This window comes from Ananas comosus, linkage group 18, assembly GCF_001540865.1.
Source record: "Ananas comosus cultivar F153 linkage group 18, ASM154086v1, whole genome shotgun sequence".
Classification (NCBI taxonomy): Eukaryota; Viridiplantae; Streptophyta; class Magnoliopsida; order Poales; family Bromeliaceae; genus Ananas; species Ananas comosus.
This window is the reverse complement of record NC_033638.1, coordinates 6588056-6660144: the sequence shown is the minus strand read 5'-3', so window position 1 is coordinate 6660144 and position 72089 is coordinate 6588056. Positions and strand designations below refer to the sequence as shown.

At 32.8% G+C, this 72089-nt stretch overlaps 5 protein-coding genes and 1 non-coding gene across 8 annotated transcripts; 2 read left to right on the top strand and 4 right to left on the bottom strand.

The window, feature by feature from the left end:
• LOC109724368 (protein NETWORKED 3C-like) lies at positions 25171 to 29197 on the top strand. The gene is made up of 3 exons (XM_020253161.1): positions 25171 to 25267; positions 26021 to 26134; positions 28466 to 29197. Exons 2-3 carry the CDS (start codon positions 26035 to 26037, stop codon positions 29131 to 29133), a joined length of 768 nt encoding a protein of 255 aa, XP_020108750.1. The 5' UTR covers positions 25171 to 25267; positions 26021 to 26034; the 3' UTR covers positions 29134 to 29197.
• LOC109724506 lies at positions 30138 to 34604 on the bottom strand. Its single transcript, XM_020253354.1, has 4 exons — positions 34171 to 34604; positions 33632 to 34065; positions 32164 to 32274; positions 30138 to 30649 (listed from the first exon to the last, which is right to left on the bottom strand). Exons 1-4 carry the CDS (start codon positions 34400 to 34402, stop codon positions 30461 to 30463), a joined length of 966 nt encoding a protein of 321 aa, XP_020108943.1. The 5' UTR covers positions 34403 to 34604; the 3' UTR covers positions 30138 to 30460.
• LOC109724405 (superoxide dismutase [Cu-Zn]-like) lies at positions 43664 to 48014 on the top strand. Of its 3 annotated transcripts, none has more exons than XM_020253224.1 (8): positions 43664 to 43785; positions 44882 to 44962; positions 45043 to 45144; positions 45252 to 45347; positions 45502 to 45533; positions 45624 to 45699; positions 47376 to 47429; positions 47617 to 48014. In XM_020253224.1, exons 2-8 carry the CDS (start codon positions 44887 to 44889, stop codon positions 47637 to 47639), a joined length of 459 nt encoding a protein of 152 aa, XP_020108813.1. In that variant the 5' UTR covers positions 43664 to 43785; positions 44882 to 44886; the 3' UTR covers positions 47640 to 48014. The 3 variants fall into 3 exon arrangements, with proteins under 3 accessions (XP_020108813.1, XP_020108812.1, XP_020108814.1); XM_020253223.1 differs by having other exon boundaries at positions 44873 to 44962; XM_020253225.1 differs by having other exon boundaries at positions 43704 to 43785; positions 44887 to 44962.
• Positions 48199 to 50865, bottom strand: LOC109724404 (momilactone A synthase-like). Its single transcript, XM_020253222.1, has 4 exons — positions 50728 to 50865; positions 50307 to 50387; positions 48745 to 49169; positions 48199 to 48663 (listed from the first exon to the last, which is right to left on the bottom strand). Exons 1-4 carry the CDS (start codon positions 50748 to 50750, stop codon positions 48299 to 48301), a joined length of 894 nt encoding a protein of 297 aa, XP_020108811.1. The 5' UTR covers positions 50751 to 50865; the 3' UTR covers positions 48199 to 48298.
• TRNAP-UGG lies at positions 55427 to 55498 on the bottom strand. Its single transcript has one exon. It is a non-coding gene; the product is annotated as a tRNA-Pro (tRNA).
• On the bottom strand, positions 58410 to 64170 carry LOC109724449. The gene is made up of 8 exons (XM_020253277.1): positions 63941 to 64170; positions 61855 to 62235; positions 61043 to 61163; positions 60606 to 60927; positions 60424 to 60496; positions 59760 to 59850; positions 59597 to 59676; positions 58410 to 58566 (listed from the first exon to the last, which is right to left on the bottom strand). The coding sequence occupies exons 1-8, from the start codon at positions 64007 to 64009 to the stop codon at positions 58423 to 58425; spliced, it is 1281 nt and encodes a 426-aa protein (XP_020108866.1). The 5' UTR covers positions 64010 to 64170; the 3' UTR covers positions 58410 to 58422.

Genomic DNA, 72089 nt, shown 5'->3' with positions numbered 1-72089 from the left:
AAACTAACTAGAAATCAAATTTCATGCTTTTTCGATATTATTCTCTGGTGCTGCAGTTGGTCGGCATAAAATTAATGGCTAAAAATGATTATCCATCAAAAAAATAATATTAAGATTTTTTTGTATTCAAAATCTAGAATCTAAATTTTGTTTTAAATTGTTTAAAAAATTTTGTGTAACAAAAATTTAACTAATTTGGACTTTTATATCATTAAACGGGCAAATTCACCATATCATTCATTAAAATTATAAATTTTATGACCCTTTGATTCTTTAGCTAGTGATGTCAAAAAACATCAATTTGAAAGTTCTATCATCGAAAATAAATTAATAGTAAATCAAGTTGTTTACTGCCAATAGTAGCCCAGCAAAACTGATAAAAATGTACATAACTTGAAGTATAGATTATTTAATTTGAATCAGCTATTTAATTCTTTAAAATTTTAATTTTACTATTAGATTTTTCAATTTATTTGATTTGAATCAGTCAAGATATTTCGACTTTAAAATATAAATGCGTCATTTGTCTTTACAGATTTAGTTAGTATATTCATGCAATTCTTGCGACTATAAATTTATTAAAGTAAGAAATTAGTTTAAATTTTAAAGTCAAAAAATCTTTAATTGAATTAAATTAAATAAATTAATAGATTGAGTAGCAAAATCAAAATTTTAAAATGTTGTGCAGCTAATTCAAAATGGTCATAGTTCAGATAAGTTCTGAGTGATTTTTCCATTATTTTTTACTACACATTTGTTGCTTAATTGGCCCGAAACTTTTCTTGGTCACTAAATTTAAATTTATTTCGTTTTAATTGGATATTTTTTAAAATTTTGTTTATGATTTAAATTTTCGATATTCAAATTATGACACCTTTGTAATTCAGTAACCACTAATTCTGAATCAAATTCTGACTAAAAATAATGCCTTTTTTTTTGTTTTTAGGATTTAAAAGAGAAGTTTATAATGGTTAGAGAGTTTTGGGGATTTTCTATTGCGTGTAAAAATTGGATCTATTTTAAGATTTGGTTCCAATGATTAATATGCTAAAGCTTCCGTAAGTCCATTGAATGTATAAAACTGGATACTTTTGTGTCATTTTCGAGGGTAAAGATATCCAAATCGATGGTCAACACTTTTAAATTTAAGTTACACTAAATTACAGATAATATTCATGTAAATATCTGTTTTTTTACTCTTTCTTTCTAATTTTTAAAATTTTTTTCTAAAATTTTAGAAATATTTTGAAGAGGTACAGCATTAATAGAGAGGGCAAAAATGACCAAATTATCCTTACTTTTCTGTAAGAACAAAATAATTTTTTAATATATTTATGTCATTTTGAATGATACTTTCGGTATAAATTATAAGAAATAGACCGAATAGTAATGAAACCTAACGGAGAATGACTAAATACAATAACTTAAAAATGTTGAGGGGGTAACATATATGTTTTTGAAAGTTATGGAGGAAAAGTTAAAAACGGATATTTGTAAGGAGATTTTTTTTCAATTCTGCCTTTAATCTATACTATTTGAGCCTTTTTAAGTTTCAAATATCACGATTTTACAGTCATTACTTGTCGAGTATTCAGATAATTTCAAATTTGATAGTTTTTTAGACCACTTGCTCACGAAATAAATAATATCAAAAATTTTTAAAATTTAATTTGTGAAAATTTCAAATAATTTTAAATCATATTTAATGGTATTAATCATCGATTCAGTCGAAAATGACGACTTATTAAAATATTCTGGCTTTACTCTCACTATATATATGACGAGTTATTTACTTAACTTTTATAATATTTTTTTTTCCAACTGTTTATGTGGCAATGTAGTATTTGTTTGTTTGGTTGTGAATTATATTAATCAACCAACTAAAATCCTAACTTTTTTTTTTTAGAGGCATTTATGAGAATTAGATTTATATATATATTCAGAGCCATTTCTAATATTTCTGAGGACATTTTTTTTTTGAAACATTTCCTTTTTAGGAACATTTTTTATATTTTCAATTTTGGAGGATATTTATTAAGTTGTAGATAGGTTTTCCAAGATACATATTGTTTTCTTTTTATTTGAAGTCAAAATAATAAAAAAAGACCATGGTTTTAAATAATAACAATAATAGTAATAATAAAACAGCTAGGAGGTCAAAACTTTGGTGTTTAACATAATTTTAATAATAAGGCTCCAAAAAAGTAAAAATTAATAAATCTCAAGTTTTGACTTTTGACTTGTAAATTATTCTATATTTTACTACTTAGATTATATCAAATAATGTGCATGAGTCAAAAAAAAAAAAAAAAAAAAGAGAGAGAAAAATTTAGCTACAGTTTAGTTGCGTATAGTTGTAACTACACTGTAAATATAAGTATATGCAGATCCAAATTCAATATTTGATTTGATGTTTTTATGAAAATTTATTTTTTTAATATTGCAGGTAGTATCACCATCTAATATATAAAATAATAAAATTTTATAAATATATATATATCAACTACCGTCTACTAAATAAATTATATACTGCGTCCAACCAAATAAGCATATCTAGTTATAATTGTTGCATTTCTAATTGCAAATATTTTTAATTACAGTATATTTATTTATAATTATATCCGGTCAAATAGTGTCTTAATTGCTTGTTTTGATTAGTCAAAGCTAATTTTGAAACGTACGTTGAACTAAATTGGAAGTCAAAATTTGGAATTAGAGAAATTCAAATTCGCCACATCATTATCCGAACGAATTGTGTGGAGCATTTTCCACGTGGGCTAATTTTGCCAATTTAGTTTACGTGGCTCACACGTAGATCCTATTCGTTGCCTCATGCGCCACGTCACCAATCAATTCATTTATTTATTTATAATATATGTAATGTATGTTTTATATTTATATTTATATTTATATTTATATTTATATTTGTGTATGTGGATGATACCATGCGAGATCTCATGGTAATGGTAACTCGTGCATGAGCCCTGAACTTTGTTCACCACGTCAGCCGTAGACCACATAAAGCACTTACGTATTAACCCTTTCATTCCAATGCGTAAAGGAATAATTTCAACAATACCCCTCTAGAAGACCATAATTTAATAAATGGCCTTCTAAACTAAAAAATATTACTAATATTCCTCTTAAAACTAAAAATATTCGTTAGCCATGTAAATATCATCAATATTCCTCTTAAAGTTCATCCAATATTTTTTAAATACCAATTTTACCCCTAGCACGAATTTAACCATGTAATAATTTTTCTTTAAAATACTAAAATTTATCCTCTGAATAATAATTCTGTAATAATTTACAACAAAATCTGAAAAAATGTTCATTAGCCATGTGACCATGCATCAATCAAATTTTGAGTGAAATGGTCAACTTGTTGATTCTGTTGGCTTAAAAAGACCAGCATTCGGTCTTATGGTGGAAGGTTAGGTTGGATCGAGTCACGTTCGAAATAGCGGGCTCAGTCATGTTCGAAATGGGGGGAGATTGGTCGGGCCAAATAATAATCAAAACTCGTGGATGCTGTGTTTGAACATTTTAAGTGAATTGATTATATCTTTCTAACTACTCGGATTTTTAGAATTAATGATTAGCACCAATGATCTGACAGATTCGCATGTATAATTCAACTAATTAAAATACTTCTAATAGCATGTGAATAATATATACTACCAATTTTTTAACCCTTAGATGCATAAAATTTATTATTGGGTACCAATAATAATTTTAAAAGTCTATAATATATACTATTTATGTATTGTTAGAAGCATTTAAGATGACTATATCTCGCTGATTAATTTGATAGAAAAACTAAAACCTTTATAGTCAATTATAATAGGATATATTAATTATTTAGATGGTAATAATAGTGTTTAAAAAGTTCTCGCAATGAATTCGAGCAAAATGTAGATAACTTTGAAATATGTTTTATTTAAATATTCAACAAAATTAAAATTTCATTAAAGATCGTGATTTTAATGAAGGTATTTAGAGCATAAATTTTTTAAAAAATCATTAATATAATTTTATAATATATTACTCATGATGAGACTAAATACCAGTTTATATAGTAAAATAGAATTAGTTTAGAATTATATCTTATGCGGTATGCTAAAAAAAGAATTATTCAAATTATAGAACATTTGGATTTTGCCACCCAACTTTTCAAAAATTTGATTTTACTATTTAACATTTCAATTTATTTGATTTAAATAAGTTAGCGACACTTTAATTTAAAATTTAAATATATTATTTATTTTTACAGATTTAATATATTATATGCAACTTTCGTAACTATAAGTTCATAAAAATAAATAATTAGCTTAAATTTTATCGTCAAAGTGTCGTTGACTAACTGAAATAAAACAAATTATAAAAAAATTAATATTAAAATCAAATTTTTTTTTAAAAAATAAATTAGTCAAATCTAAATTTTAAATTTGCCAATTAAATTTTTTTAAATTTTTTTTTTTTTTAGATTTGACTATTTAATTTTCAAGTTTCATTTATTTTACCTTCCTCAGAGTACAGTTCAAGTAATTTATCCGCATAAGACTCAGTGTGCGGACGCACTGACTTTGTATTTCCACGTGGACGTGTGGAACTAGAGGCTCTAATGAGACCCGTGCTCATTATAATAAAGCGCGCATAAAAACACAAAATAAAATTAAAAAAAATATAAAACTTGTCTAATTAAATTTATTATATTCAATTGCTTAAAATTTTAATCTTATTATTCAATTATTTAATTTATTTAATTTGAGTCAATCAACAATATTTTGACTTTAAATTTTAAACTAATTATTTACGGTAATGAATTTATACTTTATATTATGAGATCGGGCACGAAAAATACTGATTAAACTTGTAAAAATAAATAATACGTTCAAAATTTGAAGTTAAAATACAATCGACTAAGTTAAATCAAATAAATTGAAATATTGGATAGTAGCCAAATTAAAATAGTATATAGTTTTTATAAATTATATACGTTTTTATCAATGAAAAAATAAAATAAAATAAAATTTAAAAAGAAAAAATAAAAAAGAAACCAAAAAAAGACAAGCTTTGTGAGTAGACCATTTCTATCTCCACCACCAAGAATGTTGGGTCGGCCATTTTTTGGCTTCCAGAATATTCTAGGTCTTAGCCACATCTACACTTTAATTCTAATAATAATATATATAAATATAAATAAATATAAAAATAAATACATATAGAGGGGGAAGGAATTGGGGGTGAGAGTGAGAGAGAGGAGACGGATTGGAAGAGGCGGCGACACGTAACCCCGCTCAGCGATAGAGAGGGAGAATGGATCGCGGGTGAACGGATCAGAAGAAACGGAGTAGGTGATACGTAACTCTCTAAGAACCGAAATTTTAATATTTTGTATAAAAATATATACATATATTTTAATCTGGAGTGCTTTTTAGGTTCGGAGGCCTTCGTGTTTTTTTTTAAATTTTTATTGATAAAACTTTCGAATAAATAATCGACTCTACTAGACTTAATTTATAGCATTTGAGCTCTTTAACATTCAATTCTTATTGTCTCTCGATATTATCTATTTAGTGATCAAGCGATCTAATAAAACAGTCGAAAAAAATCCCAGTAGAACTAAACTTTGAAATCAGATATATAAATCTTACTTTAAATATATAATAAATAAAAAATATATAATTATCCCCTTTTAAACACGTGATAAATAATATAAAAAAAAACTATAAAATTTGAGTACTAAAAATTTTAAACATTTTAAAAAATCTAATAAAATTAAACATCGATTCAAAAATTTTATAGTCTAAATTAAAATAAAAATATAAAAATATACTTTTAAAAGCACTCTAGCCCAGTGAAAATACAAAGCATATGTTGATTATTATATAAGAACAAATTAAAAAGAACAAAGGCTTAAATAGCATTGATGAGTTGTGGGGCCACTCATCAAACACCCTTGTGGCCAATAGTGGATTAATAATGAATTGTGTTATTGGCGGAGTACATGGCAATAAATTATATATGTACCAATTGCGTACCAAGTGTTTTCGTTATTTGACTCTATTTTTACTTTTCCTTTTTTCGATTGGTGCTCTAGATATTTTCGATAAAGAGAAATGATTAAAATTTATTGTGATTTTCTATGCAAGGACTACGGGGTATTAATATTTTGCGCAACAACTACGTACGTATTGAAATACCGTTAATGTTTCTATTTTTCGTACAATCTGAAAACACGATGAATTATTTATTATTTTTAACAATCCAAAATTATAATAAAGAATTCGTCGCTTTTAGTGATCCTTTTTTATTCTTTTTTTTTTTTTAGTGTCAAAACTAAAAGGTGCTAAATTAAATATTCGATAAATTTAGATGGAGTATTTGAAGTTTTTTTTATATAATTTAATAAAATATTAACGAAGAAGCTGACGAAAAGATAAAAATGAAACAACAAAGGACTAATTTGATACATTTTAAATTATAAAGTACTAAAGTAAAAAAGTGCGAAGCCACAGAGATGGCATTTGAAGTTTAGTTTTTTTTTTTTTTTTTCTTTTTTTAAGAGAATGGTAATAAATCACTCTAATGTTTAATGCAAGGCGTACGTAGCATTAATACATTGCGTACAAAGTACGTACTGAAAGACTATTTACTTGAGTCCTATGCTTTCTAATGTAATTAATTTTTTTGCTGAAGCACTAGCGAAATTGAAAAAGTTCTAATTTTGAGTTTCTGATTTTACGACAAGTAGAAAATGATAAAAGAATTTTATCGTGACATTCATCTTAGTAGTACTTTTTAGATGATTTTTAGTCACTTTTAATGACACGTAGGCATAATTTTGGTAACGTAGTGACCGAAAAATACCACTAATTAAATAATCAAATATATATGACATTCATCGTATTTTGAGTCTGATTATTTGATTATTTCTGATCAGTTTAGATTTAGAGATATATTAGAGTTTATTATCTGCAATTATAGTAGGATTCAGATATCGATTTTTTTATATACGTGGTGTTCGGTTAATGTAATTACGTTTTAGAGTTGATCAAAACACCTTTCGTCTTTGTTGAAGAACTGTGCTCTTCGTGCATGCATCTTTTTTCGTCCTTATACTTCTTTTCTCTCAACGCGATTTAGATCTGCGTCAGTGTATCTGTATCATTATTAGCGAATGAATCTTATTGGCCAGCAATACATAAAAGAGCGGACCACAAATTTAATAGATAGCAGATGCATTAACTTATTTAGAGAGCAGTGAGTCGCTTTCCCTTTTCCAATGTGTAATAATGGGAGGACCAATTGTGTAATTAATTAACCACTTAATTATTCCTATAATTTTAAATTATAGTTGTACCAGTATGCAGATTCAAATTCGATGTTCGGCTCAAGAGATTTGTATAAGGAGAGACGTTAACTTTAAACAAAATATAAATTTAGTTTTTTTAATGACCCTTTTTTCAGAAAATCTATATATATAAAAGTATTGCAACTTACAAAGACAAATCTCGACTGCAAGCCACAAAATAATAAGATGCCGTTTGGTTCGGATATAAGCAAGAATTAGCTATTACAGAGATAGGTACAAGTATGGGGATAAGCAAAATAGCATTTGGATGAAAATTGGGTTGTTTCTGATGATAAAAAAAATAGCGTTTAAATAGATAATTTAGAATAAGAAAAATAGTGAGTAGTAGTTATATATAGAAAATGGAGGTGTTGGTGGGAATAGTTATACCAACTTATTTCAGGGACCATAGAACTAGTATTTTCGGATAAAAAATTTGCATTTGGGTATAAAAGGGGGATAAGGGGTTATCGCTCCCCTTATCCCCAATCCAAACACTCCCTAAGTATATATATAACTATTATTCTATTAATAGCTTATATATATATTTTTTAATTATATAATTTTTTTAAAAATATAATTTATAGTTATATCCAACTAAGCGGCGGCTAACGTAATCCGTGTGCGTTCGTTTAAGTCGACTAATTGACTCGGCACGTGTTTGGCTCGGACCACCCAAAATCTTGAGTCGAATCCCCATCACCATCACCATCAAAAGAAACATGTGAACAATTTCTCTTTGATGAGCCCTTCACTAATCCTCGTCCATTCCATTCCCTCTTGGATGTAGCAATTCCCAAATTTTGGGTCTACATGGAAGTGACATTGTCTACAACTTCGTGCGCAGGAAAAAAAAAAAAAAAAAAAAAATTATATAATGCTTCTATTCACAAGACTATTATTAGGGGTGTAAGTGGTTAGGATAAACTCTGATCCAGTCGGACGTCGAATTCGATAAGATGCGAATATAGATGTCAAAATTTAGTATTCGAAGAACATGTATGAATTCACATTGATAAAAATTTTAAAAAATCTGACTGTTTTCGATCATTCTCACTCCTAAGAGATAAGTGGAGTGTTAATATATATTAATTACAGGGGATAAAGTGATTTTCTATTGTGTTCTTCTGTTATTTTCCTGTGAGTTTTATATTAAAACTATATTTATGTTTGTTAAAATACTAAATTTTGTTGAAGAAATATCGGTAAATGTGAATTTACAATTGCATTCCATGTTTTATTCATGTTAATTTTAGTTCATATTTACCTATAGATGTTAGTATATATTATTATTCAAATAATATCAGAATATGAATCCAACTCATATCCTGAATCTAAATCCGTTTTTTAGCGAATATGGTAGTGAAAATTTAGTATCCAATACATATCCGCATCCGAATATGCTTCAAAAGAAAAATATGAATGCAGATATGGTTTCGTCAAAAATCCGACCTTATTCAAACTCTCATTTTTGTTTTCCAAGTTATAATTATAGCTTACTACTGTTGCTAAAAACAAAGGGACCCCAAACAAGTCCAAGTACTTAATCATAGTTTTTATATGGCCAAAATTCTAAGTTTTTTATTGGCTAGTCCAAAAGGGTCACACTGAGCATCATATATATAAAACAAACCTCTGTCCCCTGTGGACAATTGGCTATTTATTATTGGCTAAAATAGGTTTAACTTTTTATCTCATAATAATAAGCTCAGAAGACTTATTCACAATAGACGTAAAGTTCAGATGGATGAGTCAGGTCGCAGTCCGGGAGCGCTGTAATTGAGCCCTTAAGTGCGATTGGAGCGCTCTTCCTATCAGCACGTAACTTTGAGATACTTGATTAGCGATTACGATCCATATAGACAATTAAGAATCAAGTTGTAGAATATTCTGCACACCATTGAACAACCCAACTTTAGCAATGACAAAAAGCTACCATTTTGTTTATTTTAATGACACATATGTTGAAAAAAGGGGAAAAAAAGAGCCAGGAAACATGTAACTTTTAGGTGTAGTTTTAACTTTAGGAGACACAAGGGAGTGCACAAATGCTATGCCATGCTTTTTGCATATTTTTTCTGTGATCTTGTCACGCATGGGTGGGTGCACACAAAATGGAAAGATCAGGGGAGACACAAAAGCAAAAGGGAACTGGAACACAATTGAGTGTGCTCGACACTCAGGTTGGATTTTGATTTTGGATTGAATGATTTTGGGCCCATGTGGGGTGGTGTACTATTATTGAGTCTAAGGACATATTTGGTTCCCACCTTGGAATCAGAATCAGAATGGACGAATCCGTTTGTTCGTGTTTGATATATGAGATTTTCATTTCGATTCTAATTCTCAGGTGAATGGGAATCCTCTCAATTACCCCTCCTAGGCCGGATTGGAAATTGAATCCGGGCGGAATGGATTTGTTCGGATTAAATTTAATTTTTGTAAGCTAATTTTTTAATTAAAACATAAGCTGGAATTTAAAAATTATATTTGTAAATTTTAATTTTAATTTGAACTTAAATTAAAAATTAAAAATTAAATCAAGCATTTTGAATCTAATTTATAAATTTAAATTTAAATTCAATTTAAAATATTAAGTTTTATTCAAATTTTATTTAAAATTTACATTAAATTTATGGATTCAAATTGAAATTAAAATTATAATTTTAAGTTTGAATTTGAATAAAATGAAATTTAATTTCATATTTTGAATTATCCATTCAATTTCAAATTTTTATTTTTTTAAAAAATATATTTAAAATTTTGACATTATTTTAAAATTTGGACGTAAATTTTTAATATTTAATTTTCAGTTTGAATTTAAACTAATATATTACAAAGATAAAATTAACATATTAATTTGATTACGTTTCTTATATCTATCTAAAACCAAACATCGACAATAGAAATGATTCATTCCGATTCCGATACAGGTGGCGAACTAAATAGAATAAGATAATAAATCATTCCGATTCCGTTTCCAGCTTATTCTCATTTCGATTCCGACTTCAAATCAAGCACACCCTAAATGGAGGAGATATAAGCATCAACATGTGGTGTTGATGTGCAAGGTAGGATTCAATGAATCTGAAGAATCTAATATCGACGGTTTAAATGCATCCTGATATTAATGAACAGTGAGACTGACAGTCCACCACACTCTTTTACTCTGCACAAGGGGTTGCAGCCTGCACAGGATTGCATTCCTTTTGATTGGGACTTCTTTCAGATTGCTCTTCAAATTTTTTGGGATATAACATTGATCTTTCTAAATAGTACTTTCTCGCAAGTTTTAATTTGTTGAATACAAATGATTAAAAACATATTACTTTGTGATAGCTTAAGTTTTTAGATATAAGCAGTTGTTCTGTATAGTAGTTGAGGGGGAGGATGAAATATTTGGTTCACCTTTTTTTCTTTTTTTTTTTTGAGAAAGATAGGTAGTACGCTGCCCATTTCGTTTATTTCATTTAGAAATAAACTTAGCTGGAAATGTGAACCAACTAGGATTCGAATTTGGGACCTCGGGTATCAACCACCAAGCCCTTTGCCACTTGCTCAAGGGACGGTCAGTTTGGTTCACTTATTTTAAACTCTGAAATTAGAATGGAAATCACCGGTTCCTATAATTATTGTTTGTTTTGCAGAATTCGAATTTCAATTCCCATTCCACTCCAAAATGAGTATGACTCAATCCATTATATAGTCAAATCCGACATTGAATCTTGAATTAGTCCACTCTAAAGTAATTCTGTAAGGCTCCACTTTCTGGAGGGATCACCCATCCTAAAACTACTCTAACGTCGGCGCACTTAACCCTTTGAACCTCTTGGGCTTTATCATCATCTAAAATACTATAGCCGGCTTACGAGGTCAAGTTCTATTATATCTTATATATAAGAGAATTTCAAATATCTTTTATATATATATATATATATATATATATATATATATATATATATATATATATATGACTGTTTCAAATTCTTGAGATATCATAATTCTTATCCTTATAAGCCTCGACGTCCTCTTCAAGTTCAAGAAAACTCACATGCATAAAGTGAAGTGAGACTTGTCTTGCTATCCTTGTTATTTAGACCCGACTTAACTTATCATTTTCAAATTTTGACTTAGCCTATGATTCAAATACTGACTCAACTGAGACTCATCTCACACTTGAGGCTGGTGATTTATTCTGATACCAATTGTGACCCTCCGTTTTTCAAGAAAGGCTACACAATCTAGAATTACTCTAGTCTTAATACTCTTAGCCTTTTTAATTTTTTGGGCTTAATCATCGCCCAAGATGCTATAATTGGTTTAAGAAATTTAGTCCTATTATATATTAGGCTATTTCAAATCCTAAGGAAATCACAAAATTAATCAACTTAATATTTTTTTTTAATTCTATTCCAAGAGCCAAACATGTCCTAAAAGAAGCTTCTCTCATAGAAGTTTCGAATGGAGGGAATTGATGCTTATTATTTGAAATAATGCTATCAATCCAATCATTAAACTAATTTTTTTTAGAAAAAGTTTTAAAAATAAAAAAAAATCTAATTAGTAAAGTATCTATGCAACACTCATTAGATTGCAGAAATTGTACGATGAAAATACATGTATTGATATCCAGCCGCTTCAAGCGTAAAGTGTACATGCGTCTAGCGTACGAAGATTTTTAAATTTAGATTATGATCTAGAGTTTATTTTACTATCCATATCATAATTTATTTTGTTATTTTAAAAAATTATTAAAGTTTGAGATTGAAAACCCCTCAAAATAGTCCCCTTAAAAAATAATAATAATAATTATTCTCAAAAGAGAGAGGTGGTGATTGGATCCCACACATGAAGTGATGTGATAAGAGAGAATATTAATGATAAAGAGGTGGAGTGATCATAAGAGAGAGCGCATATATCATATACAATATTTATTATTATTATTATTATTATTATTATTATTATTATTTTGGATTTAAGGATGTGTGCTTGTTCTTTTGTGTCAATATGCAATTGGGAATATTGCATGTGCGCACTGAGACTTTGTGATTTGTACGTGAATTATTGGATTGATAGCTATAGCAATTTGCTTATTTGATGAGGTGTTTTGCTTTGATTTTGGGTACTAGTATATATGAGCTTGCAAGTTAAATTATCTAATTTATTTTGTTGATATGATATATCATGGAGTAGATCTATATAAGTAGTTGGGTTAAGAGGAATTATTTGAGGAAATTGTTTTGTGACTCTAGTTAGGGATATAGTTTTCTTTTAAGTGATCATTGGTGGCCATTTGAGTTCGCAAGTCATGTTCGTGTTTGATAATTCTACATTCTTAGTTACATAAATTTAAAGATGGTCAGAATATCTAAAATAAAATCTTAAATGCTTGAAAGTCTAACTTCAATCAAGCACGAAAGGCTCCTAGCATAATTGTTTTCTCCCATTCAATTCAAGTTCGCGTCATGGATCTATGAAAATATCTCGAGTTCAGACGCGAGGAAGAATGTTAAGTATAAAAATATGAAAATATTGTTCTCTACTAGTATAACAATTGTTTTATATTACTGAATGCTGCCAAAAGATTTGTTCGGTTGAAAGCACGCACTACGTTATTCTTCTTGCAAGGAAGAAGGAAACAATTTACAAATACTTTCTTCGGATATCTCTACTCGAACAGCTTTCTGTCGGATCGTTGGCGCTAACCATTAATTTCAAAAGCTCGAGCTATTAGAAACACACAACACCCACACGTCTCTTTTAATTGTGACTCGACGCAATCAGCCTTATATCATTTTGAACATGACTCGGCCCAATCCGACCTCCCGTCATTTTGAATGTGATTCGATCCAACCTGACTTCCTGCCACAGGATAGAATGCTGGCCTCTTTAAACCAGCACTTTCTACGAAAGCCCCAACTTAGGCTGAATAGACCATTGGTGATAGATACACTGCATCTGCTCCTCCTTGTGCACCGGATCACGAAAAGAAACAACATCAAAAGAAAATTTTCATTAAACAAAAAAAGAGCAAAGGAAAAGCCAAAGAAGTTCACCTGATTCATGTCAAAGTGACTTTTTAACTGCAAAGCAGCTGCTTTTACTCACGAGAATTGAATCACAGCACTTGTAGATGAAAGATATTGTACAATAATAACTTGTTAATTAAGCTCTTTATTAACCTAGAATTTAATCCGTAAAAAATCAAACTACTTCCATAACCCTAATCGAGAGTTTTCTTGACCTTTCTCGGATGCATGATTATTCTGTTCGGTGTATTTTTATAATTTACTTGAGAGATTTGTACATTTGGTAGATGAAAAGTGTGATCAGATGTCTAATCAGATACTATATTCGACCTTTAAGTCATTTTTCGGATAAGATAAATTATCTTATAGGTGAAATATGCTATTAAGGAGCAAAAATCAAACTCCTTTATGATCACACTAGAAAATTTTACACCGATTAAGTTCTAAGCAGAGCTGTGAAGTTGAATTTAATGACGGTAAAGCCTTGTGGGATTAACAACTGATTACTCTAAAAGTTTAAGCTGTAAGAAAACGATAAAGTTCGTTCGCTATTTTAGATTAGGTTTTGACAGATTTCGTTTGAGTTATGATTTTTCCTCAACTTGACATCTGAATCCAAACCGAATTTTAATGGCCTTTCGATAGAGTTTAAATGGAACTTAATTTGATGCAAGCCCAGTACAAGCCTGTTACTGTAGATTTAAATATGACAAAACTCAAATTTTAGTGAGATTCAAAGAATATTTAAGTGAAATATGCTAAATCACTATAATTTTTTTTTTTATATTCCATGTTAAGTACTAGTTGCACTTCACAGGCCCAGTTTAGTTCGGAGATAAAGTCAGGATAACGAATGTTATTCCCGCTATTCTGCCAAATGAGATTTTTTTTATCAGAATATTTTTATTCCAGTCAAACCTTGCTATTCATTATTATCCCGGAATATCTTGGGATAAACTATTCTACCATTTTGATGGAATAGTATTATTCTAAAGTTCAATTCCAAGTTTTATTAAGATTATTAATTGAGTTAAAACTAAATTAAGTAGATACAATATATTATATAACAATAAATTATTTTTATTATAAAATTGTTAATGTATATTATTTATACTCGAATATCATAATAAATTATTACAATAAATTATATTTAAATATTATGATAAATTATTTTTTATTAAATTTGAAAAAATATTTTTATAGTAAATTATTTTTATAACAAATTATTTGTATTAAATGGTATTTTATATCAAATTCAATCATAACTTTTTTCACTATCTTCGACTGTGCCATAAAATTAACCAAACACAATCTTAGTTATTCTTGGGAATATCAATATTACAAAATCGAACACAATTTTATTTTTATTCTTGACTATTCTGAAATAGTTAGTAAGTTATTTCAGAAATATAAATATTTATTACAATGTTGGCTATTCATGAACCAAACATGGTCTAGGAAACAAATTTAGCCCAAAATGAGAGAGAGAGTAGCTACTTTTCCTTGTTATTGATGAAGAAATTCCATCCCTATTCAACTTCCAAAAATATAGGGATGAAGAAATTCCATCCCTTTTCAAGTTCTTCGTGTATTTTGTTCTTTCTTGGCTTGAATCAAATCAGATTTTTTTTCTTTTTTTGCTTTAACTGAACAGAATAACACCTCTGCATTTCGCTAAATTATTCCTCTTCCACTTGTTAGGATTTGGTTAGATTTGTAGTTGAATTTTATTTAGATAAGAATTAATATTTAAAACTGTTGGAGGTAAATTAAGATTTAAATATTAATTAGAGGATAAATCTAGCTAAATTGAGATTAATATTTAAATATATTAGAGATTAATTAAGATAGATTTCGATATTAATTAAAGTTGAAATCCTAAATATACGAGGATCGGGTACATTCTTGTTTGAGTATTATATAATGCATTAGAGCCTCTTTTGGAGATGTGGAGTACGCTGGAGCTTTTGAGCTACTGTACCAGAGAGAGAATATCTAATGAGTTGAGTGCACCTTGTGCACGGGTGCACGTGGAGAGGTCTTCTTTGTGGGTTTATAGAAGACGAGAGAAGGATAGAAGAGATTAAGAAAGAGGGCTCAGATTGTAGCTACTCTGTGCAGAAGAGGAGTCAGGTGTAATCTTCTCTTATTTAATGAATCTTATTTTACCTACATATTTTTCTCTTTTATGATTGTATCAGCTTTTGCTGAGGAGACGGATTTATGGTAAAAATCTGATTTGACGTTTTCATTGCGGAATCCCAACAATCGATACCGAATCCACAGCAGTCGGTATCGGAGCGGGTTGCGGATTCACAAGATCCAGTACCGGGGTGAGTACCGGATTCTCAACACCACTTTCTTCAAGTGTTACCTTCTTTTATCGGCAAAATGAATCCCACCCTTTATCGTCGCTTCTTCCATCGCTATTTCCTTTTCTTTTATCGTCGTTTTTTTTTTCTCTACCCGTCGTATCGTACGGATTACTATACTAATTTGATTGAAGTGCAGCTGCTTCTCCCTACAGCTAGAAGCTTCAAAGTGGAGAATTGTTTTTGGGCCCTGAAGCAAAACTTACACTCCAAACACTGCCTACAAAATATAAGCCTTCATTTCAAGAGCCCACACAATCAATGTTAAAAACCTGCCTATGAAGTGATTGATAAAAAGACTTGCTCTTACAAATTATTGGGTCCAAACAACCAGCCGAAATTGCTAAAATCAGGTTATTAGCGCTAACACATATAATTCACGGGCGGTAAGAGATCTAACTATACACTCGCAACTGACGATTTGGCTTTAAGACCAAATATAATAATTCAGCTCGCTAGGTTCAAATCATTAGGGTAAAGATATTTAAGCCTGATTATTAGTATGAATGCGGTAGCCACATATGAGGCCCTATCATCTCTCGTATTTAAGCAAAATGATTCGCTACATGTTTCAATTGATCCATCTTACTCTCCACCGAGAGGGACCTTGATTGATTATTTAGAATGGAAAATCAAAGCAAATTCCCTTGAACGAGGTATATAACATATATATACGCAAAAAAATTGAGAACAGAAAACAACAAATCATCTTCTGCGAAGTCAAGAGTGTGTCATTCTTCACTCACAGATACAAGTGCTTCTTTGGCCCGACTTGTGGAGTAACTTATCAACTTGCGAAAGAGAATCCGCGATTATAAAAAAAGAAAAAAAAAAAAACCTAGAAAGTCAACCATGGGGGTGCTGAAATGAGATTTTGGACAGTTCGTCAACAGCAGAAACTTTAATTTAAAATTTTTATTTCTAATCGTTTAACTACGCAACAATTAACCCTTCTTTAAACAATTCTATTCGAGCAATATTTCTATAATTCTCCAGACGATTTAGACAGGTCGAAAAGAAAGGACCGTAGGAATTAAAAGCAATACTCTGGTGATGCATAATACCATTGTACCATTGTCGAAGCAAGAACGTCTAAAATATGATTAAATTCAATAAATCTATTCTGGCATTATCAATTCTTGCTCTGAAAATATCATATAAATGCAATATTTGATTAGTCCCTATGAAAGTGAAATGCCATTACCAGGCTTTTGCTACACAGTTGGTATTTATACTTCATGTTTCAAAACATAGTAAGTGTGACGTTTAAACTATCAAAAAATAGTAATCATAAAAGTTTAAGCTCTTAGAAAGCAGTCGTAACTATGGCATTTAAATTTCATGTTTCTGAGAAATTAAATTCGCATAGAAATTATGGGTGCACAACAGGTTCTGTCACAGGTCTCAATTAATCTCTTTAATAAAGCATTAGTACAATTAAAACCATATTTCACTGCTTGAGTTGTGATACAATTTAAGATCATAATTGAATGGAACAACAAAGTTGAGAGAAGAGAACAAAAGCAGATGAATGAAGAGAACAACCACGAAGTTGGTTTAGGGCTCGACAGTTATGTAAAATAATCATTATTCTCTTAAATGCTTATGATACGAAAATATAATATTTTTAATATTTAAGTGTTATATTATGTGGAACGAGTATAGTTCTTTGAAAGTTTAAGCTATCAGAAATAAGTGTTTTGTTGCCTAGCACATGACCTGATCTCGCTTTCAGACCGTCATAATTTCACCTGAAACCGAAAAACGTAACCCTTCGAATCTAACGTGCCTAACGAGATCAAATTTTACTTCAAATCAAGAACATGCCGCACATCTATCAGCGTCCTCATGATTCCATTGTGCATTAAGATCTTTACCGTGCCGACTTTCAAAACTTTACACGCCGTTCCGTTTCCCATTAAGTTTAAAAAATAGATTAATTAATAAATAAATTTATATCTTCAATAACTATATATATTTAAATTAGAAACTAAAAATTTTAAGTTTAATTTATAAATTTAAATCTTATATTTAAATATTTAATTTTACGACACATGTATTACACTCTAGACATCCAATTGTTCAAATGTTGAAAGCATCAATTTTTAAAAGCATTCAAGCTTAACACACCCACACACACACACACTCTTTCTATACATAAATTTATTTTTAGGAAAAAAAATTAATATATCTAGAGCAAATTTTATTATTGTCAGAACAAAATGGTTCAAATCGTGGTTAGATATAACATATCTGCTGGGACAATATCAAAAATATTCTAGACACATCTAGCCCGAAAAGATAAAAAAAAATATAAAATTTAGTTTGTATATATATATATATATATATATATATATATATATTTTAAAGTTTTATGTAAAACATACAAAAAAACAATAATTTTTTAAGCTCAATTTTGAGGTTTAATTTAAAGATGACCAATTTTTCTTCCGTTTTATAGTGAAAACGAGAATTGAATTCTCGTTTATTTTTTTTAACCGCTATAATTTTCTTATATAAACTTTCCCGTTTTTTATTTTTTTTATAAAAAAACAAGGATTCCTGTTTATTCTTTTCAACAACCGTCATCTTCCAATATAAATTTCCCTGTTTTATCATTAAAATATCTCTATTGCTGACGAGGATTATTAACTGATTATTTTAAATTGAGATCTCAATATAAACTCTCTCGAACTTTGAAATTTTCTTTATAAAAAAATATAATCGAGAGATACCTCCCATTTGTTTTTTTAGATTTTGAAAAGTCTTTATATATTCGTTAACAGGANTCCCGCTGATATGCTATCGATAGTACCAAGCGTTTGGTGCTATCAAGTTTTCTGCTGTTAGATTTAACCCTTCGACTATTTTTATCCGTTAGATTATACTATTAAACCAATAACTCACTCAATCTTAGAGGGCCCACATCATCTTAACTGTATATTTTTTCATTCAAAGGCCGAAAACTTAATCGCACTAATAGCTTGGTGCTATTGATAGTATTCCAGCCTAGTTCTATATATATATATAGAGTTGAGCTAGAATACTATCGGTAGCATACGGGTTCCGTTGCCACCCATTTGTTTTCAATGATGAAGCCTCCAAATTGACAATCGGCACCGTTAAACATGATCTATACCACTTGAAGTATTTAGAAATCAAATTTCATACATTTTTTATATTGTTTTCTTATCCATCAAGTGGACACAAAAATGAACGATTGAAAATGAATATTTTTTAAAAAATGATGATAGGAGTCTTGTAGTCAAGATNTATATATATATATATATATATCGATCCGATGATACGATAATTATCGTGCTTCGTGAAATACGATGGTTCAAAAGGCGGCAATCTAGATGGTAAAATTAGTAAAAGTGGACAATCTAGTATGATAAGTTGGTTGGTAGGTGAGTTGGGTTCCCCCGGGTGTAGTAGGATTGGTGTGTAGAGAATTAGGTTACCGGTTTTTGAACCATCGTGATCACTGAATCACGATAATTATCGTATCATCGGATCAAGATATATATACAAGATACTAGTCCTCGTGACATGACCGGTTGTAAATATCAACGACAACGACGTAGGTAATAACGGTCGGTTCGAGACTATAGGCCGTGTAAACGCTATTATAGCGTCAGCGTCTGAAACCCGACGAAAGGCTCCCAGTTTCATTACGTGTGAAGACGTTTCATAATTCCCGTCCACATGTAAGGTCTTTAGTTGAAACACGAGCGTCAACGAACACAGTAGCATTGCCACCAGAAAGCTAGCTGCCTTTTCTAGTCGTTACGCACGCCACTCTCAATTTAAAGACGTAAGAGTAGTTGATCTAAGAATTAATGACAAACCAGCGCATATCAACATTCGGACATTGATGTGATGTCAATATTGACGTACATTTAAGTTTAAACTATACGTAAAGAGCTGATGTTATGTACGTATCAGCATGAACGACATAGATGTTGATGTACGCGGAGACTGACTTGATGTAAAGATTATCATAGATTCAAAACTGTTTTATGTATGCTTCTATGACGCTTCTTTATTTACCTTCCGATCCATAACTTTAGTTTATAAAGGTTCAGTTGTGATAAAAAACTTTACACGATGTCAACCTGTGAGAAACATGTAAATATTATACGAGTGGATTATGAACGTATTAGGTTTAAATATTCCTCCCCTAATAATTAAGAAAAACAGTAACATTACTTTTTGAGACAATGCTGTATTTGTTTAAATTCCCATATCAGTAAGTTTTTATTTGATATAGTTTAACCACAGGTTACTAAAGATACATGTCTTCGAAACGTAAGCTTAGAACGTCCTTAGCGCCAACAAAAACACTACGACTAGTGTTGTAAGTACCACCGTGAGTATTACGAAGAGTATACCTTTTGTTCGTAGACCACCTAGTGTGATAAACACTATCGTAAGGCGCCTCACCTCAATCACATAGATAGAAGCCAAGACATGTTCAAGCGCGTTCCGCCTATGAATGGCGATCGGAAGCGTAAATAAGACTACTACTACTACCCGTATACCGTAATACATGTACACTTCTTCATGTCCAAGCTTGAAACGTTATATCAAAGTTCTCCGATATACTCTCTTAACCGAGCCTTTGTTTGGGATGTTTCTTATGGGCCATAGCCCGAGAACATGAGGTTTGAGCACGTTCCACAGGGTGGTTATAAGAGTGTGAAGTATCTTTTCTATGGCAGGTAAGTAAGCCAGCAGCAAGAACAGAGCTATTTTGTCCATGGTTAGGGAGCACAACTCTATCGTCTTGCTATAGAAAAGTCTGTTCAACTTGGCTCCCTAAAGTCTAACATGGCGACGCACCACGCTATGCCAATGTAACTACGGGATCTTCTCGGCTTCCATAAGTTTCTCAGTGAGTAAGTTGTCAACTTTTTCATATAGCTACTTCTCTCATGGAATACCTTTTCACTCCGCGGATCCGTTTCACTTCAAGTCGCACTCCTCGAATTACTATGTTTCGATGCTAGTCCTAGAAGCTAATATGTGTATCTCCTCTGTAATCTTGTTTTATAAAGCAGCTTGCTTTGTGTGAGAAGGCTCGCTTAAAGATAACTCTTTTCGGCTCTTTAACTTCTTCTCTTTGTTTAGTAGCTCTTCCTCGAGCTCTTTCCTCAACATATGGAACAGCCTCTTCGGTTGCACTCCCGCTTTGTTCTGAGAAGATAGGAGTTCTTTTATCAGCATTTAATATACATGTTGAAGTACTCCTGTTTAAAGTCTGTCCCTCTAGCTATAAACTACTAAGGCGTTCTGTTTGACGAGTTTCACTGGTGGAGTTTTAGTATAAAGGAGTCTTTGGACTGTAAAATGAAAAGGTTAGAAATATAAAAATGCAATATATTTATATTAGGAAAGGTACATAGAAGAATAATATTAAAGACTAGGGGATGGAACCACTTTTTAAACTATATCCGTATCCTAGTTTTTTAATATCGGGAGGTGAAATACGGAGACAAACCAATACGGAGACAAACCAACCCTGTATTTCTCACCCTATTCTCCAATAAGGTGCAAAATATGGGTTTATTTTTTACTAATTCTGGCTCAATTCCTACCCTTATATATGAGTCCGTCTCCCGTACTTTCGAAAGTACGGGAGGCCCCATGCTTGTAAGTTATTTTCGATGATAGGACGTTGGATTCGACGATCGGCTCCGTTAGGTATGATCTACCCTATTGAAACTATCTAGAAACCAAATTTTAGATTTTTTTGACATCATTTACTAAGTGATCAAAAGGTTTAAAAAATGACTATTTTAACGGTCGATGTGGCACATTTTTAAGTTCAACGGTGTAAAAGTATCCAAATTATATGAAAATTTAATAGAAAATTCTACTTAACATCAGTAGCAAGATCAATACTTCCGATTTAAAATTTAATTTTTTTATCATTATTTTTTAGGAGATTTTCATTTTCAGCTTTTTATTTTGAGGCTACTCGTTCACTAGACAAACGAAATCAAAAAATTATGAAAATTGGTTTCTAGATAGTTCCAATAGCGTAGATCAAGTTTAACGGAACCGATCGCCGAATCAGATGTCCTATCATCGAAAATAACTTACAAGCACGGGACCTCTCATACTTTCGAAAATGTAGGAGCCTAAATCTATATATATAATATTTTAAAAATTTTGAGGATATATGGGTAATTATTCCTATGAAATATATAAAATCGTTGTTAGGAAGTAGCCGTTGTTATTCAAAGCGAGAAAGAAATGATAGTGGGATGGTCTCTGGTCCTGTCAAGAGAAGGAAAAATAATACGCTGCACTAGGAGTATAAGTACATATCATACACCGCGAGTAAAAGAAATTTATAATAGAAATTTCATAAGATTAAATTACTTTTATATAATAGGTTTTTATAAATTTTCAATATTTATATATATGTAGAATGTTTAGATATTTTAGGTTATATCTATCAAATTAAATTTTAGTTTTAAAATAATAATAACCATTATTATATATAATGTGTGGTGTGTAGAGTAGGGTGTAGTAGTACACCCGGTGCAGGGGTGCAATCCGAAGAAAGCGAGTGGGGCCCATCCAACTCCTCCCGACCGTTATAGGCTCTTGTAGCTCCAAAATTTCATGCACTCCATATAATATTATATAAATAATATTATAAGTTTTAAGAAAAAGAAAAATACAATGTTGACCTAAGCAATGGAAAACGACAATCTAATTTTTTATATAATATTTCAAACTTTATACATTGTTTTTTTGTGCAATAAAATTTGAGTGACAATGTGTGGTGACCCCCCTCACCTATTATAAGTTTCTAGCATAGACCCCTTAAATAAGACTTTTTAATCTTATGGTTAGGGGTGGCAATCCAGCTCGGTGTTCGTGAGTAAGCTCGTGTTCGGCTCGAAATGAGCTCGAGATCGGCTCACTTAGTAAATGAGCCGAACACGAGATGGATTTTTCAGCTCGTTTAATAAATGAGCCGAACACGAGCTGGGGTCAGCTCGCTGGTGTTCGGCTCGATAATAGCTCGAATACATATTTTATATTTATATAATTTATTTAATTTATATTTTTATATATAAATAAATAATTATATATAATATATATTTTTATTATTTNCGATACCCCACATAGATTTACTGAATATTCACTTTAATACCTTTTAGTTTTAACTTTGTCACTGATTTAAAAAAAAATAGTAGAGGAGATAATAAAGAGAAAAAAATAAAGTTATAAAATACTAAATTGATATACTTTAAACTACAGAGTACTAAAATAAAAAAGTATAAAATCATAAGGGTGTTATTTGAACTTTTTTCTAAAATGTTATGTTAAGATTGTTCTAGCCGGTAGCTTTTCTAGCTTGATATATATGACATTAAAAAAATGTAGAATTTCACATACTTTGTTTTGAAAAATATAGTTCTCTTCTTATCATATCTTATATGATTCTCACTTTTTTTCTTTTCTTTTTTTTTCCCCCTCTCTCATCCATGTGCAAGCGATACCCTTCTTTCTCTTTTTTTGCACTCTTTTTATATCTTGCTAGATAAAGGTGATTGAAGGCAATGGCAAAAGAAAGGTGATTGAAGGCAATGGCGATTAGTTATAGTAAATTTCAGATTGTAACCCTTTGGACAGTGGATACGATTATATGTATATATATATATTGTCGGATCGTTGGTACTAATCATTAATTCTAAAAGCTCGAGCTGTTAGAAATACACAACCAATTCACTTAAAGTGTACGGATACAGCGCCCACAGATCTCGCTTGTCATTCGACCTAACTAGTCTCCCGCCACTTTGAATATGACCGATTCAACTCGACCTCCCACCATTTCGAACGTAATTCAGTCCAACCCAGCCTCCTGCTAAATGGTAGGATACTTGTCTTTTTAAACTAACAATCCCCTCCTAGCGCCTGTACAAATTCGCAGTATGTAGGAATCAAACCAGTTGTAATCTTCAGCTCTGATACTAATTAAAAAAATACAATTAATTTACTTAAAACGTACGTATACAGTGCCCATGAATTTCGATTATAATTATATTACTTTAGTATCTCTTGATTTTGTATTTTTTTTCTTTCAGTTATCTGCTCTGTTAACTTTTCTGTTAAATTAGTGATAAGTTAAAATCATAAGATACTAAAATGAACAGAAAATTATAGGACGATATGAAGTTTTTTCTAGAGTTAATTTCATATAGCTCCCTGTGAACATATCGAATAGCAAATATATTCCTACAAAGTTTAACTTTTCATATTTATCTCTATAAAAGTCTATTGATATTTATATGTGCCTCTTTGTTTTGTTACTATTAGAGTATTATTTATTTTTTAACAGAAGATAAGTAAAATGACATTTTTACCTACACAAATATGTCCCTCCAAAAAATTCCTACTGTTAGAATTATGCAGCAATATTTTTCCAAAAATTCCCATCGATCATTTTCTTCTTCTTCTTTTTTTACTATCACAAATAATATAAAAATGATAAAAAGTATGAATTTACTTTATTCACTAATTAGACTTAAGTATTTTATCTATAGTTAACTATATTTTTTCAATGGGTCCTAACAGTAGAGATATATTTAAAAACGTTAAGACTTTTTCCAAAATAAATATGAAAAATTAAACTTAATGGAAATATATTTGCTATTTAATATATTACAGAGAGCAATATGTAATTAATTTGTTTTTCTATATACTTTAATAAAGAGGCCGATGAAAAAAAAAAAGAAATTATATAATTTACCAAAAATAATATATTTTGAAAGGAAAACTTCAAAAACACCCCCTGTGGTTTCCAACTTTCTCACTTTAGTACCCCGTGGTTTAAAGTGTATCAATTTGCCCTCCTGTGGTTTTGTTTTTATTTTTTCTATAGTTTTTTTCTTAATATTTTGTTAAATTATATGCAAAAAAATATCAGATATTCATCTAGATTTACCGAATATTTACTTTAGTATTCTTTAATTTTAATTTTGTTACTGATTTGAGAAAAAAAAACAATAAAATTGATAAAATAAAAAGAAAAAAACGAAACCACGGGGGGCAAATTGATACACTTTAAACCACAGGGTACTAAAGTGAGAAAGTTGAAAACCACAGGGGGGTTTTTGAAGTTATCCCTATTTTGAATCACAGCGTACCAAAGTGAGAGAAAGGGTGAACGACAGGGATGTAATGGAAGTTTTCCTTTTTTTAATTTTCCTCTCTGTATTTACATGCCAGCTGTCAACTGTGCAATGCGTCCTCTCTCTCTCCTCACCCAATAGCCAGTAGGTATAAGTGGGAATGAATCATAAATAATATTCCTAAAAAAGCGTTCCTTGTGCTTCGTGGGGAAGCGCTTTTTTTTTTCTTTTTTATGTTTTTGAAATATAAAGAGCGGAGTCCCCCCTTTTCCCTCTCTCTCTCTCTCTCTCTCCCCCACAAGCAACAAGAAGAGGAAGAGGAGGAGCAACGCTCACTCCTCGGCGACACAGGTCCCAATCTCTCTCTCTCTCTCTTAGGATTTTCGAGCTTTGATTTAGGTTTCGTTTGGAAATGCGGTGTCCGAACGCGTATATCCTGATGCTTCGTTTGGAATTGCGAGGAGATTGCGTTCGAAAATGAGGTGTCCGAACGCGTATGTTCTGACGTCTCGGGCTTCGTTTTGGAACTGCGAGAAGATTGCGTTTAGAAATATAGTGTCTAAATGCGTATGTTCTGATGTCTCCAGTTTTATTTAGAATTGTGAAAAAATTGCGTTACGTGCGATTCAAAAGGTAACGCGCAACACGAAAAAGAATATTTTTATATCTTTTTGTCCCAACTTCCTTCAATTTCAAGAGAAGGAAATATTTTGAAACCCGTCGCATTCCAAAAACTAAGCCTTCCTCTTCTTATTCTTTCTCTGCTCGCAAATATTGGAGGAGTGGGAAAGTGTTTGTGAGTTAATTGTGTGGGGGTTTTTTGTTTTGGCATGTAGTTCTTGAGGGAAAAAAAAAAAAAAAGTACTCGGTTGAGTATTGGATTTGAATCTTTTAGCGAAGAAAAAAAAAACAATCAAGATGATGATGATCATGTAGAGTCTCTGCTGTAGGAGAAAAAGGACCGGAGTTTTTTGGATTTTTTTGCTGTTGTTTTTGTTTTTTTTTTTTCTGGTAAAAGGGGTTCATAATTGAATTTGGATTGTATATTTAGCCCCCAAATTGGTAACCATGTGATGATTTGAACTTTGTGTATGATCTACATAGGTAAGGCGAAAGGAATGGCGGCGGCGGCGGCGCAGGAGAAGATCCCTCAAGCATGGTGGTTCGGAAGCCACTACAGTTCGCGGCAGTCCCCGTGGCTCGCGTCGACGCTATCAGGTTTGCTTTCGCTGGATGGCAATCTACAATGGACATATTTTCCTTCTCTAAAGTGTCTAGTCTCTTATCAGGGCATATTTGGTTTGGATTATCCTGTTAGGATTACAGACAATTATGTCAGAATTATTGTATTTGGTTCATCCGTTAGTAATATAGGATTACTTCAAAAATATTACCGAGCGAGCGGGGTGGGCATCACATATTTGCGATGTCGGGTTATCTTGCATATTATATAAAATTACAACTTTATCCCTACGAGCCACCAAATCCTCACAATACATTATTTTTAAAATTTTAATTTAAAATTTTAAATTGTCAAATTTTAAATTTTAAATTTTAAATTTCTATTTTTAAAATTTCAAGTTTCAAATTTTAAATTTTAAACTTCAAATTTATATTTTAAATTCTAAGTTTTAAATTTAGATTTTAGATTTTTAATTTTAATTTAAATTTATATTTATATTTTAAATTTTAAAATTTTATTTTATATTTTAAACTAAAATGTTAAATTTTATGTTTTTGTTCAGATTTAAACTTAATATTAAATTTTATGCTTTTGTTCAGATTTAAAATTAAAATTTTAATATTTAAATTTAAAATTAGAATATAAAATTTAAATTCAAATTTAAATTTTTTAAAATAAAATTTAGTAAAAAAATATTATTTGTAAATAGTATAAATTGTTTTGCCAAATATGACTAAAGGTAATTTTGAAATAGATTACACTTTGTTGTCAGGATTACTGAATTTTATAAAATGAACCAACCATAGTAATCCTATATGCACTGCAATCTAGCATTATATTACTATATATATTAAACAAAACGCAGTAATGCAATATAGTAGAATCTGATGCAGAAATCTCGGATATCTGGTTATATCGAAATAATCTGTAATGCTACGTAACGCGAACTAGACACGCCCTTAATGTTGCGTGGTTGTTGTATCATGAGCAAGATTGTAAATAGAAGATAGCGGGTATATAGCGTTTGGGGTATCTCATAACGGAAAGCAGATAGGAGGCGCTACAAAGTCATAGTGTGTTTCATAATATGGCTATACTCTTTTGTATAAAATACATATGATTTTGAAGAAGAAAACACAGCTATTCATTGCCCTTTCTAGTATTGCAGGTCTATGCATATTTAATGTTATTATTGGGAAGACTAACTTTAAAATATTATGATTTAGCAAACCAAAAAGGCGAAAAAATAGAAAATCTCTTTACCTTCAATACCCTATTCGATAAGAGATTTTAACCTATTAATGGTTTTTTAAGCTTTTGCTCATAGCACCCGCTTCGACCTGCTTCATAACCCCCACTTCAGCGGGCCCAATGCCGCTACTATGAACCCACTCTGCTAAGTCCTGCTTTGCACATTATGCAATAGCGGCCGCTATTTAGAACACTGATCATGAGAAACATTTGGCTGATGCAATATCATGTTCGAAGGGAGATCCGATTAGTTGGATACAGCGTGTACGAATTTATGGGGTCGCCAACGACTAGTTCATCCTAATGTTTTACTTGGCAGGTGGGTGTATTTGAATGTGGTTCGAAGTTGGCATGTAGCATATTTCTTTTCTGAATTCAGTGCATATGAGTTTTCGGCTTTTAAGCAAATCTGTCATATAATTTACTATGCAGGTTCCTTTTGTTTCGATTAATCTTAACCTATAACTAATCAAATTAAGATCACTATAGAGGAACGTATATACAAGTATAAATTTTATGTGTTTTGATTGCGACTTAACCTAGTTAAAGAGAAAGACAAAATGATTTATTGGGTCTCTTACTCTTAGCAAAATTTTATAAAGCGTGTATGCGTCTATGATCTAGTATTTGGTTGGTCTTTCATAATTGTAGCTGATTTATACTCTCTTTTTTTTTTGGGTCCAAGTCTTAAAACAATTGGCCTTTCATGATCATCGAATTAGATTGCTCCGTTTTGCTCCGCGAATACCGTGAGAGGACAAATCCCACCTTATTTTGTTTCCTTGTTGAGCTCTGCGCAATGTGTCGTACCACACATTACTCTACATTGCTTGAAATTTGATCACTAAACATTTTGAATTGTGGTTATATCTTCAGTTGTAGATCAAATGTTGAACTTGAAAGAAATTCCTCTCTTTTTTTTTTTTTGCTGTAAAATTCTGCATGATTTAGTCTTAGAAGATCCACATATCTCTTGGATGATGGTTCCTTCTATCTGCATAGCATTTACTAAATTACTGCACTCGATTTCCTGATCAAATTTGGCGACTAAGTGTATACTTTCTGAATGAAACTGCCATGTACAGTTGTTACAAAACACTCCCTTTCGTTTGCAGAACTTGAATATAAGACCAAGCAGATGCTGAATCTAGTGGAGGCAGACGCCGACTCATTTGCTCAGCGTGCCGAGATGTACTACAAGAAGCGGCCTCTACTCTTGAGCATGATCGAGGACTTCTATCGATCTCACCGCTCGTTAGCAGAGCAATATGACCAACTCAAGTCAGGTAGTAAAATGCACCACGCTTTGTTCGGTCCCTCTCACTTGGACAGAAGCTGGTCGCGAAAAGTAAGCAACAATTCGTCAGACGGGTCCTCGCTTTTTACCTCGTATTCTTCTGATTCCGACGAGTCAGAGGTCGACGATCCTGAACAAGAAGAGACAGAAACCGAGTGTACGTTAACAGACAAATCAGCGAAGGAGAGCGAAAGTGAACAGGCGAAGGCGATGAAGGGAGGAGAGTTAGCAAGAATGAAAGAGGAGAACGCAGCTCTCCGAGCTGAATTAACCGAGAAGGACGAGGAGAAGAGGGAGGTTATTCGGCAGCTCACTTCGTCACTCGACATCTTGAAGGAGGAGAATTCTTATCTGCGGAAATGCGTGAAGGGTTCGAAGAAACGGAACAACTTGCTCGAATTCAAGAAACTCACCAAGGACATACTCTCCGGGAAGCTCTTCGGCGGCGGGCATTGCAAGACTCAAACTACAGTGGTGGCTCTCTAGTTATTTTGATAGAGTAGAAGCATAAATATAGACATCTAATTCCTACTGCTGTGCCTTTATTTAGCTATATGTGTATGTGTATAGGGCNTATGATGTTCCCCAACTCCCCTGCTAAACTTAGTATGAACTTATAGATCTCTTTCCTAGTGTTGCAGTTTTGCAAAGGTTTCGTGTTGTATCCCTTTGTCGTAGAAATATAGAAGAAAATGATTATTTACGAAAACATTAAAAGTACATTATTATAAGTTTAGATTTATATTAAAATTTGAATTTTTATTCAAAGTTTAGATTGTACATCGAAATTGGCTTAAAAGATTACCAAAATAAGGGGCGAGGAAATATTACTATTTAATTTTCATTTGTAAAGGATGATAATCACTTCTCGTGATGCAATAAATAACTAAGGAATCCAAATTAAAACACGCCGTATAAAATACGCCATGTAAGACAATGGAATTAGAAGGAACTTAACTCGTCTTTTTTTTACTTCATCTTGTTCCAGATTATTGCCATGTATGGATATTCAGATTTATGCTTTTATTTTGCTACATTCTCTATCCATAATACTTCTGTGTATTTTATTTATAGTTTGTAATATTCTATACTTTTCTTTAATTTGACACTACTATTTAAATATATTATTTATTTATTAATTAATTTGTTAAGTTTATTTAATTATATTAGAAAGAATAATTTTTACGCTCTTGAATAGGTAGTGTCAAATTAGGCAGATAGTAGAGGTATGAACCTCATTAATAAGAAAACAAGGTAATTTACTGAAATGAGCTGAATTGCTTTTGTTAGTGTACTATAATATACTTATTTGTAGGTATTTTTAGACCTTCACATGATCGTCGATTAAAAAAAAATCGTGGTTTCTTAATATCATGGTTACCCGATTCTTAGTTTTCAACGAGGATGAAATATCATTTTTCACTAAATTTACATAATTTACATAATTTAAATAAACTTAAATAATATATATATATATATACATCAGTATATACATATATTATACTCATAAGTAATAAAAAAATAATCACCATGTTTTTACAATAGGAAGTCTGATTTTGAATTTATTCCCAAATTCCGCGCTCATCGGATTGCTGACACAACTAATCTTTAGAGCTCCAACCCAATGATTTCTCAACACATTCATATCATATCATATCATATACAGCCATTAACTATTTAATATTGCAGGCGCGTATTACCCATATTTGTATTTCTTAACCGCGACCCTAATTATACAATTAATCCAAACTTACATGAAAAATTGTGACCTCCAGGGGCCGTGCCGAGAAGTTCTTCGAAGAGAATTGAAAATCTAGGGTTTGTCATTCCCTCCAGCAACTAGTTTAGACTGCACCTTGAGCTCTTCCGTCTCCCTTTTCTCTGGAATGCGAATAGCAGCCGCTGTGTTGCCCTCTTCTAATGCAGACTCTCGCTTACCATCTAATAGCTTTCCTGCCTTGCCGATAGCGAGGATCAGCTCAAGCTGCTTTTGCTGTTGTTCCTGCGTAAGTATTTCAATAGAAAGATGTTTATTGAAGAAGGTGAAACTAGATGGGCGCATCTGAATCGGCTTTGAAGAGAGTGCTCAGTCAAGCATGGAATCCAGAAATTTTTCACAGTGAGATCAGAAACAGCAAACAGTGAAATCCATAATAACATGAGCTAACTCAATTAATTTTTTTTCGAAAACTTAGCTAGTAGCTCAATTATTGAAGTCAACTAATATTGCACAGAAAAAGTTGATCTTCCACTTTCACGCAAATCAGTCCAGGCAAATTTTCAATTACTTGAAGATACAGCATGGTCGACATCAAGATGGGATATAGGATTCGCACGACTTGTAAAGAGGGGACAGAAGACAAAAAATTCAGTAGCCTGAGGATATTAGTCACAAGACATAAAAACGATGTCCATGAAGATCGTACACAGCTGATGAATTTAGCAGGGAGAGACTTGTCTTGTTGGTTCCAAACCTGTCGTATTCACTACTGCTGACAAAGGTCAAAAATGGGTGGCATCTGACTTATATAGAAGATCTTAGTATCCGAGTATAAATACAGAACATAGATGAAAAATAGAAGAATAGGAAGGTTTCTTACGAGATGCAGTTCTGACCCAATTGGTATTCCAGAATAAGGTTAGTATTTTAAGTTCATGATTTGAAACTAAAAGCAGCAGCTAACAATAATGTTTGAAGCTGAACTTTTAGAAACATGAGACAGGAGTCCAATTAGCATGCTGGGAGGCTGCATGTTGGTATTCAAGGGTGAAAAGAAGACTTCATCCATCGTCCAGCTTATATCTCCTAGATCTTTATTCCAATTTGCTTTTTAAGTGTTCACCTAATCACCTTTTGCTTCTCTTAACTCTCTCATTCTGGCGTTGTTCTTTTTTATATTACTGGAAATCATGAATGAACAATTCATTATCCACCATCAGTCTTCTAAGACGCTTCTTATCAATATACTTATGTTGTATGCTTTGGATTTGGTCCAGTAATTTTTTGATTTAAGCTAATTTGTACTCAGTCTAACATCAAATCACTCTCTATGATCATCTTGATCTTGCTAAATCTCATCAGGTATCTTTGCATTCACCCATCAAATTCTCAAAATAAGCAGTTTTTTCTACTCAAAGAATGCATTCGAGAACTGAATACACATTATCAGAAGCAGCTTCCAGATTTGCCAAATAAGTCTAATTATGTGGCTATTCTAGATCCTCCAGGGTCATTGCAAGCTTTAGGGCAGGTATCTTGGTTGCCCTGATCTTCTCAATTTTAATTTTGCAAAACAAAGGAATCAGAACAAACGACTGAATGAAGATCTACTCAAAGAATCATCATAAATATGACTCATTGAACTATAGAAGACATAATGTTAAGGTTTTGAAAGAAACCCTCCGGAAAATAATTGGCAAACCATGTGGTAATGAGGAGCCATAACCTAACAAAAGCTAACCCTTAATACCATAAACACATAAACATGGAAAGAAAAAGTCATTGACAAGAGTCACCTGCATAGCCAACAGAACCTTCTGAATTTCACCGAGCTCCTTTTCGAGAATGTCCTCTTGTATCGCTAGTGCTCGAGTAGCCTCAGAATTCTTTTGTGCCAAAGCTGCTGTCTGCACACATGTCAAAACATAAGTGAATAAAAATGAAATCCTTCAATTTCTGAGGTTAACAATGTGTTACATGCAGCGAGAATGCAGGATCTACGCATTGACCAAATGTCTATTTCTCCTATTGAAACCCTTCAATTTCTGAGGTTAAAAATGTGTTACATGCAGCAAGAATGCAGGATCAACGCATTGACCAAATGTCTATTTTTTCTTGTTTTTATCTTCAAAAGGGATTTTATTATTTAATTGACTACTGCCCAAGGAACTTGGAATTGTAAATATTTAGGTTTCACAAGTACCTTTAATTTACTGGAGCACGCGATAATTGAAGGAGCCAAAATTGAAAAGCAAAGGAACCATCAATTTCTCCTCTCCTAATAGTTAGTTACTGGCATAAATGCTTGCTATTTATATTAGTGTTAAAGGTCTCAATCATAACCACCCTAAGCTCTATATTCTTTACATCACCGAGAACTCTACGACTCCAGATTACTTATCCTTCAACACCCTTACACCCATATACAAGATATCAGATTCATAGCCATCTAATAACTATTCAACATGGTTATATTTATATTCCGTCATCGTCTAGATATCTACTTCTAACCAACTATACAAGACTTTAGTGGGCGTTGAGATGTAACTTCTGAATTGTTAGACTACAGTAAAATCAGCTTCTCCCGTATTGATTAGAAATAAAATGTAAATAAAATAAGGAAGAGAACTATACGATGGTACACTTTAAGAGCTAGAAGAAGCTGAATCATACAAATGCACATAAATTTACCATTGCAAATTATGTATTCTATGCATAATCAGATATGCGCACGTATAATATCTAGAGGCATTTTTGTATCCTGATCAACTTATACTCTATTTTCTCAAGCTTACCATATCAACATACAATATCATGCTGTATACATGTCCCATACCACTGCCCATCTATCATTAAGTAAGAGTATGAGCTTATATACTTAAAAGAATTGCAAATCGAAGGTAAATAGCAGAAGCAGGATAAACATGATCTGACAAAGCAGATATTTTTATTTCTTATGATGAAATGTGAAACACCAAAAGATCATAGCAAACACACCATATCTGTAGCAAATCATATAAATGCGACGATGTTACTCTAAAACAGGTCCTCGTTCTAGATTACGTTGTGCATAACAATGAGATAATATCTGGACAAATATTTCTAGCAGAAACTATCGAAAAAGGAGATTATACGTACAAGGGCCTAAAGTTCGGTACAATCACAAATTCTCCAAAGATAAGAACCAATTGCAAAAAAAGCAACCTCAAATTGCAGAATTAATCTAAAACATACAAGTCACAGCTTCATTGCGACAAGCATTACCTCCGCAATCGGCTCCTTCAAGGCCTTCCTAGTAACCCTAAACCTAATCCCGAGCTTCTCAAGCTGCCGCGAGAGCACGCGGATGATGGTCGTGGAGCTCCGCAGATCCTCCTCCACCGTCTCGATCCTCTGGATCAGATCAACACTCACACCCCTCCCATTCACCCTATACAGCCGCCGCCACTGCCGCCACCGAATCAAACACCCGATCGCCACCGCACCGACCAAGAGAAAATACTGCCACACAAAAAGCTTATTCCCTGCCGACGCCTGGAACTGTTTGGCCGCCGCAGGCGGCAGCACCGACCCGATGAGGCACCCGATCGAATAGATGGCGGGCGGCACGATGCAGAGAACTTCGACCGCCGAAAGCACGGCGTCGAAGCTCGGCTGGACCGGTAGATCCTTCTCCCGACTCCCACTGACATCCTCACCTGAAAGATCAAATCTTTAGCTTCTTTTCCGATCATTTCTTCTTCTTTTTTTTTTTCACTTTTTTGGTGAATTTGGGAGAAGTGGGTTTCTGAGTGTTGTGTTACCGGATAAGTAGACGGCGATCGGCCACCGAGATGGGTTCTTTACCGAAGAGGCGAATCTACTCCTTTTGGGCTCAAAAGTCGTGAACTGTGAGTAAAGCGGTGGGGATAAAGAGCGATTGGAGAAAGGAGGGGTTTTTAGGCGAGACCGAGGAACGGGGAGTGAGTAGAATCGACGAGGGCGAGGAAGGGGCAGTAGGTTGCGAGGGGAAGCAGCGGCGGTGGCGGGGGACATCGCTTCTCCTCCTCCTCCTCCTCCTCCTCCTCCTCCTCGAAATTTTAAGGAGGTTAAGGGGGCATCGGATTAGATCGGAGCTCGAGCTAGGGTTTCTTATTTTGTGGATTGATGGGAGCGGGAGAGGAGGAGAAAAAAATGGCGGAGGTAACAAGAGCGGAGATGAGGGGGAGGAGGTAGAAGGAGAAATCGGAGAGATTTGGGACGATGCGAGCGTGAGGTGAGCAGAGTCGAAGGTGAAAATGCATGGCGACACCCTCAACTATTCTACATTTTGGAATTAGACCCTCCATTTTTTTTTTCTTTTATAGAAAATAAAATCATTATAATTTTACCTTATCCAAACTTTCATATATACTTCCGGATAATGCGCGAGTCACGCTTGGGCGGCTTTCGTTTGGGGATAAATTATGCTGGATAATAATAAGAATAATAATAATAATAATAATAATTCTTAAAATTCTACTTACTTATAAATCTTCGAATAAAGCTGTTAGTATGGTTAGATAAATCGTTTTGATAGTTAATGGGATTAGATTTCCTTATCCGCGCGTGTAAATTGAAATTGAGATTCGTATTCTACATTTTATTTTAAGACATGAAAAAGAAAAATGTGGATAACACATCAGCGTTATCAAGTTTATTAAAGATAAATACAAATATATTATTATACATGATTTTTATAGTATGTCGTTTATTCATGATTTAAGGTCCAACAAACCCAATTCAACCCAACACAACAAAATTCAAAAGAAAATTGACTAAAGTTGTACTAGATGACCAGAGAATCCCTATCATTATTGGCATAACCGGCCCTTTCGTTCACGTATTATCCTCCCCTGCGAAAGTTTTTCGCGTAACCACTAGGGGTGTCAGCGAGCCGAACACGAGTGAGCTAGGACCGGCTCGTGTTCGGCTCATTTGAAAAAGTATCAAGTCAAAAAATTCAGCTCGTGAGCTGGCTAATGAATAATAAGTTAAATAAATTACATTGAATATATATAAAAAATAAATTTATAAACTTTTATCTGTTAAATTTTGATTTAATGGTTGAAACTTTACATATAAATAAGTATTTTTATAATTGAGCTCGGCTTTATATTTTTTTTTTACTAAAAATCAAATAATAAATATATATACATTATATATATAATTGTTTATTTATATATATAAATATATATTAGATAAATTATATAAATATAAAATAAAGTATTCGAGCTGTTATCGAGCCGAACACGAGCGAGTTGACCATAGCTCGTGTTCGGCCTCATTTATTAAATAAGCTAAACAATTCGCGCTCGGCTTGGCTCGTTTACTAAACGAGCGATTCGATCTCGAGCTCATTTCGAGCCGAACATGAGCTGGCTAGCGAACAGCGAGCTGAATTGCCACCCCTAATAACCATAACCGGCACCCAGGACTTTGAGAATGTACCGAGTTGTTACAGATGACCTGAGAAGATCCTATACTAATTACATAAACAATATTTGAATTTCTTACAAAATTCAAATATTTGCATATCTCAATGAGAGTTGAGATATCTATTATCTATTAACTATTATTAATCCCCGTAATTGAATACACATGGCATACTTAGCTTAATTTTAGGATTATTGAGAGACCTACGTCGCAGTACTTCCAATATAAATTGGTCCCTCTCCTCAACCTTGCAAGTGGGACTTCCTACGGGATGCTTCGAACGGGTGCTTCCTACAGGACGCTTCGGGTCCTTCTTCGACTGCTAACTTGCTACCCCTTCATTTTCGGATTGTTCGTCTCCTCTTGATATGTTAAAAGCAACCGCCTTCGCCTCCTTCCTCAAGCTTCCGACTCACATCCCACTCCTCGCTCTTCTCCCCTTCCACCGCACCATTCTCCTCCTCCTCCTCTCCGAATCTCGCCTCTCCCTTACGAGATCGATTACTTCACAAAACTCATCCACCTTCGCCACGATAGCGTTCTTGATGGTTGAGAGATCAAATCCGAATCCAGGCCCTAGGATTCCACCTCTCCAGAACCTTCCGGCTAAACTTCGGCGACGACTACACGCGCCGGATCTCCGAGAGATTGGACTAGATCTGCTTCACGATCTCGAGCTTCGAGATCGAGAACGACCCCATCGCCGCTAGGGAAAACAATGATAGCACCGCCACCGCGAGCAGCCGCAGGAGGTCTGAGAGTGCGGAGGCAGAGTGGAGGAGGTTCTCGAGTTCGTGATAAGTAAGGGACTTGAAGGAGCTTGCCTGGGCGCGCGTGGATATATCAGAAGTCAAAGCCCGCGGACTCACGCACCTCACGCCACCCCTTGGAGAGGAAGGAGAGCGCCTTCTCCGCCATGTTGAAATTTCGAACTCATAAAATCGAGCTTCGTTAGCATCTTTTCTTTTTGCCTTTTCTTTTGATTTCAGAGTTTGTAGCTACCGATCTGTTTTACTTCTGACTATTTAGAAACCAAAAACATGTTTAGTGAGCATGCTTAATGAGATGGTTTATATTTGGAGGGACAAGACATATAAGTTGGAAAAGTTGCTTTGAAAATTTTGGAGGTATCTTTCCATTAATTGCAAGCATAGAAAATCTGCAACTTTTTTTTTTAACCTAAGTGTTAATGTAGTGCCTTTATTCACATTTATTTTTATTTTTTTTTCTTAATATGTGATTTTGATCTTTTATTAACGTTGTCATAATAGCTAATAATTTGGTATATTCCATGGTTTAAAAGGTATGTGCACATGAAGAAGAAGAGTACAATGGGCCGTTGGCTTTGCTGTAATTGTTAAGTAGATGAATCTTATGATGAACATGAGAACGAGCATCTCAAAGGCAAAACTAATCATATAGATGATATGTGTGCATAATTACATATCTGTCTTCCAAAGGCATTTAATTACGAATTCGTACTTTAATAATTGTTGCTAGATAAACTATTTCAACTTATGATTCTGGTATTTGTAGTGCTTGCGTACTGCTAGCTAAACATTTTGAAGGTTCCACAGGTAGCTGCTTCTTACTATCATTTTTATAATCACTATTTCATTGTTATTGGTTCTGATTATATTTTTTATGTTGCTGATTTGTAGTTGAGGCACAGCAACTGTACGATTGCCTTTTAAAAATTTTAAACTATTTTGAAACTTGAATTTCAGATCATTAAATGGTCAATGTAGATGCCGAGGCAATTGTAAACCTCTAATTGTCTCAACTTTCTTTGATCAAAGAACATATTATTAGATGATACTATAAACTCTAATGTTGTTACTTGGTTTCAAATGAAGCTATAAAGATATTTACTATAGAATGTAAAATTTTTACTGTGAAAAATCTCAAATCTATGTATATTTATTTTTTCACATTTTAGTTTGCCTACAACGTAAATTTTTATTTTTTAATACTGAATATTATTTCTTTCATCTCAGGAACTTGACCGCAATTGGCTGTAACAGTTCCTCTGTCTTAAGTAATGATGATTTCGTGAAAATGAAGAATAAGAATAAACTTTAAAATTAGAATAAGAGTGAAGAATAAAATCAACAAAGCAAAATTTATAGTAAAAGAATGAAAATTATATGTTGAATATTGCAGAAAGAAGTAGAAAAACAAAGCAAAATGTTTTGAAAGATGAAAAAAAATAGATTACTCTCTAAAACATATATAAGGAGAAAAAAATTTAGTAGATATGATAAAAGTTGGCTATAATAATGTCTACCCACCGTATCGCGCAGGTCACTACACTAGTAATTAGTTGAATTATAATAATTATAAATATTAATAAATATTAAATATGCATTTTTATTATTATTATATCAACTTAAGTAGCCGAATCATATTATTATAATTACGTATATGATTTTTATACGTAATAGTAATTATAATTTTTAATAATCTCAAATAATCATTCTATATTAATATTTGCATTTTAAATCCTCTACTAACTATATAAGTATTTAAGATACCTTACAGCTGGACATAGTTATTAGGTTTGGTGGATAAACCTATTGACTTCATAGTAATACGTATTTAATATCTAATTGGAGTATTATAGTTGCGTAATTATTTGCTAAAATCATATCAACTTTGTTTATCCAAATTTCTTTTGTCATGTATCATATTCCAAAAATAATTTTTTATTCTTTATATCTGATCATGATAAGAGTCTCTAGAACTTGGATTGAAATTGTTAATGCGCCCTTTGCTGTATCTGCATGTTTGTTTTCTACATTTATTGTTTGATATTCTGGGCTCGGTGCAAATTACTAGACAATATGATTGAACGTTGTTTCAACAGTAAGAAACAATATTATTACTTATGGTTTGTTACTTACGTACATTACTTTTTTTTTGTGTGAGAGATAGATAAGCATGCTACCCGCTTCGTTTATTTCACTTAGAAATAAACTTAGCTGAAAATGTGAATCAAATATGATTCAAACTTGGGACCTCGGGTACCAACCACCAAGCCCTTTACTCACATTACTATTCTATCCTTTTTTTATTGCAGCCATTTGTGCTACACGAAGTCAATGTTCTTTCTAAATGATCTCTATTGCTTTGTGATACTCATATATATATTTATGCAAATATCTAATATTTAGGATATATTTAAATGCCGGAATAAGATATCTAATAATAACTTATTTAATGCAAGAATTTTTCTTATGTTGTGTGATTAGAAACTGAAGTTTAATATTTATTTTTTAGAAGATCTTGATATTTATGATTTGGTAAGAAGTGATATGTTTTATTCCAAAAGAATAATTTGAAAGCTCAATATGTTATTCATTCTAAATATGTGATTATACTCCCCATCTTTCAAATTGATACTTCCTTTTGATGGGTATATGTCCAAATGGGGTATTAATGTATTAGGATGATATTAACTATATAATTTGATATTAACTATATGATTTGAGGATAACATGCTAAGATTTATATTAGTAGTTGAGTATAATATTGTTTACTTTAATATAAAATGCAAATATTAATAATCTCAACTAATTATAAAATTAATATCTCAACTAATTATACCTCAGTGATTATATTTCAACTAATTATAAAGTTTATTTATATTAATAAATAATTAATAGTTTATTAGTATTCCTTTCATTCACGTATTATATATACGTAGTAATGTATATACGCATTGACGGTGCTATATGTAATTTACCATTTGGAGGTAAAGTGATCGTTTTTTGTGGAGATTTCAAACGAGTTCTTCCTGTAGTTCGTAAAGGTTCTCATGCAGAAATTGTCAACAATTGTTTAGTAAAATCGTATTTATGGCCACTGATGGAGAGGTTACAGTTGGAAGAAAATATGCGAGCGAAGAATGATCCTAACTATTGTGATTTCTTACTTCGTGTTGGTGATGGCATAGAGCATTATGTCTTTGATGACATGATTGAAATTCCAAATGAAATGCTCATTCCTTTTGATAATATAGAAAGCTCAAAACAAAAATTAATTAATACAGTGTTTAATTCCATCACTTCATGAAAGAAGTCATTGTCCAAAATATATATCAGAAAGAGCAATTTTAGCCACCAAGAATGAATATGTAGATGATCTTAATGAGTTAATTAACTTCAGTTAAAATTAATTTGACAATGTTAATTTTAAGAACTAATACAAATTATAGTATTTACACGAGAGATATCAAATTTATAAAAAAATATGAAATGAAAAATTTAAGTTAATCAATGATTACATATTAACTCTATATGCATAGTTTGTTATATAGTTAACTTTATCTTATTTGTGCTAAATTTTTTTTTTCTTTTGTTGTTTTTTTTCTTTTTGTTGATCCATACCTGCAAATAAGGGACCAAAAATAAACTTTTAATAAATGACAAAATATTTAGATAAGGGTGCACTAACAAACTTCATGTGAAGGTTTTTCCAAAATTTATAAATAAATGACCAAATATATAGTTAATAGTGATAGCATACACATGGTAAGCAAAACTCAGTAATTTTAAATAATTAAAAAGAGAATTTTTTAATAATATATAAATTATAAAAAGAAGGTCTATCACATAACTTATTCTATCAAGTACAATGGTTCGCAATGATCAAAATGCAAGAAGTAAACATACAAATATTAATAATAAATTGCATATATGTAACTGTAGTTCATGAAATGAGAAATTTTTTATTTTGTATTAGTTCTTAAGCTAGATAAAATACAAAAAAAGAAATACGAGTAATGTAAATAACAAAAGTAAGTGTTCTTAGTAAGAGAAAAATTAAATTACAGTAAGCTTTCTTTTGCGTCATACTATAATATACATTATGCTAAATGAATCTATCTTAATTTATTCTGTTATTTTGACATACTGAAATTGTGAGAGTAAATTAGATAGTGGGCATAGCACGGAAAAAAAAAAAGGTTTTAAAAGAGGTGTAGTAGTAAAGGGGGAAAGTATTAACAAGTAAGCAATTCATATCTAAATACAAACCATGAGAGGTCATACATAAATCCAATATCAGTGTTCTAATATAGTTTAGAGCTTGAAAAGTCAATTATATCGGACCGTTGGCGCTAACTATTAATCCCAAAAGTTCGAGCTATTAGAAATACGCAATCAATTCACTTAAAGCATACAGATACAACGCTCACGGGTCTCAATTGTGACTCGGCCCACCCAACCCCACGCCACTTCGAATATGACTCGGCCCAACCCAGCCTCACGCCATTTCGAGCATGGCTAGGCCCACATGGCCTCCCACCACATGGCAGGATGCTGGCCGATTTAAGCCAACAAATTATACTTGACTAATTCAAGTCCATTTTTTTTTGGGTAAAACTGCTTTATATGCACAAGCGCAAACTCATGGGCTAAAAGTAAAGAAAAAAATCTTACAGATTCAATATAAGCAACAATTTAAAACTTCTCTATCACTTCTTTCAGGTAAGCAACTATGTAATTTAGAGGTGACTGTTATATCACAACAATAATTTCTTAAAAAAAGGAATTGATTTACCACAAATTTCTATGTAAATAGGGTGAGTAAGGAAATATTATTTGAAAAAAGCACACGGTAACAAAATGGAAAATACAATAAACCATAAAGGGGCAATGTGCAACTTTTTAAATTACAAGGTGGCAAAATAAAAATAAGCTAAACCACAAGAGCAATTAGAAGTTTACCCTTTAATTTTTAGAAAATGCTTCTTATACGACCCAAAATTTAAATTAAAAGACAAATTTGATGATGAAGGAGAAGCAGGGAGAGCAAGATCTCTATGAGGAGTCTGTTTCACAGAGTTTCGGATTCTAAAAGTAACACCGTCCATGGCGATTAACAAGAATCTTAGTGTCGTGGCACTAGATCGTGTCCAAAATGATATGGTACTATATGTGCCCTACACACCGGGCACAAAAATACCGAACATAATGATATGGTACTATGTGTGCCGAACATAATTGTATGAAATATTTATTCTCTTTGGCAACAGAGAATTTTAATTGCTTATTGTGTATCTTATACAAATTAATCTCTTATACTTTATTAAAAAAAATTACTTACAAATATAAAGAATATGAAGTTTTAAGCTGTACTATCTATACGGGGACTGCACATATCGTTTCGATATCTAATTGAAACGATACGATACGATACGATGGGCACTTAAGTTCTTGGTGATTAGTTTGATTAATTTGAGCGCTCCATTTAGCTATATTCAACAATTTATTTCTAAATTTCTTCGATGCAAACATTTTGGACTCTCATACAGCCACCTAACTATTCACATGTTTTTATTTTTATCTTTTTATATTGAGAAGATTAGATACAAATTAACCAAGAATATTATGGTTGAACGAAAATTTTAGAACCAAAATCTGCAAAAATTTCATCCGTCTAGAATTAAAAATTTTCGACAAGACACTTTTTTTTACCGTGGCGTAGCATCGACCATGCTTTGAGATTCAGATTTTTTTTTCCTCACAAGATAGGTCAATCACTCGACTTTTTTTAACTCTCCTTTTGTGTAGGAATTATTGTAGAAATGGAAGATGCGAGAGAATTCACGAATTTCTTTAGAGTGACAAATACAAAACATTCCACTACTAAGAAAACGCAAGGAATCTACCCCATAATATACCTTAATAGTAGTGAATAAAAAAATTCTGCACATTTGTTGATCTTATAATAGATTTCAATTGATCCTACCGTTTTGGCCAAATCACTCTCCTACCAAGGATATATTGGTAATTTATATGCAAATCATAAAATATGTATAATGTAAATGTCATAGAAGATTAAATTTTATAAATCAATTGTGCAATTAATTTTTTTTTTAGTCGAATCAAGAGAAATTAAGAATTTTTTTCTACCAGGGTATGTTGGTAATTTACATGCAAATCATAAAATATGTATAATGTAAATGTTATAGAAGATTAGCATTTATAAATCAATTGTGCAATTAATTTTTTTTGGTCCAATCAAGAGAAAGAGAGCTTCAAAATATAAAAAAATTTAAACTCAATTGATTATTAAAAATAAACAAAAATATTTGGTTGGTTCTCCTCACCCATCCTACCAAGGATATGTTGGTAATTTATATGCAAATCATAAAATATGCATAATGTAAATGTCATAAAAGATTAGAATTTATAAATCAATTGTGCAATTAATTTTTTTTTGGTCGAATCAAGAGAAATTGAAAATTTTTTTCTATTTTCCCTTCCACTCCCTTTCCCCGAGACACGGTGAACCATTCACCGTGTTTAGTTTAGACACGGTGAATGGTTCACCGTGTTGAACTTAACTATCTGGCCCCAGCCCCGCCGGCATGGCACTGACGTGGGGCCTGCGTGGCAGGATCAATGTTTAGACACGGTGAATGATTCACCGTATTCAACTTAACTATCTGGCCCCAGCCTCGCCCGCATGGCATTAACATGGTGCCTGCATGGCAAGATAAGAGCCATTTTTACAAATTTAAATTTGCTGGGGCTATTTTTAAAATAAATTGTTTTTCGAGAGCCAATTGCATAAAAAGCCCCTAAGACAATAGAATTAGAAAGAAATCAAATTTTCTTTTATTACTTCATTTTAATCCAGACTATTTTCATGTATGAATGTTCAAATTTACGTTTTTATTTTACTATATTTTCTCTCCATTATACTTATGTATATTTTGTTTATAGTTTGTACTATTCTATAATTTTCTTTAATTTTACACTATTATTTAAATATATATTATTTATTCATTAATTTATTAATTTTATTTAATTATATTAAAAAGAGCGACTAGTAATAAATAATAGCATGCGTTAGGTTGGTATGGTCGTCCACCCCATTTCATTACAATTTATTTACAAACCAAAGGAGGGGTCGTCTCTCTCCTCACATCTCTCCACTCCACGGGGTTACCTGAGGTAAAATATCTAGGGTTTTTTTTTTAATACTATTTTCCTCCTTCGTATATTTCGATCTCCTCTTCGATCTCAAACCACGGTGGATCGGATCTTGCCTCTCTCTCTTTCTTCTTTTTTTTTTTTTGAGATTTTAGGGTTCAAGTAATCATTTGGTTGAATCGTTGTTATATGGTGGTTGTTGTTTTTTGTTGCTGTGAATCATGAGTATTGGGGATTCGGATGAGTGATCAGATCCTGGGCTGTAAAAGTTGCGATTTCGTGGAGCTGCTGTGGGAAATTTGGAAAGCCATTGTTGCTTCTTCAGATGTTTTGATTCACTTGTTAGATTCAGTGTCTGGTTTATCCATGGCTAGTGAAATGCTGCGAAAAGGAGTTTTTTCATTTATTTGATTCCACGTAAAATTCTTTTTCAGTGAAGAACAAAACAGTTTTATGTGTTGTAACGAGATCATCACCTGTTTTTGTTTATCGCATTTCTTGTGGGGAATTCGGAAAATATTGCTGTTTATTCAGATATTTTGATTCACTTGTTAGATTTAGTGTTTGACTAATCTGCAGCTAGTGAATGCTAAAAAAGATGCTACCTGGAAAGAGTTTTGGGGCCAAAAAGGAGTTTTTTTTTTCACGTATTTAGTTCCACGTAAATACATTTTCAGTGAAAAACAAAACAGTTTTACGTGTTCTAACGAATTCATCTATTTTCGTTTTCGGATTTTCTCTGGCATGTGCCAAACCAAAACTATTTTCAACAGTTTTATGTGGAAGCTACAATGAATATGTAAGAATCAATTTGGTTCTATAGTGTTATAATGAAGCAGGTGATTTGTAATTCGGGTATGCACGATTAGATAAATACTAGTCGCGTCACTGTTAGTTTCTTTTTATTTTTCTTTTCAAAAATAGCCAATACATATAAGTCTCTTTGTGAATGTAGGTGTTGCGTTATCATTTCCCTTTTTCCATCTTGAATTTTTACCATTTAGTTTTGCTTAGGCTCTGTTACGCAATGTTTCTCTGCTATTAAGTTCTATGCCTTACTCCTCTCTTGTTGAAACCTTTGTTTCGTTTGGATTTTTATGATTTATGGATCACACAGAAAAGATGGTGAAGGCTGTTGCTGTGCTGGGTAGCAGTGAGGGTGTTAAAGGCACAATCTACTTCACGCAAGGAGGGGATGGTAATTATAGTACTCTCTCTATATATATAAGGTAAATATTGCATTGATAATCGCCTCACTTATATTCTTGTAACTGGTAGGTCCGACAACTGTGACTGGAAGTATCTCGGGCCTCAAGCCCGGACTTCATGGATTTCATGTTCATGCACTTGGCGACACCACAAATGGTTGCATGTCAACTGGTATTTGACTTTTTTCATCATAATCCTGGCAATATATTCTTTACAGTTGTTCTTGATACTATTTTCACGTTGTTTGCCTTTTCTTGTTGTCTTGGATCATGATGCAGGGCCACATTTCAATCCTGCCGGGAATGAACATGGCGCACCTGAAGATGAGACCCGCCATGCTGGTGATCTTGGAAATGTGACTGTTGGCGAGGATGGTAGTGTCCTTAGGCTCATTTTGGTTCGTCAATTTTTACAAGCCCATAGTTAGAAAGAACGGCTGATGCCTTGAAAATTTACTCACCTGTTTTCTTGTATTGTTAATTGATCTAATATCTGATTTTTTTTTTTTTCCTTTTTTTCAATGTTTAGGCACTGTTAACTTAAATATTGTTGACAGCCAGGTAATTAGTCATTATCACTGTTGTTCTATTTGTAACCTTCTTTATGAAGGCCTTTCTTAGAAGATTTTGACATGCTTCTTTCCTCACCAGATTCCGCTTTCTGGATCTAACTCCATTATTGGCCGGGCAGTTGTTGTTCATGCTGACCCTGATGATCTCGGAAAGGGTAATCATCCTCTTTTACTCTATACATTATATTGGAAATTTATTTCTTTTTTAGCACTTGAAAGTTTAGTAGTCTAATAGTAGTTTTAGTACGGCCTTTTTATTTTTTTTTCTCATGCAACCTTTCTGGAAGCATGAAAATGTAATAAGACTCCTATTTCTTGCCTAAACATGGTTTTCTATTATTTTACTTAAAAAAAATTAAAATGGATCTTCTAGTTTGAAATCTAACTAGCTCATATCATCTTTCTCGTCAATTTCTATTCTAATTTCTCGAACTTAATGTCATGCTGAGCTACAATTCTATTCTGATGTCGGAAAAGGATTTGGCTTGTGCCATTAGAATTTTAGAAGTTGCTTTGATTCCACTGACGAATACGTTCTCCTTCCTTGATATTGTTAAATTATGAGAAACAACTGTTGTTCTCCAATAGATTGGTATTTTTATATTTTTATATTCAATGTTCCTTCTTACATCTAGGTTTGAGATTTTTTGACAATCTCAAGACGTGGAGTTAATTAAATGGAGAAAAAAATTAAATAATGCTACGAATGGTGTTATTAATATTTATATCAAAACGTCTCAAGCCCTGATGTGAGGGAGTGTTGAATATAAATATTTAAAACATTGTTCTTTGGTAGCTTAGATTTTGGAGAACAATGGTTGTTTCACATTCTTTAACAGATATGGCTGAAATTCGAAATACTACTATTTACAATTTGTGTGATTATAGCGAATGACTACCATATATTCACTTTTAACTTCACAAACCACTATGCTAGTACAGGTTATTTTTTCATCTTTAAATTAGAACTCTATGAACTAATGTACCCTGGTTTTTTAACACTGGTCTGGGATTTCATAAGGTGATGGGCCTGTAACTCCTGTATCCACTATTAGAAAATGTGGATAAGATTAAGAATGATTGAATTCAGTGCAAAAGCCTTCTCAGAAAATTTTTTTCTTCCAGTATATGGCTTATAATAAGAAAATTAGAAGTCATACAAAGAAAGATAGGCTGATAGTTGTCCGCGCTTTAGACAAGTTTTTGTTCGCCCTCTTGGTTTGAGTTCATAAGCACAAATACAAATGATACAATCAACAGAAATTACCAACAGAAGGATTCAGCTTTTCAATTCTCTTCTCAAGAGTTATGGTGTCTGCCTCGATCAAATCCATCTAACTGTTAAAAACACTATGTATGTGACCTTGCCATAAAATTAATGTTAGTTATGGATCTAGTATTGGCTAGAAATACCGTCCAAATTCTGTCATAGTGCGTTCCTATTCCGCCAACATTCTTGTTGCTTAATTTTTCTAAAGCTGTTATGCACAACAATATTGTATTGCCTGAACATCTTTTCAAGAAGATCTGGCTGTTCCAACTATTTTCTTTTATTATATTCATGTTCCACTAACCTTCTCGTCACTTTCAAGAGCTGTTTTGGAAAATTACTGGTTTTTTAAGACCTTCATTGAATCATAAGATAGTGTAAGAGTGATCTTAATACTGCTAAATTTTCGGGCCTAAAATATACTTCTTAATACTGCTTAGTCCTCATGTTGCTGCAATTCCATTCCGATGAGGTTTCTCTGGATGTTCTCTCACTCTTTCCATTAATCTAGTAGTTAAATATGTATAGTTTATCAACTAACTCGACCGTCTGGTCTTTCAGGTGGACATGAGCTTAGCAAGACCACGGGAAATGCTGGCGGGAGAGTTGCTTGTGGTGGGTTTTTTCAATCTCTGCACACCATTATTATTTTACCTCACTTCATTTTACTCTCTTTTAGTACTCAAAAGGAGTAATTTCTACATAGCATCAATTTCAATCGTGCTCTTGTCGTTTGTCGACTAGTATTGGCTAAATTCATGCCAAATGATGCCCTTTTTTTTATCTATAAATTCTTTGCCAGGAATTATTGGCCTTCAGGGATAGAAGGTCTCTTCTCGACATCCATGAAGCTGGTTCTGGAACAAGATAAATTGTGTATTGCAAGAGTCTGGTATTTTCCCTTTCGCGTCGAGTTGAGAGAAACACGTGATACTTTAAATAAAGGGTGGTTTGATTTAGGATCGGAGTTTGCCGAGTTATAATGTTGTCTGTGCTATTGCAGTTCAAGACTTCTATGTTGTCATGTGGTTTTGTGTCATGCTAGTGCTGTTGTAAGCTTTGATTTCATGTTCTAAGATGAGGATGGTTTGATAAATCTTGCTGCAGTATTCAACTTACCTGCTACCTCCTGTACTGCTATCATACCAAGGGTCAGTTTGGCCTTGCTGTTGTTGGATGGAATGCTGTTTTATCTTATAATAGTAAGTGTAAGACATTTTTGTTTATCAAACGCCTAACCCGAAATAGTGGAAGCCAAGCAAGCAGTAAGATATTTGGCCTCGCCGTAAGGCGTAGTGCGTAGTTCGATGAAGTGTTATTTTGGTAGCGTTATGAGAAGAGGTGTTATGTTAGATTTTGATTTAGGTCTCGTTTTGTAATGTGATGGCTAAAAGTATTATTTTTTTCATAATATAAAATGCTCCAAACAATTGAAAAGCGTTTTTAATCCTTAATAAAGCAACTTGAACAGTGAACTGGATCTATCAAGGGTGCAGGTCCAGCCTCTTAAACACAGTGGAGCCTCCATCCACCACCAGATTGTGCCCGCTCACATACTTGGCCTCGTCGGAGGCCAAGTAGACGGCAGCCTTCGCGACGTCGGCCGCCTCGCATCTCGCCCCCGCCAGCTCTCCGGCGCTGTCCGTCATCTCCGCCAGCCGCTCGTCTCCAATCCCCGGAAATATCTTCCTCATCGCGCCGATGCCCAGCGCCGTCGGAATTGCGTGCGGCGATATGCAGTTCACCCGGATCCCGTGCCTGCCCAGCTCCGCCGCTGCCGATCGCACCAGGCCGATCACAGCAGACTTTGAGACCGAGTAGTCATGCGGCGCAAGGCCGCCGAGGATGCCTGATGTTGAATAGAAAATGTGTGAAATTCTGTTACGTGACGGCTCAAGTTTTTAGAGACAAGTGATTGTTTTATACGTGCCTGTAATGCTGGCGGTGCATAGTATGCACCCAGCGGTCCCGTGAGGGATCATCACACGAGCAGCGTGCTTGATCCCTGCGACCATCGACCGGACATTGACCGCCATTGTCTGGTCGAAGTCGTCAAGGTCAAGATCCACGATAGAGGGGGCGAGGGATCCAGCGATCCCAGCGTTGTTGTAGACGATGTCGAGCCGGCCGTGACGCGAAATAGCGAGGTCGATGGCGGCCGCAACCTGCGGCTCGTATCTGACGTCGCAGTGGACGGAAGTGGCGTCGGGGCCGAGCTCGGTCACCGTCGACTCGAGGAGGCGGTGTTGCACATCCGCGAGGATCACTTTCGCGCCGTTTTCTATGAATTCGGCGGCGGTCGCCTTGCCAATCCCGCTGGCTGCGCCGGTGATCACCGCAACTTTTCCAGCTAGCCTGCCGAGCAGTGCCTAAATGTTACAGACGCAAATATGATACACAGAACACAACATGATTCAAACACGATAATTCGACAGCTTCAAAAAAATTAAAACACAAGCACAACATCAACATCGGTATTAATATAATAAAATATGTATATACTATGTATAAAATATCAATTTTATTAAAATAATAATACTATATTTCTTATACGAATGAGTATTAGTAAAAAGCTAAATTATAGAAAATCCTTCTGTCAAAATTCGATTTTTCACTTTTTTTTTCTGTCATTTAAAAATCTATACTTTGCCTTCTTATAAAATAAAAAAATGTTCACTTCATTCCCTGCCGTTAGTGATACGTTAGGATTCCGTTTATAAAATATTATTATATATTTTTTATGCCAAAAATATTCTCAGGCTTCTCTCCTGTTGTCAAAAATACTGAAGGGCAAAATGGTCATTTTGTCATCACAGTTTACACCATATCTCTCTGTGACCATTTTTATTTTAAAAGGGGACAAAGTGTAAGTTTTTAAATGGCGTGAGAGAAAAATAAAAAATCGGATTTTGACAAGAAAATTTTATATAATTTAGTCTTAATAAAATTCACATTGATTGTTCATATATATATTTTTTAAATACATAAAAAAAAAAAAAAAAAAAAAAAACTAATAAAAATAGGATGCACTACGGACGTGCGTCCATGAAGCATTCTGGTAGGACACTAGTTCGACACAGATATGCAAGGCTTATATCTGCGTCCGTGATACAGAACACAAAACAATTTTTTCTTTTTTCTTTTTTTTTTTTTATAATTTTGTAAGTTTGAATATCTACTGTGGTTAGATATTAGGAAAAACTTCAAAAAACCCCTTATGGTTTCAATTTTTTTTCACTTTAGTACCCTGTGGTTTTAATTTTGTATCAAATTACTAACTTGATACACTTTAAACCACAGGATACTAAAGTGATAAAGTGAGAAACCACAGGGTACTAACTTGATACATTTTAAACCACAGGGTACTGAAATGAAAAAGTGTGAAACCACAGGGGGGGTTTTTGAAATTTTCCCTAGATATCATTAATGGCTTACTCATAAACCAAAAATAAGAAAGTAAAATACAAAAAAAAAGAAGAAGAAAAGAATCACCTTTTCAATGTGTTAGAGTTGGTGGAGAAAAACTTGGCCTCCCCCTGCAGCAGCTCATTAACACCAACACCCCTCAAATTCCTAATATTACATATGATGAGAATTAGGGGAAAAATAGAACATAATTATTATGATAACAACTATGCATCTGTGTTAGTAACGCACTATTCTATTTGCTCTTTCTTAAATCTACAATAAAATTATTTTAGAAATTTTCTAAAATAATTTTGTCTCCTTTACGTTGAAATTTACGAGAGAAATAAAAAAAAAATGGAGAGAAATTGATTTTCTCCAACAACAGTCAATTTCTCTTTATTTCTTCTCATGATCTGAAAAATAAGCTAAAATTATTTTCTTTTTCTTTTTCTTTTTCTTTTCTTTTTTTGAAATAGTAAAAAGAGAAACCACCGCTAATAAACACCTGGAGGCGATCCGGAGGAGCATTGCGAGGAAGATCTTCTTCAATTTTTTTCTTTTTCTTTTTCTTTTTCTTTTTTTTTTCTTGTGGTTGACAGAGGAGAAGGGCAGACTGGAGGAGAGAGAATTAAAAGGGCATCTTGTTAGTGCCGGCGGCTGGGAAAATGATTTTAAAAAGTTGGGATAATTATCTATATACCCCTCAAAACTTTAAAAATATCTCATTTATTTTTATTTTTTTTCTAATATATTTCTCATATGTTACACCGTTATTCCAAAATGCTCCTACAGTTACTATCCGTTAAGTTAACTTGAATTAAATATGAGTTAAATATCTACTATAATTTAAAAAAATTAAAATACCACTTTTGTCCTTAATTTAAGGGCAAATAAGAAATATTAGTAATGGTAGCAGTAGGGGGGTCAATGANTACTGTGGTTAGATATTAGGAAAAACTTCAAAAAACCCCTTATGGTTTCAATTTTTTTTCACTTTAGTACCCTGTAGTTTAAAATATATCAAGTTAGTACCCTGTGGTTTCTCACTTTATCACTTTAATACATGTGGTTTAAAATGTATCAAATTAGTACCTGTGGTTTTGCACTTTATCACTTTAGTACCCTGTGAAAACCACAGGGTACTAACTTGATACATTTTAAACCACAAGGTACTAAAGTGATAAAGTGTGAAATCATAGAGTACTAAAGTGATAAAGTGTGAAATCATAGAGTACTAAAGTGATAAAGTGTGAAATCATAGAGTACTAAAGTGATAAAGTGTGAAACCATAGGGTACTAAAATGATAAAGTGCAAAATCTCTGGGTACTAACTTGATACACTTTAAACCACAGGATACTAAAGTGATAAAGTGAGAAACCACAGGGTACTAACTTGATACATTTTAAACCACAGGGTACTGAAATGAAAAAGTGTGAAACNAGTGGCAAAGGGCTCGGTGATTGGTATCCGAGACTCAAGTTCAAATCCTAGTTGATTCACATTTTCAGCTAAATTTATTTCTAATAAAATAAACGAAGCAGGTAGCGTACTACCTATCTCTCAAAAAAATAATCTGGCGAAGCATCTACCATCTTTCTTTTTATTTTTCTGAAAAAAAAGGGAAATGTTATGAGTGTTTGGTAAAAATGCTGGTGTTAATGTGGGAGTGAGTTGTGTATATGCTTCTTTTTTTTTCCCCATGAAATCTCCTTTTGCTATGTGAATTTAGAATGTTGGTATAGTTAAACGTTGGAACACTGGATTGGGTTGCATATGAGAGTTGACAATGAGAAAAGGACAACATGGAAAGCATATTTTGCATCACTAGAAATTGGCCTGTTTTACTTTACTACTAATGCATCATCATCACACCTCAATTAAATGGATAAAGAGAAAATACTCTTTTTTCTGAAGATAAAAAGAAAGAAGGAAAAAAGACACGCTCCCACCGGTGAAGAGAAGCAATGAAGAAAGCACTTTTCAAAAGCATATACCAAAGTATTAGAAAAACAAATTCAGCTACTTTTAGCCGAAAAACAAATGATAGCCAAGCTATTAGTATTCCTGATAAGGCATCTAGGCGAGGTGTGGGCGAGGTCACTGTTTGAGTTTTCAGCGGAGCAGGAGGGTTAAAGAGCCAAATACGAGCGAGCTGAGTATAGCTCGTGTTCGGCTCGTTTAATATGAGCTCGTTTCATAAACGAGCCGAACACAAGCTGACTCAAAGTATCGAGCCGAATACGAGTTGACTTATGAATAAGAATTTAATAGGATTAGAAAGAATATATATAGAAAATAAATTTATAAGATCTTATCCGTTAGACTTTGATCTAATGATTAAAATTTTACATATAAATTAATCATTTTATAATTGAGTTGGACTTTTTATTTAGGTTGGGTTAAAAATCAAATAATAAAAATTTGTATTATATACATATATAATTATTAATTTATATATATAAATATAAAATATATGTATTCGAGCTGGTATCGAGCCGAACACGAGCGAGCTGACCCTAGCTTGTGTTCGGCTCGTTTATTAAACGAGCTGAAAATTTCAGCTCGTGCTCGGCTCATTTATTAAACGAGCGATTCAATCTCGAGCTCATTTCGAGTCGAATACGAGTTGGCTCGCGAACGACGAGCTGGATTACCACCCCTAGGTAGAAGGGTATATTTGAAAAGACCAAAAAGCAAAATACTTTTTGTGTCTCTAAATTAAGGGTAAATAAGAAAAGTCGGTGATAAAAGAATGGTATATTTGAAAGGGTAAAATAGTAATTTTATAGCGATAACAGAGTTTATTAACAAATTTTAACTCTAGAGACATATTTGAAATAAGTTGGAATGTAAAAGAGGCATTTTCAATATTAGCCTTCTAAGAGGGGTAAATCAGAAAGTCGAAAACTTTTCGGAAGTATATAAACAATTGCCCTTTAAAAGTTCATCTTGCTAGTGCCGGCGGATTGGTTACCTTATAAAATGATTGTCTGCTCTCGTGGTCAACCTGTACACACCTGTCACATTAGAAGAAGTCTGCTATATAACACTTATATCCCATTATTTATTTATTATCAATCATGTTTTTATTGATAAAAATAGTATAATAAAAATATTTTTTTTAAAATTTACGGAGAATCTTTTTAATTGATTGGGGACACCTCATCAGCAATGTAAGTGTTGCATTTTAAAATTTTTCCACCCATTATATGATCACCAATCACACCTAACTTTTGACATTCAGAAAATCGGCTGTTCCTCGCGCAAGTGGCAAAGGACTTGGTTGTTAGTACTCGAGGCTCCAAGTTTGAATCCTAATTAATTCACATCCACCTAAGTTTATTTTTTTAAAAAATAAACGAAGCGGATAACATACTATCTTTCTCTCTAAAAAAAAAAACTTTTGGCATTGAAAAATGCTATTTGTATATCCAAAAATAGTATAAATTTTGCTTCTCACCATAGAAATGTCAATGGTCATGAATATTCAAAATTTTATATGAATCCAAACCTGTATAAAGCGGGTTTATCCACTACTAAATGGATATGACTATAGGTATGGATATAAAAATAAAATAAAATTTCAAAGAATTTGGATTCAAATATGAATTTTGTCTGCACCCAATCCGAACGCGAATAAATTTTACCATAGGAAGTATATAATATATGTGTATGTATGGCGTTCTGTTTCAATTTATAATTTGTAAATTTAAATTTTAATATAATAATATTTTCAAATATCCTGAAGGAAAATAATTGGTTCGGATTTATGTTCAAATTTATGTTTTGGATTTTTGGTTGGATTCGGTTTTTGATATACATTTTCAAAATCTCTCAAGTTCGGCTTTGAATTTTTAAAAATTTGATCCAGATCTAATCTGTCAACATCCCTATCTCATCTTAAGATTTCAAAAACTCTTTGAAATTTTAATATTAAAAACAAATTAACAAGACAAGAATCTAGCATGGGACCTTGAATGAGAGTGTGTAAGATTTACACCCATTTTTTGTGTATATATAGTGTTGCTCTTTATGATTAGGCGATGTTAGATTAAGCATAGTTGTAACTCTAGTACAGTTGTAACTTTACTCAGATCCAAATCAGATATCTGCCATAATATATTTGAGTTCAATTGCTGCAATGAGAACTGCATGAAGAGGCCATTCGCCGTAGTTCCAACTAGTTGGAGTGCCTTCTATTGCATACAACTAAACAAAATATATGTGGGTGATCGACCGTGCTTGGTATAGTTGGCTAAGAGTTTGATGATTGTTATCAAAGTTCCAAGTTCCTAAATTCGAAGTGATTCATATTTTCAGTCCAGTCTTTTTATGAAAAATATTTAATTTCTGGATTTGCTCCCGTCTAAAATCGTGTTTGATTAGAAATAATTTCTTCAAAAATAATGCCCTTATTTGTAAAATAACTCATTTTTTAACGATGAAAAGAATTTTTTTTAATAATTCTACAAAGTTTTGATAGAAAATTTTTTTATACTATCTTAAAGCAAGGTCAATATTTTTAATCTAAAATTTTAATATTGTGTCATCATTTTTTTGGTGAGATTTTTTAATAGCGTCATCATTTTTTTGGTGAGATTTTTATTAATCATTAATTTTGAACTCTCCGGATCAGTAGATAACTGATATTAAAAATTTATAAATTTATTTTCTAAATTAATTAACATACTCTAAAGCAGGTCTAGCAGAGTCAATCGCTAATTTGAATATTTTATCATCAAAAATTACTTTACAGAACCTCTTTGCTTTTAAAACCACCCCACCTGTACTTTTTCTCTAAAATAATACTAGTGTGGAAACCTGCGCAATGTAGTGGATAGAAATAATAGTAAAAATTTACGTATTCTGAAAAAATAATCAGATACATACTATATTATTGTTATTTACTACAAATTATACTCATTATTATTATTATTATTATTATTATTATTATTATAGACACTAAGCAACTTCATTGTTTTAAAGTTAAAAATAAAAAATAAAAAAATATCTACACTAAATAGTAATAGATAAAAAAAGATAAAAAATAAATATCCACACTAGATTGTAATAGATAATAAAATAATTAATTATTATATAATATATACTATATATATCCACTCTAAATAAAAAATAAGAAAAAATATCCACACTAAATAGTAATAGATTAAAAAGAAAATATAAAAAAGGCTCAAAGTTTTGAGGGGCATTCCGAGAATCGAACTCGGGACCTCTCGCACCCAAAGCGAGAATCATACCACTAGACCAAATGCCCTGTACATTTCTAATAATGTTTTATTTTAATTGTATTATATGAAATTTTAGAATAATAATTTACCCGCGCAATATACAAAGCCAATCGTAGAGACCTAGCTCGCTAGTACAAATAACTTGTTAAATCCAAAAAAATATTTGCTATTATTAGAGCCTTTTTTTATTCAATTTTTTTTTTAAAATCTAGTGTGTTGACTTAAAGAGGTCAACATCCAGTCCTGTGGCGAGAGGCTGGATTGGCCGAGTCATATTCGAAGTGGCGTGAGACTGATTAAACCAAATCATAATCGATATCTAATCAGAGTTTGGATGATTCGAGGCTTCGTGCGTGCGTATAATATTTTGTAGGGCTTTTTTTGCATTTAGACCCCTGACAAATTTTTATTTTAAAAATAGCCCTGTCAAAATTTAATTTGCAAAAATGGCCCTGGGCCTGCCACGCAGGCGCCACGTCAGCGCCACGCGGGCAGGGCTGGACCCGTGTGTTAAGTTGAACATGGTGAACCATTTACCGTAGTTGAACACGGTGAATGATTCACCGTGTTTAGTACGTATTTTTTGTTACGTATATTGAAAAATGGAATAAGAAGTAGGGATGTCAATAGGTATGGATATTCAAAATATTATCCGAATCCAAACCCGAATAAATTTTATATATATATATATATATATATATATATATATATATATATATATATATACATAATTTATTTTTGTTTATTTATACAATATATAAAATATTTAATAATTTGTATTCCTTAGATCTTCATCCAACGGTTTAATATTTATACAATATTTTATATATTGTATAGATAAATAAAAATAAATTACGTATATATATATATAATTTATTCGGGTTTGGATTCGGATAATATATCGGATATCCATATCTATTGACATCCCCACTCCTTATTTCACTTTTCAATATACAAAAAATACGTAAAAAACACGGTAAACCATTCACCGTGTTTAGACACGGTGAATTATTCACCGTGTTCAACTTAATACCTGACCCCAGTCCTGCCCGCATGGCGCTGACGTGGCGCCTGTGTGGCAGGGACAGCGCCATTTTTGCAATTTTAATTTTAATAGTGCAATTTTTAAAATAAAAATTACTCGGGGGGTTATTTATAAAAAAAGCCCTATTTTGTACTTCGTTTGTTATTATTGTCCCTTCTTTTTTCTTGAAAAGAACATTTATGAGTTGTGTAGGATAGTAATTAAAAAAATAATAAAAATTTATATTTAACCTTTTCTCAGTTCTGATATTTTCTAAAAGTTGTCATTTATTCACCAGTCATGTCCTTTTGCCGATCTATCAAATTATACAGAATTAGTATTTAAAAATAATGTAAAAAATACTTCAGTATTTTATTTATCCGCTTTGTTCAATTTTTTTAAATAAACTAAACTAGAAATATAAAACAGCCAAGCTTCAAATTTGATACCTCAGGTCCTCAACTGCGCTAAGGGGTTGTTTGGTTGCATGCATTTTCAACTGCATTGTAGTTGAAAATGCATGCATCTATAAATTTTTTGTTTGGTTTGGTATAGTTAAGTCCAACTGCTGTAGTTGCATCTGCACGAAAAGACCTAACCGTAGCAGTTGGTACTACAGCCAAATTGGCTGCAGTACCAACTGCAGCAGGTGAGCCGAAGTCGGCTTGCTCATTAAAAATATAAACAAAGTGTGATTTTTTTTTTCATACGCTTTTTTTTTTATTTTTTTTCTCAAAAATATATATTCATGAAATCTAATACGATTTAGTAATGTCTGTTAGGGTTAATAAATTTTTTTTATACACTTCTTAGTTTCCAGTCTGCTAATTGAATAATATCTTAATTTTTATTTTGACCAAATTTATAATATATTTACATTTAAAATTTATTAAATTCATACATAATTTTATATTATTATGCTCAGAAGAGGTAATCTCACATTTTCTATTTAAAAATTGATAGAATTTATAAATACAAATCTCAAGTGCAAACTACCAAACATAAGAAATATAACTGCAGCAGTTACAACTGCATAAAATCAAATAAAGTAGGTGTAGTTATGACTGCAGCATTTACAACTATATGTATTTCCAACTACATTGTTTTTATAACTACATCCAACCAAATAGCCCCTAAGGGCGGTCGATGATATAGGATTACTACCTTTCCATTGTATCCTCTTTTCACTTTTAAAGCAATGTAATCCCTAATCCTTTAAACATATTATTATTGCGCTTCCTAGGTCTAATTTAATAATGCATTTCCAAAAGCACCTAATTTTATATTTTAAAAGATCTGAAAATTTCAAAAGGATTGGATACAATCCCGTTCGAATTGGAACATATGTGAAAGTTCACTTTAAGTGTTTTACGAACAAGTGTTCGAATTGGATACAATCCCGTTCGTAGGATTCGCTACGCATGGGATTGATTCCACCGTCGGATTTTAGTTGGATTAATCCATGCACAGATTAATTATACTAAAAACCAACGGCTAGATAAACCTTGTGTATAGAAAATCTTACCTACTGGGTTGTAGAAAATTTGCTTCTCCAAAATTATGATATCAGCATAGAGTAGGAAATATTCATTTCCATGCAATTTACAAGAGAAAATTCAACTTTTTTATAAATATTGTCCTCAAACAGATTAATTTCTTTTCAAACAAACCAGCATTTAATTGATATTTATCTGAACCAACAACAAGAAATTTGCTCGGAAAAAAAGAATCAATATGAATGCGCACGGCAAACAACTGTTTATGATCATCTGATTTCGTGTTTTCAGACTCATTTTGAATATGGAAAGAAAAGAGTGTATATATATATATATCAAATGTTTAACCAAATTAATGCGTGATGGGATATGATTACAATACATATAATACAAAGATTTGCAGATTTTCCATCTTTGTTTTTTTTTTTTTTTATGCTGGGCTTGCATTCATCTGTGCTTGAATAGTTCGAAATCTCCAAGAAAAGAATTGAAGACACAATGAGTTGATTCCCATCGCAAGGCCGAATCCTGCGAACGCAGCTAAAAGAATTGCGAAAATCACTTTTACCTGAAGCTGCAAGGAAGAAGAGAGAAAACTGTTAGAGAGGAAACAGAGAGGTTCTGCGATTACTGATCAATTACATGGCTGTGTTCGGAACGAATTCTCATTTGAACAAACATCTTTTTGCTGTCGTCAGCAAAAACTCGTTCTTCGAATTACATAGATTTTTCTCGAAACCTTTTCTCCCCCAGAAACGGTAATGAAATGTGCAGAAACGATGATAAAAAGTTGCTCAATGAAATAAACAACATACTCAAAGTTGATTGTTTTCTATAAAGATTCAATGTGAAAAGCACCGGATGAAACTATGGAGGCGAAAATCAGGAAAGAGTAGTCACAAATGATCGACAATTAATGAAATAACTAAGAATAAATATGCAAAGAGGCAACCAAGTGATTTCATGCTAGCATACTTGCGCGTGCATTTGGTTAAGCAGAAAACCGAGCCAACAGACCAGTTAGCTTCGTTAAAATCGAAATATGTGCGACAAGATTGATTGATGAATTGGTAATAAACCGTAAACAGACCGCCTAAATCGATTCGGTTCCACTTGTTACTGCTTAGATATGCTAAAGAAATTTACTCGGTTTTGTTTCTGCCTACATATGTGCAGTTTCATGCAGCGCATATATTTCTTGTACATGTGATGTAACAAGGTGATCATCTACGAGCAAAATGCCAAAAATTTAGTAGTTTACTACTGCAAGCATGAGCTCGTTAGTTTGGTTGTTTCAGACATCATACTGCCACTTCCAATCAAGTTGAGTCAGTAGTTCAAAGGTGTAATTCCGAGGACCTTAAATGCAAGTTATTGGATAAACCAAATAGTTTAAAGGTAGCATTGTGAGGTAGGACTACGAAGAGTCTGACTTGTTTCGCACTTATAAGTAGGATAAACTACTGAGAACCATTTTAGGAGCATCAGAAACTGATATTTTAGATACAAATTTGCTGATAATTTTGAACCTAGTTTACTTTTATAAACACAGAGGAAGACACTAGAAACAATTTATTACTATGATATGTAATCGAATTACTCACCACAGAATAGAAGAGATGGAGAAATATGACGACAAGTGAGAATTGAAGGGCTGAATAGGCCCAAGCATACTCCCTGCATGCTGCATTAAGCAAATAGATTGAGACCGAAGAACTAAATTGAACTCCATCGATCAAAACAGTAATTTCTTATGTAATTAATTACCGACGACAACTGAAAAAAATGATCCCAAAAGGCCAAGTGTCAAGGAAAATGGAGCAGCAATCACAACGGCACGAGTTCTCATCGTATCGACCTATTATAGAAGAGAAACAGCTTATCAAGCCATTAACATCATAGAGATTAAGAAGTAAAAGCGTACACTGATGACATAAACAACAATGATTTTATACTTTAAATGGATAATTAGTAGTTCAAAATCCAAATGAAATAAAAAAAAAAATTACTACAATATTAGCTATTCGGACTTTCAGGCAGGTCAATACACAATGGCAACTTGATGCAGAAGCAAGATGCAAGCGCATGTACTTGTATGTGAAGAAGTGCGGCGCTATTAACACTAACTGAAGGTTTAATCTGATTAGCACAGATCACAAGAGTATACGAAAAATAAGAACCATTAATTGGTATCTACAGATCCTAAATTTCCTAAAAGACATTATCTTCTACTTTGGTTCTTTTGCTTAGTATAATTAATCAACTGCCGAAAATTTCCTTGTTAGAGCAAACCAAAAGAATATATGCATGACCCATATTCAGAAGATAGTTTAAGCAGTGTATTTTAAGAATAATATATCACTCATAACTTCACATAGAAAGGTTATGTCCTTCGGAGTTCTTTCTTGTTTTGTAATCTGAGTTATCATACCAGTAGCTGTTCGAGGAAGAAGAAGTAACACATCGTACTTATCAAGATCAACACAACCACATCATGCCCGGTTCTGCCAAAGAGAAAACAAAATAATGTTATATGGTCTAAGAAAACACTCACAAAATATTGTAAAATTCACATAGTGCGATAATTATGTCGCACTGTATGCGACTTTTTACCTCGTCAATGGCGAGTTTGGGTTCTGTATTAGGTGTTGTTGTTGAGCACCACCCCTTGGAGAGGAACTCTGCATCCGTAACAATGTTACTGGTAGATTAAGAACCTCTTGGCCGCACACTTCACATTTCTTGTTGCCTCTTATGCTAAACCATTTTACTGCACATTCTTCGTGCGTGAGCCTTAGAGCGCCTTTGCAACTGCATTCCATTTTAAGCGAACTCCCTCCTTCATTCAACCCGATTAAACATATTCTGCAAACTGCTTCTTCTTCCGGAATCTCCTCATCATTATCATCCGAATGTGCAGCAGCATTTAAGTGACCTGATTTTCAAAAAAAAAAAACAAGATGAAACTCATTATATTCTTACACTGCTAAAGCCAACGTCTTAAACAAACAAAACAAACAAAAACAGAAAAAGAAAAAGAAGAAGATTACCGTTTTGAGGATGTTCTGGTGTAACCTGTTTTTGTGTAGGTAAAGATCCAGATCTTACAATAACAATATTTCGCAATGGTAGAGACAAGGATCGTGAAACATGTGTTTGAACTGTTCGTTTCTGCAATTTATTTTGCTAAAAACTGTAAGTTTATAGGGAGAAAAAAACATATCAAGCTTAAACCTATTAAAGAGTATATTAGATACTTGAAAAAAGTTAAATCCGAAATTATTTAAGTTATGCACTTCTCTGTTATGTTAAGAACAAATGACGCAACTAAATCAATTAGTCCAAATCAAGGATTTAAGTGCCGTGGCACGGGGTCGTGCCGGAAACTTGCCGGCACGGTGCGTGCCGAGCCGTGCCGGTCAAAAAAATTCTTAGGTGCCGACACATAATAGCATGAAATATTTATTTTCTTTAGCAATAAAATATTCTAACTATTTATTATGTCTTTTTATCACATCTTTTGAACTTTATTGAGGAAATTACTTACTAATTTAAAGAATAGAGGGTTTTGAGCTGTGTCATCGGTACGGGATTTGTATCGTGCCAGTATCTTGTTGGCACGGTACGGCACAGTAGATACGGCCCGTGCCAACGAGCACTTAAAACCTTGGTCCAAATAAATGTTGTCGATACGTTTGACTCATTCTGGGGGTGTTAGTCAGCCAGTAGATGAATGATTTGCATTCTATACAACATTAGACAGTAAGGAGACAAGCTTGGATGACACGCAACATAGAGATGAGTAGAAACATGAAGCACGCTAGTTGGTAACAAACGACAGTACTAAAATAGATAATATCACCTGGGACGTCGGCTGATCATCAAATATCTTCTCTTTAGCACACTTTGATGTAGGAGACAAGCTTGATGATGGTGAAGCAGGAAGAGATGCGCATCTTTTCCATGAGAATGTGGAAATTATATTTACAATCGCAGTAGTTTCAGTGCATGACCTACTCTCCGGTTTTCCAGCAAGTTCTGGACTTAGAAGGGAGCTTCTCTCCCCGTCATTTACGACTGTTGTACTCTTGAAGCTCAATCCACGAGAAAAGGCAGCAGAAGAAGAACTGCACTTGGAAGAAGCACTTATGGCTGGCACTTGAAGAGCACAACTTGTATCCATACTAGTAGGATCCACGTAAAGAACTCCTTCGTCAATCCGTTGTAGGTTCAGATGTTCAATCTGAAGAAGACATTCTAAAGGTTATCTTCATGCTCCAGAAACAAAATCGAATAGAACATCTGAGAAGCTTTACAAATCTATAAGTGATTTAGTTAGCACATTTGTGAAGCACTCAAATATCATATCGGATATTGCACTTCCCGTATCAGAAGATGAGTCAAATTTCCTTAATCAAGTAGACTCCCTCGTCCGACAGATTCGGATACTTTGATAAGATGTGTTTTCTTGATGAGTTTAGTATGCATATTCTTTCGATCTTGAAACTATAAACCTTGAAAAAATCATGCTACATTGCCATCCAAATTAGTAGTTCGGAACATATCGACTTTCCGGTCTTAAGAAGACACTGAAGCAAATAGCAACATATTTAGCTTGTGCTTAGTGTTAGTGAGATGTACCGGAGTGCTTTCGCAAGCTCAGAGGCTTCGCGCGTTTAAATCGATTGATAAATACTGTAGACATGATCTAGAGTATCACAAGTACTATCAAAGTAACTAAATTTAATGAGCATTCGACATTACTTACCTAGTAATCAAAAGGTCTCCAAATTAACAATTCCAATAGCTATCCTGATCTGAAATTGTTGAACTCTGGAAAACCATTTATTTTGAGACACTCGATAATAAGGAAAATGATGTTTTTCTCTTTTTCTTTTTTTTTTGTCCTGTTAATGCAACAAACCAATAACACAGGAAAAATCAAATCCTCAGAAGTATATAGCATGGAAACATTACTACAAAGCATTCTCTTCAAACAAATTCTCCACATATCACTGTCGGCATACAAATTCTGCCTAAATAACTAAACGTGTAGGTAAGCTGTGACGCCCCACTTCCCAGGGGGTCACCCACATCCTATTACTACTCTAGCCTTAATACGCCCAACTCTTTTAATCTTTAAGATCTAGTCACCTTCCAAAATACTATACTTGGGTTAAAAAATTTAGCACTATTATATCTCATATATAAAAGTGTCACCCAAGTAATAGCCCTATCTAACCACAAATTACCAAAGAATTTTTTATATATATAAATTTACCTCGTACACTAGAATTCGTGATTAAAAAAATGTTGCCGATATTATACATTAATGCAAATCGCTATTATCCAAAAAGATCGATCTGATAAAAAATGAGCATGAAATAGCGTCAACATCACCTTTCACATACATCATAATGGATACGAAAGCCGCGACGCGAAGAGTAAGAGATAAACAGAAGGATTTTAGAACTAACTCTGAGTGTAGAGCAACTATACTATCGGAAGTATAGAGAATTTGATGCTTCTGACTTTTTGATTCTTTGATCAAGAATTGTACGGTTAGAATGATTGCGGTCCCTTAGAGTTGAACAGTATCCCTGCGGTTGAGTAGTCCCCCACAGGGTGACGGTATTAATCCAAAAGTTAGAAATGAGGTTAATCTAAGGCTAAAAAGTCGGAAGCACCGGATCCTTTACTCTTCCGATAGCATAGTAGCTCTATAGTAGCTCTACTCCAGACTCCGATATCATAATTACAGCTCAGAAATAGCATTAACAATAAACCAAAACAAAAAAAAAAAAGAAAAGGATGGTCGAATTTTTGCTTCCAATCAACCAATCGCTCATCGATCGAGCTCGAACGCAGAAAAATCCCCCCCCCCCCCCCCAAAAAAAAACATAAACAGAAAAGAGAGAGAGAGAGAGAGAGAGAGAGAAGAGAAGGACCTTTTGATGGCGAAATGAGTCTGAGAAGAGAGGAGGACGACGACGACGACGACGAGTGGTCGACGCCATGAGTGGCCACTATATCGCCCTCCTCCATGAAAAACGTTTGCAGCACGGTAGCAGTGGAATAGTGAGAATGTGGCGGCAGTAGTAGTAGATTGGGAAAGGGGACGACTCGCTGAAGTGAAGCGAAGATTCACTACCTATACATTTTTATTTTTATTTTTTATTTTTGTTATTGAAGAAAGCATACGTTTGTTCCTTCCTTTCCATTGGTTGACGCAAAAGGCCAGTCAAGCCATCGACCGCCCCTGACCCGTGTCGTCCGGAAAGGAAAAAAAAACAAAAACTTGACTGGGAAACTCACCAACCAAGTCTTCTTGGAGTGGGAGGTCTACTTTACCACACTTGCATCGCATCGCTAATAATTAATTATTTATATTTATTTTTAAAAAAAATTAATAAAAATATTTTTTTAATAGTTATGATCGGATGAGTAAACTCAATTTAAGAGAAAACTAAATTTTAAATATTATTCCCGATTTCGTACTTTTTCATTTTAGTAATTTGTGGTTTAAAGTGTATTATTTTAGTATCATGTGATTTCATTTTTCTCTTTTCGCCACCCCTGTTATTTTTTTTTTAAATCATATACAAAAAATTTCAGATACCCCACCTTTAGTTTATCGAATATTTATATTAGTATCTTTTGATTTTATCTTTGCCACTGGTTTAACAAAATAAATTAGTGAAGTGGATAACAAAAAAAAAATATAAAACCACATAGTACGAAAATGATACACTTTAAACCACAGGATATTAAAGTGAGAAACTGCCAAACCACAAGGGTGGTATTTGAAGTTCTCCTAAGAAATTAATTTGCGAGAATAAGACCAATTTTGCAATTATAAATTTTATAAAACTATTTATGAAAAAAAAAATTTTTAGGAGGCTAAATGCAAAAAAAAAAAAAAAGCCATAAAAAATTGTCTCTCTACACCGTGCATGTTATATATTATATCTCTTTCTTTATTCCATGCCAATTTCTCTTTGTTGAGTTACATATCATTTTTCTAAAATGTTAAAAGAATTGTAATACTATCATATGTTTCTTTTTGACTCCGCTCTTATTTATAGTCTCTATATTCAAAATCTCAATTCTACTTTTCTAATTAGCTCGATCTAAATCGATATCAGTCCAATTTTAAAAATCTTTTTCCAATAGAATTCTAACAAATTATATCGAACCATAATTTTAGAATAACACATTTTACCTAAAAAATTACCAATCCATATATCACATCTACATTTATGTACACTTAAGAGACAAATATAGAAATGCAGCCCAATAATATTTCTTACACATAAAGAGACAAATAGAAAGCAAATGGAGCACTACTAGACCGCAAAACTTTCTGCCCACATGACTCTGTCTTGTCCAGTTCATGTGATGGCCTGGTCGGATCTGCCTGCCCACATCCAATTTCTAGTTTCAAACCATTAACAGTAAAAACCAATAATAATTTCCATCCAAATGTATCTACAAGCATTATTTCATAGTTGGATTTGGACCACTCCCCTTGTCTCTTTCCCCAGTATTATGGATAAAACAAAATGGATAAGATTTGTCAGAAGTAAACTTCAATTTATCTGAGTTATCTGAGGAAATGTTTGGTTGCATGGAATTGCAACTATATTGTTAATACCAAATCGATCCCACTTTTAGCTCAGTCTTTCTGACATAGTAGAATATATGTTTCATAATCCTACCCGCTTATAAATTTGCTTCCTGCTAATACCCCAAATCCATGCCGCATAGAGATTTCTGTGCCTCGCTCCTGCCTTGCTAACACCGAATCCATCCCACTCCTCATCCCGCCTTTGTGACAGGATCAAATCTATGTTTTATAAATCTACTCGCTTCTTGCTGATATCCGAATCCGGGTTGCCAACCAATTTTTTTACTTTTTATTCAAACTTAAATTACATTTAATTAATTTTTAACTATTTTAATTAACATAAAACTTAGAAATAATGAAAGTACTATAAAAGAAACTCACTCTTAAATCACATTTATTTTAGAAATAACCGATATTTAATACTCGAGTAATATTCTTAAAAGGAGAAATGCTATCCATATACTCTATAAGCAGGTGTAAATCTTTAACCTACTTGTCTTAGAAGTTTTTATTTTTAATACTAAAAATTCAAAGAGGTTGTATCAACAATTAGATCTAAGGGTATAAAATGTACACCTCTATAAGGGATGCGAAGATAGTATTTTCCTTCTAAATAATTAAAAGTTGTCTGATACTTTAAATACTTATTTGCAACGGATTCGAGATAGGGCTTGGCAAGGCGGATTTAGGTCTGGTTCATGGCGAACTAATTTTTTTACCATCTCCTATCCCCCCAATCAATTTTGGGTTATAAAGATGCCTCTTTTTAGTGTTCCGAATCTGTTTATTGATCTTCGCTTACTGGCTTACTGCTTATTCAGAGCAAATCAAAGTTAGGGCTCCACCAACTTGAATCCATTTGCATCTCTACCTACAGTTACTGTCACTATCTTAGAATTTGCCCACAACCAGAGTTTGCACGAAACCTACTGCGATTCAACAAAAGTTAACAAAAAAAAAAGAAAAAGAAAAAGAAAACGAAAGAACAAAAGATGCTGGACTAGGGAAGATGCTGTCTTCCCTAAATTCTAGAAAAATAATTTCTGTAAAATTGATTTTGATTTGAAAAATTAATTTTGGTTAAAAAACTGTATAATATTTGACTGGGTTCAGACAGAAAGTGATTTTCTAAATTGAATTCGTAAAACTGTTTGGCAAAATTTTTTGATGTTTGCAAATAATAATTTTTTAATAAATTTTATTTTTAAATTTGAATTTAAATTTAAAATATAAATTTTAAATTTGCACAAAAATTTAAAATTTGATATCTTAAATTAAAATATAAATTTGAAATTTAAAATTTGAAGTTTGAAAATTTTAAATTTTAATTTCAAATTTTAAATTTTAAATTTTTTACTTCAAATTAAAAATCTATATTTGAAATTTGAAAATTAAAAACTTAAAATTTGAATATTTAAAATTTATAACTAAAAATTTAAATTTTGAAATTTCAAATTAAATTTAAAATTTTAAAAATTTAAAATTTGAATTTTAAAATTTAAAATTTTGAAATTTAAAATTTAAGAGTTAAAATTTAAAACTAAAAAAAATTCAAATATAAAATTTAAATTTAAAATTTACAATTTGGATCTAAACTTAAAATAAAATTTTAAATTTCAGTCCAAATTCAAAATCAAATTTTAAGAAGAATATTCTAGCAACCTCTGATTTTGGAACCTCGAAAATCAGAAAACTAATTTTAAAAATTAGAATCAAAATTTGAAAAAGAGATCGTCAAATACTCTATTAAACCGAAAATTATTTTTGAGCTCAAAATCACTTTTAGTCCTGGTTCAGTTCGGCAATTATTTTATTTGAGTTCGTATCTAGAATTCTAACGGCAAGACTATCCTTGTACTGACTCTATAAATAAAGCCTACTTGAGAAGCCAGAGGCTCGAACCTCTTATTTTTGGGTCATGCTCGTTTAATAAATGAGCCGAACACGAGTCGGGTCTAGCTCGCTCATGTTCGGCTCGATAACAGCTCGAATACATATATTTTATATTTATATAATTTATTTAATTTATATTTATATATTTATATATATAAATAAATAATTATATATATAATATATTTTTTTTTATTATTTAATTTTTAGCAAAATAAAAATATAAAGCCAAAATTCAATTATAAAAAGACTTATTTATATGTAAAGTTTCAACCATTAGATTAAAGTCTAATGGATATGATTTTATAAATTTAGTTTTTATATATATCCAATCTAATCTTTTTAATCTATTATTTATTGGTTAGCTCGTGTTCGGCTTGTTTATTGGCGAGCCAAACACAAGCTGAATTTTTTGACTCGATACTTTAACGAATCAGCTCGTGTTCGGCTCATTTATTAAATGAGCCGAACACGAGCCGGCCCCAGGGCGTGTTCGGCTCGTTGACGCCCCTACTTGTTATATCCTTATATCCAAGATTAGGAAAAAGTATTTTGTTGACTTGGTTTATGGAATATAGCGAAACTTCGATAGGTTGTACCGAACTTTAATCAAATTGATAGAAGTGTGGTGTTGGACTAGATGGTGAGGCACATGAGACGTTCCGAATATTTCGGAATGGTTTGGATAGGGTGCGGGGACCTTGGAGAGCAAAATCTAGAAAAATTGGAATTATTTGAGCGTGTTTTGCTCTCGGGGTCCGGACCCTGGTAGCAAGGTCTGGACCCTAATTGCGAAATGTGGAAATTTGCTCTTAGGGTCCGGACCCTAAGTGCAGGGTCCGAACCCCATACACGCAGAAAGTCTGGGTGGTCCAGAATGGTATTTTTGTTAGGGGCTTAAGTGCAATTGTCATGGGGAAGGCTTCTTGTATAAGTTTTAAGCCCTAAGTCCCATTCCCCTCATATGAGAACAAAGAGAAGAAAAGCTCTCTCTCTCTAAAACCTTCTCTCACTCTCTTCTCTCTCTCTTTCTCTCTTCCTCTCTCTAGGGTACGTTTACTCCAAAGGTGGAGTCTGGAGAAGAAGAAGACTTGTTGGAAGTGATGCTTGGTTCTTGTGCAAGGAGTTGAGGAGGAAGCTTGAACCATAGTTAGTTAATTCGGATTCGGCATAAATTCGGTACGGATATAATTCGGATAAAATTCGTCTTCTAATTTTTAAATTCGTTGAAAAATACGGCTAAAAAACATAAACGAATTAATAAATAAATAAAACCCCGTATTATAACCGTTTCACCAATTAAAATTCGGGATAAAAAATCGGCCTATTAAATTAATTTTTTTTCTCTCAAGATTGATGCTATTAGCATAAATACTGATATTTTTTAAAATATAAGAATAAATAGCTACAAAATTAAGCAATTAAGTAAAAAAAAAATAGCAAACTATATTACGTCCCAAAATAAATAAATAATTAAGCAAATAAGAGATTAAGATAATCTATATTAAATATAAAATATAGAAGGTTCACATAATATATTTAATTATTATACTTTATATTTATTAAAATAAAATATATCTAAAATATATTAATAATAATGAATTATATAAAAAATAATATATATATATATATATATATATATATATAGTATATATATATCAAAGAGAGAGAGGTCCAGTGGACCTCTCTCTCTCAGGCGGTCCACGAGGTGAAGCCCACCTCGTGGACCGCGTGCATAATGGCATGAGCCCCGCAGCATGAATCCCGCCATTTTTCCTGTAGCTTTTCTTTTTCCGCTTAAATGAAGCGGAAAACGAAGACTAATTTGTCCACGAGATGACGGAGGAGGAGGAGGACTACGACACGGACGACTTCGGCGAAGCCGCGATCCGCGAGTGAGCGACCACCAGCCCCATTTTTTTGAGGCGAATCATTCGCGAATAATTATTTTTGACGAAAAAAATGCGTTTTTTTTTCGAATTTTTCCGAAAAATACTGATGCGGCCGTTTAATTCGCTTTTCCAAAAATTCGCGAATAATTCGCGAATTAACTAACTATGGCTTGAACTTGAGATGAGTTCAAGTGATTATGAGTTAGGGTTTGGCTAAATCTCTTCTAGTTGTGATTTCTAGAAGATGATATGCTTGGATAAACTAACAATCTCCAAGAAAATTGGGTATTTGTTGATTGTGGAAACCCTAGGGTCAAAATGGCGTTTAGCTAAATTTGAGATCTAACTTAGATTTGATCTCTTGTAGCCCTATAATTGGAGTATAAACTGACGCGTTGGGAGACTTGGATTGGAATTCCGGTAGGTCTACGTCGAGATATTTAGGAAAAATTTTGTTTCGACTTCGTTTATCGTGGGTCGGGGGAAAGCGGCGATCATAAATCGAAAAATTCAGATTCTAGCACCCTAGCATCCCTACAAGGTGGGTGGTGCTATCCGAATCAGTTGGATTTCTCTTTATGTCTAAGTCACCATTTGAGCATGTATGTGTATATGTAGGATTTATGCATTGTAGGGTTAAATGGTAATATATTGCTATTTCTTACATGCTTTTAGTATAAAGATGCATATGAATTAGCAATGGAATATTGGACACTTGTGAATCCTATAGATGTATGAATTGAGACATGAACTTAGCCAAGGTAGAAAATATGGTGACATTGTGACAAATGATTGAAATAGCATCTTGTGGCATTGAATGCTAGTAAATTGAACACTTTGTGTGTTGTGGCATTAGTGGATATGGCATCCTTATAGTTGTGGATTGGATCATACTCATCTATAGTCTTATACTTGAGGGCGGTCGCTCCCTCTCGAGCGTTGAGCTCCGGAATAGTCATCAATCACTTGGTCGTAGCGAGTATCTCCCCAGAAGACGGTCCCGTTGGGTCGTAGCGAGTATCTTCTCGATTGTAGGGATTTGGTTGGTGAATTTTAGGGCTAAACCTACGGGATGGCCAAGAGGATTGGGTATTGATAATGGCAATTGGCATGCATCATGAGCATCATATATATGTAGGTTTATTATTCTTGTTCAGGCATAGTAACTGCATTTGATTAGAAATGGCTATCTATCTATATGTTCTCTTTTACTTATGCCTGGTTAGACCTAGTGAAAAAGTCGGCGGGATCGGCGGTCGAACCCACTAGAAACTTTTTGTAGTTCTCACTCCACCATTTTTTAGATCCGGGCCCGAGCGAGGCGGTTGAGGATCGAGGCAAGGGTTTAGCGCCCTGGGTAGCAAAAACCCGTTCATTAGTGGTACCCATGTTTCATCTTTTGGGTTAGGATGAAAAATGTGGTGTAATGAAAATGTATAAATGATGTAAATGACACCTATTTTTGAGGATATATGATGTACTTGGAAAAAATGGATGTAAATTATGGTAAGCTTCTATTTGGTTAAGTATAATCAAGATACATGTGTGAATGTAATAGCAGTAGTACTTTCACTTGATTGGTTGTTGTTTGCCCTCGTGTAAGCTGTATATGTCTAAATTTTTGTTTGCACAAATTGTTATACATGTTAATACTTGTGTTGAGCCTTGGACGGACAGGAAAGGTGATGTCCGTTAGGCGTCCGTGGACGTACCCGAACCGACCAAATTAGCTGTTGCAGTGCGTGACCGTCTAGTTGACTAGACCAAACATAAGACGAGCAACCTACAATAAAAGGGAAAAAATAATTTGTAAAATTAAAAATGCAACATACCTAGGAGAATACTACACTACAAATTACTATAATTTTAAAAGGGTTAATTTTACATAGCTCTACGTAAATATATTGAATAGCAAAAGTATTTTTATAAAGTTTAATTTTTTATATTTATTTATACAAAAGTTCAATGATATTCATATATCTTTCTGATTTGTTACCGTTAGAGCACTGTTTATTTTTCAATAGAAGATAAGTGAAATGCCATTTTTATCATCACAAATATGTCCCTCCTAAAGTCTTAATTGTTAGAATTATACAGAAATGTCATCCTAAAAATCTCCAACAATCATCTCCTTCTTTTCTACCATCAAAAGTAACGTAAAAGGGACAAAAAAAGTCAATTTACTTTATTCACTAAACAAAGTTAAGTATTTTACCTATAATTAACTACTTTTTCTAAGGATCTTAACAGCATAGATATATTTGAAAATATTAGAATTTTTGCAGGATTAAATGTAAAAAGTTGAATTTTATAGAGATATATCTACTATTCGATATGTTTACAGGGAGCTATATACAATTAATCTATTTTAAAAATGCAACGTATCACAGAGATAACGGTTGTTCTTAACAGTTCAGTAATAGAATCTAATTCTAGGAGTATATTTAAAAGAATTTAGAATGTTAAAAGATTACTTTTTATATTAGCCTTCTAAGTGGAATAAATAAATAAATTTAAAATTTTACAGGAATATATAAACAATTGCCCACCTTAACTTAAATAACTATAATTTTAAATATTTTGTATGGACAGTAAGGTTTAGTGACGGTAAGCTTTAGTAGAATAAAACCTTTTAGATTTTAAACTTAGAATAAATAATTTAAATTGTACAGATTTAGTAGAATAAAT

Bases quoted from the DNA above. Each gene is read 5' to 3' on its own strand.
- LOC109724368 (XM_020253161.1), top strand. From the start codon at position 26,035: ATGGCGGCGGCGGCGGCGCAGGAGAAGATCCCTCAAGCATGGTGGTTC. The intron at 26,135-28,465 runs GTTTGCTTTCGC...TTTCGTTTGCAG, and splicing joins GCTCGCGTCGACGCTATCAG to AACTTGAATATAAGACCAAG.
- LOC109724404 (XM_020253222.1), bottom strand. From the start codon at position 50,750: ATGCTCCTCCGGATCGCCTCCAG. The intron at 50,388-50,727 runs GTGTTTATTAGC...ATGTAATATTAG, and splicing joins CTCCTCCGGATCGCCTCCAG to GAATTTGAGGGGTGTTGGTG. The intron at 48,664-48,744 runs GCACGTATAAAA...ATTCAACATCAG, and splicing joins ATGCACCGCCAGCATTACAG to GCATCCTCGGCGGCCTTGCG.
- LOC109724449 (XM_020253277.1), bottom strand. From the start codon at position 64,009: ATGGCGTCGACCACTCGTCGTCGTCGTCGTCGTCCTCCTCTCTTCTCA. The intron at 60,497-60,605 runs GTAAAAAGTCGC...TCTCTTTGGCAG, and splicing joins CCAAACTCGCCATTGACGAG to AACCGGGCATGATGTGGTTG. The intron at 59,677-59,759 runs GTAATTAATTAC...TGCTTAATGCAG, and splicing joins ATTTTTTTCAGTTGTCGTCG to CATGCAGGGAGTATGCTTGG.
- LOC109724506 (XM_020253354.1), bottom strand. From the start codon at position 34,402: ATGTCCCCCGCCACCGCCGCTGCTTCCCCTCGCAACCTACTGCCCCTT. The intron at 32,275-33,631 runs GTAATGCTTGTC...ACATGTGTGCAG, and splicing joins TGAAGGAGCCGATTGCGGAG to ACAGCAGCTTTGGCACAAAA. The intron at 30,650-32,163 runs GTGACTCTTGTC...ATACTTACGCAG, and splicing joins AGGTTCTGTTGGCTATGCAG to GAACAACAGCAAAAGCAGCT.
- LOC109724405 (XM_020253224.1), top strand. From the start codon at position 44,887: ATGGTGAAGGCTGTTGCTGTGCTGGGTAGCAGTGAGGGTGTTAAAGGC. The intron at 45,348-45,501 runs GTAGTGTCCTTA...TTCAATGTTTAG, and splicing joins TGTGACTGTTGGCGAGGATG to GCACTGTTAACTTAAATATT. The intron at 47,430-47,616 runs GTGGGTTTTTTC...ATTCTTTGCCAG, and splicing joins TGGCGGGAGAGTTGCTTGTG to GAATTATTGGCCTTCAGGGA.